The sequence below is a fragment of the Equus przewalskii genome, chromosome 14, assembly GCF_037783145.1.
Source record: "Equus przewalskii isolate Varuska chromosome 14, EquPr2, whole genome shotgun sequence".
Taxonomy (NCBI): Eukaryota; Metazoa; Chordata; class Mammalia; order Perissodactyla; family Equidae; genus Equus; species Equus przewalskii.
In genome coordinates, this window is record NC_091844.1 from 80,552,194 (window position 1) to 80,624,282 (window position 72,089).

General features: G+C 41.1%; 1 long non-coding RNA gene across 1 annotated transcript; it reads right to left on the reverse strand.

Moving 5' to 3' along the window:
* Window positions 1-32,545: 32,545 nt before the first annotated feature.
* LOC139075644 (uncharacterized) lies at window positions 32,546-34,697 on the reverse strand. Its single transcript, XR_011526256.1, has 2 exons — window positions 34,301-34,697; window positions 32,546-33,699 (listed from the first exon to the last, which is right to left on the reverse strand). It is a non-coding gene; the product is annotated as an uncharacterized lncRNA (long non-coding RNA).
* Window positions 34,698-72,089: the final 37,392 nt, after the last annotated feature.

Below are 72,089 nucleotides of genomic sequence, written 5' to 3' on the forward strand. Positions count from 1 at the left end.
ACTCATGAGCAGTATATAATTTACTGGAGATTGCATAGAGCCGACAGAGGGTTTATGTTGGCCCAGCCAACAACAAATTGAAATCTCTCTTAGACATCTCCACGGTGCCGAAAATTTTCCATGGTGGAGGTTGGGCGGCGGTTCTCCTCCCTCTTTCCCCTCTCTCCCTGCCTCTCCAGCACTTTGTGTTCTATCTTTAGTTTTCATATGACCATCCCAATCCTTTCCTGTATTAGGTAATGCAATTCTCCTTTATCGTGAAATTTGCCAGTCTAGAACCACCTCACCTGTCAAAACAAAAGGCCCTCCACAGATTACGACCTATGCTATTTAGGAACAAGGGGCCATGAGTAACAAAACATATTACCACCTCTCATGCTGGACATTCAAGAACACCTGTGCATTAGTCCAAACATTGAACAATGATGTCCCGCTAAACAGAGATGTTAAACTGGTATTCTAATAGGCTTTTAAGCACAATCTTTGTTGAAAGATAAGTAAAACCATTGCTCACGACCTTGTTCTGCAATGTAATGTTTGAGACATGATGCTTTCCTTTTCTGGCCTTATTTCTGTTTCTGGAAAAAGGTGCTGCTGACATTTTATCCTAGTTTTTAAGCCAATCTCTCCACTCCCCCTGACGACAGCCTCCCACCGAACCCCACTGCTTTTCGGTGCGTAAAGGGAAATGAGGAATTCCACTTTAAGAGTAGCAATGCAGTGGATTTCCTGTTTCCCACAGGCAGCGGCCTTTGGAGAACAGGAGACGTGTGTCTACTTTCCTGGTGATAAATTGGACGTTATATAATAAAACAAAATATTTGGGTTAAAGGAGAATAACTGGTTCCCTGCTTTCTTTCTTAAGTATATCATTTGGCCCCACTCACTTTATAGAGACCTGCATTTAACCAGAATTCACTTATTCATTTTTCTCATTCACTCAAAAATACATAGTGAGTATCTGCACTGTTCTGGACAGTGCGTTAGGCGTTAGAATTGCCAAAATGAAGGGCCCAACCTCTGCCCTGAGGAATTCTCAATCTAGCCATGTGTGAGAAGAGATTACTTATAAAAGTTACAGGTAATGATGGTTAGATGATGATGATAGCTTATATTCACTGAGCGCTTACACTCGTTGTACCAGGCACCACGCTAAACAATTGACCTATGTTATCTCATTTAATCCTCACAACAACCCCATGTGGTATGCACTGTTAATATTCTATTATATCACAAGGTAACTGAAGTTAAAGGGGATTAAGTACTTGCCCTAAATCGTAAAGCTACTGTAAGGTAAAGCCAGGATTAAATCTAAGTCTGTCTGAGACGAAGCCCGTGCTGCTAACTCTGCTCTGTGAGACACAGATAAATGCTGGAAAAGGGACAAGGGGCTGGATCAGAATGGAGCAAGTAATAATTTCCCTTGCCAAGGAGTAGTCAGGGAAGACTTCACAGAGGAGGGGGATTTCTGCTGGGTCTGAAGAAACAGCAAATCACAGCAGATGTGTGTAAGCGTGGGGAAGAGCGGCATGTCCAAAGGCCGTACAAAAGCAATGTGCAAAAGCAGATTAGTTTTGGTAAAGAGTGATAAGTGGATGTGGCAAGAGCTTGGGATAGTTAATAGGAGTTGTCAAGAAAACTGGCCTGAAGGTAGTTTGGAATCAGGTCATAGAAGACTCCAGACTAGCATATTGAACTGTACTCAACTTTATCTGCAATGTGTTTAACAGTCCCGCCACCTCACAGGGCTATGAGGCAGGGGAAGCGATGAATATACCAACGCTGTTGAAACATCCTCTCTGTCATTCCCCAGTCAGAGTCATCACCAAGTCCTGACATTTCTAGCTCCAAAACATGTCTCAAATACACCCAGTTTCCCTCAACCCCATTACAAGCCCCCTAGTCAAAGCCACTCTCATCTCTTATGTGACCTCCATGGCAGCCTCCTAAATGGTGGCCTGCTCCCAACCTTGCCCTCCTCTAGTACAATCTCCACCCACACTACATTCAGGAAATGGGATTATGCTACTTCTCTGATTAAGACTCTGCACTTAAGATAAAATCTGAAAGCATTAACACGATACAAACTGTGTGGCCAGGGATGGTCTCACTCTGCTGCCTCTTCCAGAAACACTCTTCCTCCGACCCCTATCTCTCAATTTACTCCCTTCTTCCTCCAGTACTCTGAGTGTTTCAAATCTATTCCCATCCCTGGCCTTCACTCACACTGTTCCCTTGATGCCATGCTGCTCCCAGACTCGTCCTGTGCCCAGGTCCTATTCAGCCCCCTCAGAATCATCACCCAGTCCTCAGAGCAGCCCGCTTTCCTCTCCCATCTAGACGCTGGCCTCCCTTATAGTCTGCCTCCCGTTCATATCACTTATCATGGTTTGAACTTCCATGTTCATCTGAGTCATTATTTATACTCCCTCCTTTAACATAATTCGTACAGAGACCTTGTCTTGTTTCGGTTCCCACTATGTCCTCAGTACCTCAGTACTGCCTGCTACAGCACCTGCTACATGAAACTACACAATAAGTACATTTGAATGCATGTATGATGGACTAAATGGACAAATGAAGGAGATAACACATGCTGGAATTCCTGTTGAAAACACATCTGGAACCCTGAGACCATCTCACTTGTCCCTACAGAGGAAATTAACAGCGATCCTAGTCCCCTAAAGTGGATTTGGCTTTTGAAACAAAGCTAACAGTCATCAGGAGGCAAGACCGTCATGAAAAGCAGTTGGCCAGACCAGAGGAGACCATCGGCACTGCCAGCCAGAGGCACCATGAGCTAGAGAGAGGAATGGTTATCCTGTTGTGGGTCTTGTTGGGTATATGCAGAAGAGGCACGCTGCAAATAGTCTAGCAGTGGTGTCCCTAGAAAATCATTCTAAAGACAAAGCGTCCATCTGTATGTGCAGCAATCCAGCACATTTAATAAGCATCAGGCTCATCATTCAGTTGTCTTTCACATAAACTACAATTCTGTGACTCTTGGTCCCATATCGTATCAACTGCTATAGGGTGCTGCACCCCCTTGTGTGCCCCCACCCAAATAAATGTGTTACACAAGGTGTTCATTTACACAAAATGTCTAAAAGCCTGCATCTGGTCATAAAGTGAAGAAGTATAAAGAGCAATTTGCGGTAATGTTTCTGGTGTTGTCTGTGCAGGGACTTGCTCATGGAGATGAATCAGTAATTTCCCTACGTGTTATTCCTGATGTTTTTGCTATGGGCAGCTGTTGGGACTGCCAACTGGCGGCTCATGGAAGCCCTGCTCTCACCCAGAGACAGAACGATCCCTGTCACATGCAGCCAGCTCTGGGCACACAATCTCTGTCTGTTGCTTGATTGCAGCAGCTGAAACAAAAGGCTGCTCTTTCAGAGGGCACGTCTGTCATATAAAAAGATACTCCTTTCTTTGATTTTCTCTACCTGCTCTAGAAAGTCCTTTCACATTCCAAAAAAGAGAGCACCATAAGCAAGGCAAAGCCACCCCCATTTTAGGATGAAAATAGCTATGTCCCTCTGTTTTTATAATGGGAGACCAGGAAGGAAGCTCAAAGTTTATTGGAGCTGGTTTTCGGAGCCCTGGGTTCCCAAGTAGCTCAGCTGTCAATGACCTGTATGCTTGGGGCGAGGCTCTTGGCCTGTCTCCTCCCGGATAAAATTTGGAGTAGGAAGGATGTTGCTTTGATTCCTCTCATTTGCAGTAGCCAACAATCAGTAGAATGATAGCCCAGGCAGTTAGATTTTAAATTACGTTCCAGGGCGATAACAAGTTGGGTCATTTGTTCATCTCTTGAACTCGTGGTTTTTTGTTTTTTGTTTTTTGTTTTTGAGGAAGATTAGCCCTGAGCTAACATCTCCTGCCAATCCTCCTCTTTTTGCTGAGGAAGACTGGCCCTGAGCTAACATCCGTACCCAACTTCCTCTACTTTATATGTGGGATGCCTAGCACAGCATGGCCTGCCAAACGGTGCCATATCTGACCCAGGATCCCAACTGGCGAATCCCTGGCCGCCGAAGCGGAACGTGCGCATTTAACTGCTGCGCCACCAGGCCGGCCCCTCTTGAACTCTTAGTTTCTGAAACTATGGACTCAGTGGAACAAAAACAGAAGAGCAATAAAAATGGAAGCCACACAGAAAATCCGGGAACAAATGTCAACAGGTGTAGTTCATCACAACCCCTTGGCTTATAGAATCCCCCTCACAGGCCTGTTGGGATGCCGCCCCTCACTGACTCCCACCTCTGCCCTCTTCTCTGCTCCAGGTCTGTCCTTGCTGCTCACTCTATGGACTCTGGTCTTCCCATTCCTCATTGTTCCAAACAGGACCCTGAGCTCTCTTTAATAGGCCTCCCGAGTGAGACTTTTCAGTTTTGTTTCTTTGCTCATATTGCTTTTCCTTCTTCTTGGAATGTCCTTCTCCCCACTACCCAGCAGCCATATACCTCAAACCTGGTCAAGAGGCTTCAATTCTGAAGTCTTCCTTGTTCCACTCTCAGCTCTCCTCCCTCCCAGTGGGATGTCTGGCATTTACTGAATTTCGGAGCACCCTGTTAACACTTTTGTTGAAACACTATGGTTCAGGGTGTGGGAGTCGGAAGACCTACCCTCAAACCCAGTTCTAGTGGCTCCTGACTATGTGGCCTTGGATAAATTACTTTACTTCTTTGAACCTCATTTTCCTTTTCTGTAAAATGAGAAGAACAATATGTACCTTAAAGGATGCTGTGAGGTTTAAATGGAACAACCCGTATAAAGTCTCTGATGTAGAAAGGCTCTCCAGATAGGATGGTTTCCTTTCCCCTCCTCCTTTTTTGGCATTCTCCTTATTTTGTTTTGCATCATAATTCTTTGTGGCTTTTCCCTTTATCTCCACTTCTGGATTATTAGCTTCTTGAGGACAGGAAAGATGCCTTCCTCAACTTAATAACCCCACAATTCTTTGTAACTAGAAAGACATGAATAATGTTGGATGAGTTGAACGGAACAAATGTAATGCACATTGCCATTGCCAGATAAAGACATTGAGATTAAAAGGGGAAAAAAAGTCTGAGGCTCTCAGGCAAGTCAGCTCCCCAGCTGACAATGGTAGAATGGTAAATTAAAGAAAAGGCCCAAACTTCTCTCACCCACGTGAAACACAAACATTCCACCCATTTTAATCAGGGCCTTAGCTAATGCATTATATACATTGCTTTCATTCTTAGCCTCCTTCTAAAGCAGTCACAATAGCCCACCAGAAAGTGCCATTCACACATCCCACTCATTCCTTCTTCTCCTTGTACTGCACAAGCACATAAAACCAAAAATGCCCGCCCCTGCAGGAGTTACAGGCTGACCCTCGCTCTTTACTGGCAAGGTTTCTTCACACACCCCTACCAAGTCTTTGGCTTATGTGTTGTGCCCTCAGACACAGAACTATGGGCTTTTCTAACCCATCCAATGTCCCTCCTCTGTACCTTTAGTGTCACGTTTGTCTGCTTGAGAAGATTTTCCCATGCTCCCTTGCAGAGAGGAACATGGACTCCGCACGGCAAAAAGTCTCCCATTTTGTAGGTCTGGGGGCTTTTATGCACTTGGCCCTAGGTTTATGGCTCGGCAAGGGTGAAGAATGCAGTAACACTAATAGCAGTCAACTATACTCGGGATAATTTATCTTCTTTTCTTTGAAACAGGTTTTTAAACATCTACGCCCTAGAAAAGATGAGAGAAAAAAATAGTGGAGCTAAGTTAATGTTCCTTGGGAAAGAGAGAAGGGACAGGGAAATAATTAGACTCAAGAAAGCTCTTCTGGGGCCTTCATTTTGCTAATGTTTGTTTGCACCTTTTAGGATGACCTACTCTTGTGATGTCTTTAGGAAATAAAAAGAATCGCTTTCTGATTAGGTAGGAGCTATAAAAACAACACAAAACTTGATGTCAGATGAAACAGAGATTGACAACCCAGGTTTCCACTTAAGAGCTGTTTGAACTTGGAGAAGTGACACGGTTTCTCTGAGTCACAGTTTCCTTTATAGTGGGTAATTTTTTTTAAAGATTAGCCCTGAGCTAACATTTGTCACCAATCTTTTTTCTTCTTCCTCTTCCTCTTCTTCTTCTCCTCAATTCCCTCACCTACATAGTTGTATATTCTGGTTGTGGATCCTTCTGGTTGTGCTATGTGGGATGCCACCTCAGCATGGCTTGATGTGTGGTGCTGGGTCCACACCCAAGATCCGAACCCACGAAACCCTGGGCCACTGAAGTGGAGTCCGTGAACTTAACCACTGGGCCATGGGGCCGGCCCAGGGTGATTTTTTTTTAAGCCTCCTTTGCTGGGCTGTTATAGGGATTTGAGATAAGGAGTATGAGACAGCTGGCAGGGCGCTTGGCCCAGAAGACCCTCAGGTAGTGGTGGTGGCTCCAATCTTTTAAAAATTGATTGCTTTTTATCTGAATCAGAAAGAGATAAGACCAGCAGATATAAAAGGGGAGAAATCTTTGCAATCTTTCCCTAAATTAGCAGCCAATTATTTGTCTGTGTTCTGTCCACTGATTCCCTTGCTCTCCTCTGCGCTACAGAGCACTCAAGTCCACAAAACACCATCCCCGGGCTTCCACTCCAGCAGGCTTTCCCTTAGCTTCTGCCACTGGGGCGCCCTGCTGGCAGATTGGAAGAGGGAAGGTAGCGCTGTTTTTAAATGTGTTCTTTCTGCCTGCCAGTGGCACCTTTGGTGGTGGAGGCATCAACAGTGGCTGAAACCACAGCAGCCAGTGAATGGAGCCGTGGGTTCCCACAGTGCGGCCCTGATACAGCCTGGGAGGGGTCCTGATACAGCTCAGGAACGGTGCTGATGCAGTCCGGGAACATGGTGCTTGTAGGTTGACAGTCTTGGCAGCTTAGGTGGCAGTGTGGGCTTCTGCAAATTATTTTGGTCCTGGTGGTTCCAACAGCAGCCTCAGTGGCACAGTGATTGTGTGACATTGGTGACACTATTCTACATCCCTTCCTTTTTTTCTGTTACTACCCCAGGGGTGGTAGCATCTTCCTAGAGTTACTAATTTTGAGTAACCTTTCCCATCTTTGCCATTAAAAAGACTTTTTTAGAGCAATTTTAGGTTCACAGCACAATTGAGCAGAAAGTACAGAGATATCCCATATACCCCTGACCCCACACATGCACAGCTTCCCCACTCTCAGCATCCCCCACCGGAGTGGGACATTTGTTACAATTGATGAATCTACACTGATGTGTCATAATCACCCAAAAGCTGTAGTGCACATTAGGGTTCACTCTTGGTCTTGTAGACTCCATGAGTTTCACCAATGTATAACGGCATGTAGCCACTACTACAGTATCCTACAGAGTAGTTTCACTGCCCTAAAAATCCTCTGGTCCACCTAGTCTTCCCTCCCTTTCCCCAACCTCTGGAAACGACAGACCATTTTTCTGCCTCCATGGTTTAGCCTTTTCCAGAATGTTGTATAGTTGGAATCACACAGGATGCAGCCTCCTCAGATTGGCAGAGCAGGTCACAGTGAACCTTGAGCACTCCCGCTGCTTGGCTGCTACTGGGCTCCTGCTTTTCTTTCGTGTTCTCAGCCACCTCCAGACATCTCAGCTTTGCCAGTCTGGGTGGGGTGAAACTGAAGCAAGACCTTGGTGCGGTGCCCAAAAGGCTGGGGAAGCTGGATGCTCACCCTGCTCTTCCTTCTCCGGTGAGAGCAACTCTTTCTAACTGGGAAGTTGTCTCTTGGCACTGAGCAGCACTGGCTTGGGGGATGGGATGAGACGGGCAAAATGAAGCTGTCTTCCTTCTCTTCTCATGAGGTTATTCTTAGATGTTTTTTGTTCCACATGTTGCTAAAGATTGTTAAGTGGGGGCCAGCCCAGTGGTGTAGTGGTTAAGTTCACATGCTCTACTTTAGCAGCCCCAGGTTTGCAGGTTCAGATCCTGGGTGCGGACCTACACACCACTCATCAAGCCGTGCTGTGGCAGGGTCCCACATACAACATAGAAAGGATTGGCGCAGATGTTAGCTCAGGGACAATCTTCCTCAAGGAAAAAGAGGAAGATTGGCAACAGATGTTAGCTAGGGGCCAACCTTCCTCACCCCTCCAAAAAAAAGGAAAAAAACATTGTTAAATGGACTCCAGAACTCTTCCAGAGCTGTATTGTTCGTAGAAAACTGGTTTAATTGCTGATCTTTGTTGGGGTTACAGAGGCTAAGATCTCTTATGGCACCATTTTAGTGACTCCCTCCTGCCCATTTTTTAAAAGTTTTTTTGTTTGTTTTCTTATTGTTCAGTTTTAAGAGTTCTTTGTAGAACCTTGTAGAACCCCAATTTTGTTCCTTGGGTTCTTCCATTACTTTTGCAACCAATTCTATACTTTCAATTCTCTCTTTTTCAAAATAACTAGAGTAGTGTTTCTTTTTTTGGCTGAACAATGATCGAGATCTTCACCACCTACTTTAATTTTTGTGATTTTTTTAAATAAACAATTATTCCAAGGAGACTTGAAATGTAGAGAAAGAGAGCTATGAGGTGCTTCCCAAGAGGATAAGTTCTAGAAACCATGAAATTTGAAATCATGATCTTAAAAAAATGGATGAAGAAAAAAAACCCTAGGACTCCCTTTAGGAATACATGATTTTTCTGAGTGACTATGTCCCAATGATCATTAATAGCTGACAATTTACTCATTTATTCATTCAATCATTTATTCATTTGAAATGGGATTGAAATTGTTTCAATCATGGTAGTTTTAGTTACATAAACACATCATTTTTTCCCCTTGTTCTAGAGATATTTAGAGACTGAACTGGTACATTATGAAATGTACTAGCCAAATAGAATTTTTCTGAGTAAGTGAGCCACAGTTTTTGAGGCTGGGTCATAATTCACTAATAGAGCTCATTTGCTGTGAAACAGCAAAGTGCCAGGAAGCCGGGTGCCCCACTGTCCAGCTCCATGGAAGTCTGCAGACCTACTTTCACACACACACTTCTGGTCTGACCTGACCCGCTGTGCTGTGACTTTTCCTGTTTTTATCTATCCCTTCATTGCTGTCTTCAGGTTGCCCTTCTTTGTCCTCATCTTGGCTGTGGAAAGACCCATAACCAGGTCACATTCAGACACAATGAATTTCTACCCAGACTAACATTCACTCTGACCTCAAGAGCAGTTGGTGGTGTAAGAAAATCCTTTCCATGGTGAGCTCTTAGCCAGTTTCCGACCCACGCACATTGTCTCTGGTCCTTGCCTGCCTTCAGTGAATGCATTCGCTTCTGTTGGCACTGAGAAGCTCAGGTGAAACCGGAGTGCCTCTTTTTGTTTGTTTTTACAAGAGACAGACAAAATTGGCTTATTTCAATCACAAAGCAGTTTCAATTAAGCTGAGCTGAATTCTGCAAAGAAAGCCACTTCTTCACTTGGCATCTTTATTTTGTGTCACCAAACAACATGCTTAATTATATGTTACCTTTGAAAATTTAATAGTTTGCTGGTGTTTCTCAACTAGGTGTCTGGATTTCTCATCTCTTTTAAAGGCAATCACTCCTTTTTAGGCTCACAGCCACCACCCTGCTTTCAGCTTCTGTTCTGCCCTTAGAGTGGTAGCTGCCTGACCACTCTCATGCCTCACTCTGGCTGCCCTTAAATCCATTCTGCACAGCCAGCCAGTTCTAATCATCTGAATGCTGAATGTAGGTATGGCTCTGTCACTCCCCTACCATTGTCCTCAGCATGAAGTCCCATGGCACACAGGCTGTTCATAACTTGTTTTTTTCTGGTTCTACAACCTCATCTTCTACCACTTCCTTATGTCTGCCCAAACTACGTGAAGAACATGTTCATTTCTCTCTTCTGGCTGCCGCCTCTTCATCCTTTAAGATTATGCTTGATCTTTGTTTCTGCTGCAAACCCTTAGATGAAGTTCCTCCTCCCCCCCAAAAGATGCTAGTTCTTTCCTCTTTGTGCTTCTAACACTCCCATACTCACCACTTATGACACTTCTCACACTGTGTCATAAACTTTTGTTTGGGTATCTGTGCCTCTATTAACCTGTGAGAGCCTTGAGAGCAGAAAACATCTATCGGATTCATTAATGCATCCCTAGAAACTGGCAAAGTCTCGGGCATATAGTAGGAGAAATTGATGGCTGACTTTGCAAAGCTTTCAGATTTGCATATAAATTTTCTTGCATTTATTGAAAGGCCAGATTCCAGGCTCCTGCTGGAATATAAATATGTGGGAGATACACTTTCTGCTACCAAGCAGCATAGGATGTAAAAGAAGGGACAGGCTACATGCACAAATACTTCACCAGAGGACTGAATGGGAGAAGGCGCCAAGGAAGAGGGGAAGCAGCTCGGAAGTGGCCAACACTATTGGTCAGTGAGGCCAAGGGCATCATTTCAGACGAGCACTGAATAATTACTTTTCCAGAAAGATGATATGTCTTGAGTTCCTTGCATTGCACTGCAGGTAAGGCAGTGATGAACTTTTCATTGAAAAATATTGGTAAAGCCATCACATAATTGATTAGACCAGCTGCAGATCCCCCGACTGCAAATTGCTTTGAGTTAAAAGGTGCTAGAAAATGAAACTTCTTGGAAAATTCACTGGAGATTCTCCATGAAAATTAACGTGTCCAATTTTCTTCAGGTAGCATATGTTAGGTATCTTATTATCCCTCCTCAGTAATTGCGGCCTTTGGGCTTTTTGAGCTAAAATTACATGAAGGTAAAATGGAATCTTAGAATTGTATTATGAGGAAGAAATTAGAAAAGACTCTATAGATGTTTCTTTGGCTGCATTTAAATGTAAAAACGTAGTGGATATACATATCCACTACTTGACTCAAATCTCAGACTGTATGCATTAGTTTTCTATTGCTGCCATAACAAATTACTATAAATTTAGCAACTGAAAACAACGCCCGTCTGTTAACTCACAGTTCTGTAGGTCAGAAGTCCAGGTACACGATGCTTTCACTGATTCTTTGCTTCGAGACTCACATGGCGAAGATTGAGGTGTTGTAGGGCTGAGCTCCTGTTTGAAAGCTCTGGGGAAGAACCTGCTGCCACACTCATTCAGGCCATTGGCTGGATTGAATTTTTGCAATTGTAGAACTGGGGTTCCTGTTCCCCTGCTCCTAGATGCCTCTTGTCTTTTTTCTCATGCTTTCCATGTGGTCCGCCTCCAACAACGGTGGATAACGTTCCTCTCACACTTTGAATCTCTCTGACTTCTGCTACGTCTCTCTAACTCCAGCCTGAGAAAGTTCTCTCCTTTTAAGGTCTCATACGATTGGATTAGATTGGGTCCACCTAGATAATCCAGGATCATCTCCCTATTTTACAATCAATAACCGTAATCACTTCTGCAAAGTCCCTTTTGTTATGGAACACAGCATATTCACAGGTTCTAAGAATTAGACTGTGGACATCTTTGGGGAGCCATTATTCTGCCTAAATCGCTATATATGTGTAGTTTTCCGTGGCATTAATGTGTGGAGATTTGTCAGTCAGCTAGTCAATTTGATTTTTATTTAAGTATGGAAATCAGATAGGTGTTAAAATAAAATAAAATGGAGACTGCTTGAAGATCCCCCAAAGTTTAATTAGCCACATAAGCAAAACCTAAACTAGCTTATTACATGAACATAAGCAAAATTTAACTTAGGTAAGTCTTGTAAATGCCTCTGAAAATCATAAATCAATCCTAAGTTGTCTTCCTAAAATAGTATGAGATAAACATTTTTAGCCAATCCCCTGCCATCTGGAAATCCCCGTTGTAATAAGGAATCATTGTGAAGGTAAAACGACTTCCTCATTCTTGCTTTATAAGCCATCCGGTAATGACAGGCCTCTGAGCTTCATGCCCCTTTTGGGTTTGAGGTCTCCCTTGTTTGCAAACAATTTGTGTCTTACTTGATGAAATATTCGTATCAAGTGAAGCTCTCTGAATTTTCTGTTGACACAGGCCTATGAATGAATGTACTAGGTTCAAGCACATAACAGATGTTCAATAAAGGCAATTCTTGAAGCTACTGATGTATTTGTTCATACACCTACATAGCTATTCAATAAACCTAGTTGAACACGTATACAGAGACCAAGACAGACATAATGATAGATTCTGCACTCCCTCTTCTTGATGTTTCTCAAGGAATATTTTCAAAAAGATCCCAGGTCGAAGGATGAGGTTCTATCTTCTCATGCCAAGACAGAAGGCAAAGGAAGCCATGTCACAAGACAGGGATGTTATTGTCTCTGAGTCCTAGATCCTCAACACTTCCTGCATCCCTGGATGCCTTAGTCTACTTCCAATATTGGTACATACAGATCATGTGTGGGAACACTCCGGGCCATTGATTTTCACTTTGTCCTTTTGTGGTGGCTATAAATTGTCCCCAGAGAGCCCAATGCTTGAACAGTAAGGAATATAATTACAAAATCAGTTTAGTGGTGGTAGGTAAAGAGTAGGATAATCTTTGGTACATAATAAAATGAAATTGAGTAAGAAAGTTCAAAGAGAGTATATGAAACATCCAAACTGAGTTAGATTTCCATTATTTCTCCCATTGACGCCTCATAAAACTCTCTCATCACAAGATTCTACCAGCAATTTTGGAAAAAATATTATTATTATTTTTTTTTTTTAAAGATTGAGACCTGAGCTAACAACTATTGCCAATCTTCTTGTTTTTTTTTTTTTTTTCTATTTTATCTTCCCAAGTCCCCCCAGTACATAGTTGTATATTTTAGTTGTGGGTCCTTCTAGTTGTGGCATGTGAGATTCCGCCTCAACATGGCCTGATGAGCGGTGCCATGTCTGCGCCCAGGATCTGAACCGGCGAAACCCTGGGCTGCCGAAGCGGAGCCTGTGAAATTAACCACTCTGCACGGGGCCAGCCCCCTGGAAAAAATATTACTTTTAAAGTATCTTGCAAATATTTATTATCAGGTGATTTTTCTTTACTCCCAATGCTATGCATTTTTAAGCACTCATTCTAAATTCTTTGCAGAGATTCTGGTGAGCCAACACTATATAGCAGGTCAAAAATGATGTGATAAAACGTTGCCACTGATGTCGCTAGGGTTCACTGTTAGAAATTAAGCTTTTCACAAACTGACCAAAAAGTTTGCAATGGATGCCTTCTGTGTGCCTAGCACCATGTAACAATAACCAAGTGTGATTGACTCTTTTATATCCTAACAATAACTGACTTTGTTACATTTTCTTTGGATTATTACTAATGCAAGATTTCAAGTCCCACAACTTGCTAAAAAGCCTCTCTATTTGCCTGTGCTTCTTTCTGAACCAAGAACAGAGTTGCCACCCACATGTATGGTAGTGACTGGCTCACACTTATTTAGAGGCTGGGTGGGAGGAAGCATGGAAGGAAAGTGGGCCATCCCTTCTCTGCTTCTATGTACAAAACCAAGCCAGTTTCAAAGGCCGTGATTTAGAATAAATGGGAAAAGAAATTGAAGATTTCCTCCTCATAATTCAGAAATATAATATAAAATTATACATACACAGATTTGTTTTGTTTTACCAAAAACTACACAAAGTAATCAGCACAAGTCTCACATTTCTATTCTGATTGGAACAGCTCAGGAATTCAGTGAATCACACTAGATGAAGAGCAGACCAACTCCAGGCAAACAGATTGTTTTTGTTTCAGTTTTATCACTTGTATGAACAATAGAGTCAGACAAGCTAATTGACTTCAATTCTGTTGAATTCACTCTGAATTTTTTAAACTGATTCCTTGATTGACTCTTAAAGGAATTTTTGAAAGATTGTGTTGGAAGGATGGATTAAAGCCCTATCCTTAGCTATTTATTCAGTTTTAAGCTATGAGAGATATTGATTCATTACAAGAGTTTATAACCTAAGCAGAGTCTTTATTCTGCATATCAATACTCATTGAGATATCCATTTTCTAACATTATAAGAAGGCTGGATCTTGCTACTGTAGGTGTATTTAGAACCATTCATGTACAACACTTTATAATTTATAAAGCACTTTCACACATGTATCACCACAATACATTTTTTAATTTATTTTTTATTGCGGTAATATTGGTTTATAACATCATATAAATTTCGGATGTCCATCACCATATTTCGATTTCTGTGTAGATTACATCATGTTCACCACCCAAAGACTAGTTACCATCCATCACCACACACATGTGCTTAACCACCCCTTTCGCCCTCCTCCCTCCCCGCTTCCCGTCTGGTAACCCCAATCTAATCTCTGTCTCTACATGTTTGTTTGGTGTTGTTTTTATCTTCTACTTACGAGTGAGATCATACAGTATTTGACTTTCTCCCTCTGGCTTATTTCACTTAACATAATACCCTCAAGGTCCATCCATGTTGTTACAAATGGCCAGATGTCATTGTTTCTTATGGCCAAGTAGTATTCCATTGTGTATAAATAGCTCATCTTCCTTACCCATTCATCCCTTGATTGGCACATAGGTTGCTTCCAATTCTTGGCTATTGTGAATAATGCTGCAAAGAACATTGGGGTGCATGTATCTTTACTCATTTGTGTTTTCATGTTCTTTGGAAAGATACCCAGCAGTGGAATAGCTGGATCGTATGGTAGTTCTATTCTTAATTTTTTGAGGAATCTCCACACTGTTTTCCATAGTGGCTGCACCAGTTTGCATTCCCACCAGCAGTGCATGAGAGTTCCCTTCTCTCCAAATCCTCTGCAACACTTGTTTCCTGTCTTGTTATTTATAGCCATTCTCTTTTTTTAAAGATTGGCACCTGAGCTAACATCTGCTGCCAATCTTCCTTTTTTTAGTTATTTTTTCCTTATTCTCCCTAAAGCTCCCCAGTACATACTTGTATATTCTATTTGTAGGTCCTTCTGGCTCTGCTATGTGGGATGAGGCCTCAGCATGGCCTGACAAGCAGTGCTAGGTCCTCACCCCGGATCCGAACCACGGAAACCTTGGGCCACTGAAGCAGAGTGCATGAACTTAACCACTCGGTCACAAGGCCGGCCCCTACTTATAGCCATTCTGAGTGAGATGATATCTCATTGTAGTTTTGATTTGCATTTCTCTCATCGTTAACGATGTCAAACATCTTTTCATGTGCCTATTGGCCATCTGTATATCTTCTTTGGAGAAATGTCTGTTCAGATCTTTTGCCCATTTTTTAATTGGGTTGTTAGCTTTTTGGTTGTTGAGCTGTATGACTTCTTTATATATTTTGGATATTAACCCCTTTTCAGATATATGATTTGCAAATATCTTCTCCCAATTGTTAGGTTGTCTTTTTCTTCTGTTGATGGTTTCATTTGCTGTGCAGAAGCTTTTTAGTTTGATGTAGTCCCATTTATTAATTTTTTCTATTGTTTCCCTTGCCCGGTCAGACATGGTACTTGACAATATGCTGCTAAGACCAATGTTGAAGAGCATACTGCCTATAGTTTCTTCAAGAAGTTTCATAGCTTCAGGTCTTACATTCATCTTTAATCCATTTTGAGTTAAATTTTTGTGTATGGTATAAGGCAATGGTCTACTTTCATTCTTTTGCATGTGGCTGTCCAGTTTTCCCAACGCCATTTATTGAAGAGACTTTCCTTTCTCCATTGTATGTTCTTGGCTCCCTTGTCAAAAACTAGCTGTCCATAGATGTGTGGGTTTATTTCTGGGCTCTCAATTCTTTTCCATTGATCTGTATGTCTGTTTTTGTGCCAGTACCATGCTGTTTTGGTTACTATAGCTTTGTAGTATATTTTGTAATCAGGGAGTGTGATACCTCCAGCTTTGTTCTTTTTTCTCAGGATTCCTTTGGCTTTTCGGGGTCTTTTGTTGTTCTATATAAACTTTAGGATTCTTTGTTCTATTTCTGTGAAAAATCTTGCTGGAACTTTGATAGGGATTGCATTGAATCTATAGATTGCTCTAGGCAGTACGGACATTTTAACTATGTTAATTCTTCCAATCCAAGAGCATGGGATATCTTTCCATTTCTTCATGGCTTCTTCAATTCTTTCAATAATTTTTAATAGTTTTCATTGTACAGATCTTCCACCTCTTTCACTAAATTTATTCCTAGCTATTTTATTCTTTTTGTTGCAATTGTAAATGGGATTGTATTCTTAATTTCTCTTCTGCTACTTCGCCATTAATGTATAGAAAAACAACTAATTTCCTTATGTTGATTTTGTATCCTGCAACTTTATGGTATTCATTTATTATTTCTAAAAGTTTTTTAGTGGATTCTTTAGGGTTTTCTATATATAAAATCATGTCATCTGACCATAGTGACAGTTTCACTTCTTCCTTTCCAATTTGGATCCCTTTTATTTCTTTTTCTTCCCTGATTGCTCTGGCTGGGATTTCCAATACTTTGTTAAATAAGAGTGGTGAAAGTGGGCATCCTTGTCTGGTTCCTGTTCTTAGAGGGATAGGCTTCAATTTTTTCTCCATTGAGAATGATATTATCTGTGGGTTTGCTATATATGGCCTTTATGATGTTGAGGTACTTTCCTTATATACCCATTTTATTAAGACTTTTATCTTATACGGATGCTGTATCTTGTCAAATGCTTTCTCTGCATCTATTGAGATGATCGTGTGAATTTTATTCTTCATTTTGGTAATGTGGTGTGTCATGTTGATTGATTTGCAGATGGTGAACCATCTCATGATTCAATTTTGGAAGGTTGTATGATTCTAAGAATTTATCCATTTCTTCTAGGTTATCCAATTTGTTGGTACATAGCTTTTCATAGTATTCTCTTATAATCTTTTGTATTTCTGAGGTGTCCATTGTAATTTCTCCTCTTTCCTTTCTGGTTTTATTTATTTGAGCCTTCTCTCTTTTTTCTTGATGAATCTAGCTAAATGTTTGTCAATTTTGTCTTTTCAAAAAACTAGCTCTTGTTTTCATTGATTTTTTCTAATATTTTTTGGTCTCTATTTCATTGATTTCTACTCTGATTTTTAGATTGTTTATTTGAGATTTTTCTTATTTGTTGAGGTAGGCCTGTATTTCTATAAACTTCCCTCTTAGAACCACTTTTGCTATATCCCGTAGATTTTGGCATGTTGTATTTTCATTTTCATTTGTCTCCAGGTATTTTTTGATTTCACCTTTGATTTCTTCATTGACTCAATCATTGTTTGGTAGCATTTTATTTAATCTCCACATATTTGTGGGTTTTCTGATTTTCTTCCTATAGTTGATTTCTCATTTCATACTGTTGTGGTCAGAAAAGATGCTTGGTATTATTTCAATCTTAAATTTATTGGGACTTGTTTTGTGGCCTAATATGTGACCAGTCTTAGAGAATGTTCCATGTGCATTTGAAAAGAATGTGTATTCTGCACTTTTTGGATGGTGTGTTCTGTATATTTCTACTAAGTCCATTTGGTCAACGTGTCATTTAAGGACAATTTTGCCTTATTGATCTTCTGTTTGGATGATCTATCCATTAAAGTAAGTGGAGTGTTAAAAATCCCCCTACTATTATTGTGTTGCTGTCTATTTCTCCTTTTATATCTGTTAATAATTTCTTTATATATTTAGGTGTTCCTGTGTTGGGTGTGTAGATATTTATAAGTGTTATATCCTCTTTCTGGATTTTTCCTTTTATCATTATGTAGTACCCTTCTTTGTCTTTTGTTACAGTTTTTGTTTTAAAGTGTATTTTGTCTGATACAAGTATTGCTTCCTCAGCTTTCTTTTCATTGCCATTTGCATGGAGTATCTTTTTCCATCCCATAACTTTCAGTTCGTGAGTGTCTTTATGATGTTGCATCTCTGAAGTGCATTTCTTGTCTGCAGCATACATATGGGTCTTGTTTTTCTTTTCTATCAGCCACCCTATGCCTTTTGACTGGAGCATTTAGCCCACTGACATTTAAAGTAGCTATCAATAAGTATGTACTTATTGCCATTTTGTTACTTTTTTTCTGGGTGTTTTAATCACAACACATCTTACGATGTATGTTTTATTACACCAGTTTTACAGAGAAGAAAATTGAGGCACAGATGTTTTACGTAACTTGAGCTTTGCTTTCTTTGATACAAAGCTGGAATTCTCAATCGTTATGCTGTACCACCTTCCAAAAGGAGTTTTCTCTTCTTGCCCCTGTGCCTTCTTGCTTGCTCTTTTCCTTCCCACTTCCCTGAGAGGAGGAAGTATCGCTTGTCATTGCGAAATGTCCGGAGTTCCCTCCTTCTCCAAGTTCATGCACCTCTCCCTTTCTCACTCCTCTTCTTGCCTCTATTACCTGATCATTCTTCCTTGTTTGCAAATTACAGAGTCATGGGAAGACTTCCAGCGATGAGTTACACTTTTTTCTGCCAAAAAGAAAATAGTTCTTAAAATCACCTTCCCTCAGTTATTCAAAATATATTAATGTTCTAGTTACTATGGCCATGTAACAAATAATCCCAAAATGCAGTGGTCTCAAGAAAACCATTTTATTATGTTCCTGGATTCTGTGGGTCAGGAATTCAGACAGGGCAGAGTGGGGAGGACTTGTCTCTGTTCTACAAAGTCTGGGGTTTTAGCAGAAAAGATTTGAATGGCTGGAGTGGAGGGAGGGGAACAGGGGGTGTGACTCCACGACTGGGGGACTGTAGCCACCTGGAGGCATCTCCACTCATACGTCTGCTGATTGAGGCTGGATGTTGGCTGGAACTTCAGCATGGATATCAGCTGCAACTGCTACATGCGGCCTCTCTACATTGTCTCTCCATATGAACAAGTATGGTCTTCTTTTTGCACGACAGTTGGGTATCAAGAACAAATATCCCAGAAGAGCCATGTGGAAGCTGAATGACATTTTTGTGATTCAGCCTCAGAAGTCACTGAGTGTCATTCCACCATAGTCAGAAACCTGCCTCAATTCAGAAGTAGGAAATAGGGGGCCAGCCCGATGGCGCAGCGGTTAAGTTCCCACATTCCACTTCTTGGCAGCCCAGGGTTCGCTGGTTTGGATCCCGGGTGTGCACATGGCACCACTTGGCAAAAGCCTTGCTGCGGTAGGCATCTCACATATAAAATAGAGGAAGATGGGCACAGATGTTAGCTCAGGACCAGTCTTCCTCAGCAAAGAGAGGAGGATTGGCAGTAGTTAGCTCAGGGCTAATCTTCCTCAAAAAAACAAAAAAGAGAAGTAGGGAAATAGATTCCACCTCTCCACTGGGAAGAATGTCTTAGTTACACTGGAGAAGGTGATTTAGAATGGGAAACATGGTTATGATCATCTTGGGAAAATACAACATGCCACATTTTTACTTGAAAAGGTGACTTAGTTACATTTGTTTCCTCCCTAAAAAATCACTCCTTTACCCCATGTAATCTTTCATCTTTGCCATTCTATTAAAACACTTCTTTCAAAAGTCCAGTGGACACCTCAGTTTTCTTTTCGCTGTTCTCCATCTTTCTGACATTTGGCATGTGTGCTCTGTATGTACCTATTGCTCTTCTAAATCTACTCTCCATCCTTCTCCATCATGCTCTGTAGCCCAGGAAGCTAGGTTCTATGGACTGCAGCCACTTGAATCCCTTGCTCCTGGACTTCCTATTTGATTTGGCCAACATAAGGAACCAACGGAAAACTAAAGGGTAGAAAGAGCGAGGAGGAGCTGGGTACATGTCACCTCAGCTCCCTCCCTGTTGCATTTTTCTACCACAGGCCACAACATCTTTCAGGCAGCTCTCTCCCACAGCTAAATAACAGACAAAGCATTCACTGGATATAACTGTTTGACATCATAGATAAAGCCTTAATTACAAGGATCTTGCCTATAGTTCTTGTCTACCTTTCTCCCTGTCCACAGCCACTGCTATGTCCTTTGGCCCAGTCCTGCTGAGATATTTGCATCTCCTCCCTGAGCGCTATGCTATTTCACACCTTTTTGCCTTAGGACATGCTGAGGACTCTGGTCAGAGTCAAAGCAAAATCAACTCAGTCGTCAACACTCCTAAGGAATAGGCTGATCAATGCAGTAGTCACTAGACACATGTCACAATTTAAATCTAAATTAATTAAAGTTAAAAATTATTAAAGATGTAGTTCCTCATTTATATTAGCCACATTTCAAATGCTCCATAGCCACATGTGACTAGTGGCCACCATATTAGACAGCATAGAAGATTTCTATCATCACAGAAAGTTCTATTGAGAACTGCTGTCTAGCAACCATTTAGGACAGTGATCTTAAAACCTTTTACTCACTGAAATTGTATGTGTGAGCCTACTATATGAAACAGATGTAAATGGAGCCCTTCTGATTGAGCTGAGATTGGGGAGACTTGGAGACCTCGCCACATGTTACCTCTGAGACATTCCTTTGAAAATTTAGAGCTTCCCAGAGAACAATGAAGAAAACCAAGAGACCCACCCAGCCCATGTAACTCAGAACTCAGTCATGCCCACAAGCATGTAGATCAGATATAATCAAAAAAAGAAAAATGACTCATAGCAAATTAAGATCCTGCTCATGTTTTATCCAACTTATCTCTGACATATCTGCTTGCATTCACTCCAAATACAGCAAGATGGAAACACTATAAGTCAAGTATTTGCCTAGGACAAAAATCACTTTTTTTACTCTCTTGAGGAAGATTCACACCGAGCTAACATCTGTTGCTAATCTTCCTCTTTTTGCTTGAGGAAGATTCACCCTGAGCTAACATCTGTGCCAATCTCCCTCTGTTTTGTATGTGGGTTGCCTCTCCAGCATGGCCGCTGACAAGTTGCGTAGGTCTGCACCTGGAAACTGAACCAGGGCTGCTGAAGTGGTGCATGTGGAACTTAACCACTAGGCCATGAGGCAGCCCCCCAAATCATTTTTTATGTCAGTCTCATGTACATTTAATTTGCCGCTTCCATTTGTAAAGCATTAGTCCTCAAACAACGTAACTGTTCCCTTTTCTTAAGTCCAATGGATCTCTTGTTTTCCATTTGTTCCTTTTTATCCTCTGTAAATCAACTGAGATTTGTTTTCAAAGTCTTCTATCACTTTCAGGTGACTGAAGGGGATAATGGACCATGTTTTCCAGAGTATTCTCATGCCTAGCCACACTCCCACCAGGGACAACATCTTTGTGTCCCTGGAGTCCATGTTCCCAGCAGAAAAGCCATGCCTAGTTCCTACTAGGACAAGCTGCTACTTAAAGTGATGAGGTTACAAAGTCATATCATGTACTTCTCTGACAGGAGGGGCTGAGTGGCAGGGGGTTCCTAGGGGCCTAGGAAGAAAGGAGTCACAAAATATCAGGAAGGGGTCTGACCGTGTTAGTTATGACAGCCTTGAAGAAAAGGTATAAAATAACATGTCATTAAAATTATAAGCCCATGGGAAAGTTATCTTTGACTGAAACTTTCTCACCCTCTTATCTCTTTCCAGCCTCTCCCTTGCTTTGCTCCCTTGGCATCCAGCATGTTTTCCATCCTCTTCTGGTATTGGCATCTTAGATCCTTAATCGTGATACAGCTGCCTTGCCCCACTGTCTAGATTTCGGCTCACAGGCAGTCTCCTCTGTAGGGCTCCATGCATTCCAGCCTGACACTTCAGAATCTGAGCTCTAGCAGACTCTTCCCAATGGTAGCCTGGGCTAGCCTAGCTTCAGCCCCAGAAATCCTAAGGAGGCTGAAGGTCGAAGGTTATAGAGGGAAAGGTTAAAATCATATCGAGAGATATGGTCCCAAGAACAATTATTGCCATATAAAAATCACTAAAGACTCACTTTCTTTCTCAATATGCCCTAATATTCATTGAGCCATATTTTGCCAAGAGTTTTACATATGTTAACCTTACATATTCTACCTTTAAATCATACAAGATAGATATCTTTAATTATATTATACAGATGTGTAAACTGAGTTTCAGAAAAGTCCATGGACTTGTCCCAAGGTTACCCAGCTGGCAAGGGGAAAGTCAGGAAAACAACACATATTTGACTACAAATCCCATGTTTTCCCCACTCTAACATGATCACTTTTATGAAACAAGACACACCTCCCAACTCGGATCTACTGATTAATCTTCCTAATATCTTGCATTTGATCAGTTATCTTGGCAAATTTCTCATTGAAAGACAGAGGTCATTTCCAGAACAAGGTCATCCCCTTTCTCTGAAGAATGCCTGTGTTGCTTCATGAGCCCCTTTAAAAACCGTCTTTGATGTGAGACAATCTCCAAGTTTTGACTTCCAGGAAACCAGTTTATGATGCAGATTACGGCACCTCGAGGTAAGTGGCTATGACAGGTGTTAATCAGCCCTGGAAAACAGGCAGCTCACATTCTCAGAGTGTGCTCTTCCTTCTTCATTGCTCTTACTCTTTGAAACCAAAGACACCTGGAGCCCTGGCATGTTTGCTTTGGCAATTGGATACTCCTGTCAAGATGATCTAAGTAAGGTTCTCACCTTGGGGCTGGAAGAGACATTGAAAGGGCTCTAATTCAATCCCCTCCCTTTACAGATGAGGAGAGGGAAACTCAATGGCTTCCCAAGGTCACTACCACATTAACTGCAGAACTAGATCTATAAGCCCAGTCTGTGACTCTTAAAAAAGAGTGTTTTCTACCATTTCAGAGCAGCTCCACACAAAGCATGAAAAGGCTCTTCTAAAAAGTGAAGTCTTTTCTGACATAAGCTTTTCTGACAGTAGCGCTGCGTCATATGGAAGAGCATGTACATTGCAGACAGACACAGCCGGAATCAAACACAGTTGGGATCCTAAAGATGCCACTGCTAGATGTGTAATTTGAAAGTTTGATTTCTTCATCTGCAAAGGGGAAGAGGAAGACTCCTCTAATTATTTTGAGGATTGAAAGGGAAGTGATTTAGGCAAAGATTTTTTTCATATAGTAGGGGTTCAATAAGTATTTGTGTTCTCCTTATTCATTTTAATGTGACTCTGTCATCCACAAAAGAGTTAAAATGCTTCTTCCCTGAAACATGCCCTGGTTTATTTTGAGTTTATGTTTGCAGCAATCACACATGTAGATTCAGCCATTTGTTGAAGAAATTCTTACTGAGATTCTACTGTGCCAAGCATTATTCTAGCCACTGGGAATATAGAAGTTAAAAAAAAAAAAAAAAACCAGACAAAAATTCCTGCTTCCATGGAGCTTCCATACTAAGGAGGGGAAATAGACAATAAAATGATTAAGTTAACCAAAAGTGTGTTAGAAGAGAAGCTATGAAGAAAAATAAATCAGGATAAGGGGAGCAGTGAGTGGTGGAGGTGGCAATTTTAAGTAGGGGGCACTGAGCCCAGTTTGAAGGGGATGAGGAACGAGGCACGTGGATATCCGGGCACAGTATTTAGGAGGAGGGTGTAGCCAAAGCAAACTTTTGTAGTCAGAGGCATGCTTGTTGTGTTTGAAGAAAAGCAAAGAGGCCAAAGGTGACTGGAGCCACACTGGACCACACAGGATCATTATTTAACCCTTATTAATTCAGTCTCACCAGACAGTAGTATCTTATACAGTTTTAATATTTGGTATCACAGAACATTAAAATTGCAAAAATCCTTAGAGAGTTTGTAGCGATGTGTACCAGGCACTGTCATAGGCCCTGGACACTTAGCAGGAACACAATAGATACAGCTCTTGAACTTAGGTAGTTAACAGTTATCGATAAAATGGGGACAACAAGAGATGCTTGGTGAAATTAATGTAAGGACTGAGTGAGATAACATATTATCCAGTGATGCTCAGTAAGTAATAGCCCGACCCATGTCCCAACTCTCATTATGAATAGGCTGTGAACAACAGAGCTGGCCAGGAAAAGACCAATCTAAAAGTACTAATTTTAGATGAGATAATGTATTTATGTATTTCCTTCTGAGAATCAAAATTAAACCACAGAATACATCACTAGTGATGCTAATATTTTAAAGTGGCAGCAATAGAAATTAAAATACTAACCGGCAGTTTTTGAGTATCTACTTTGTGTCCACTGTACTAGGCAATTTACTATGCAGTATTCCTTCCCACAAAACAATCTTGTGAAGGGAGTATGCTCATCTCTCTGCTATAGAAGGAGAAATTGAGGCTCAGAAGATTAGGCACATGGTTCAAGGATACACAATTTCATCTTTTCCATTTGTGAAATGTACACCCACCAACACCGCTTCTCATTAACATGGCTTCAGCCCAGGCACACTCGGAGAAGCCATTAAACCCATGAAGACTTCAAGTTGAATTTTAATGCACAATAAGAATAAGAGGAGGAGTGGGAGAAAAGAAACTAATAATTCCTCAGAAAGTTGGGAAAGGAAGAGAAACTGCAGATGAATCACTATTAGGATTTTCTTCCTTTTTTACAGGAAACCCAATTTGTCAGATAAGAAAAGGTAAAGATGCATTTAGCTGTCTCCCTCCACCCCAACCAAGTCTGAGGAATTGCTTCCAGAAGAGTAAGTGTGGCTTAAAAGCCTTTGGGCTGACAAAAAAGCTATTTAGACTCCAATAGAAAGCTCTGTTGCCGATTATGTTGGTGTCAAAGTAAAATTAAGAGGAGATACTTGAGATTTATATATATATCGCCACTCCAACAGCTCAGAATAAGTAAAAGACAGTTGAAAGACTCAAGGAAAGCTCTGGTTTTGTTCCGTGCTACTAAAAGCTAAGGCTCCAGGGTCCATCCGGGAACCTGAGGGTGGAGGTCAGGCACAGCGTTTACACAAAGAACTTTCTAAAGAACACATGGCAGTGCTAGTTTATCGTAACCAAACCTGAGTTCAATCTTCTCTTTACAGCTAACTAGCAGGCTGATCTGATATACAATTCGCTTCTCAGAGCCTCCGTATTCTGGCCTGTTCATTGAGGGCTAGAAGGCTTGCCTGGTGATGTTGTTGTTAGAATTGGAAGGAGATACCTGTAGAGCTCCTCACAGGAACATAGTACGCAGTTGTTATTATTATTGTTAAAATTATTATTATCATTTTTTTCTCTTCCTTTTGCCTAAGCTACCTTTACCACTAGATACCACTTTAGGAAGCTTTCCAAGCCACCATCTGTTATGGACTGAATGTTTACATGCCCCCCAAATTCATATATTCAATCTCCAACGCCCTATGTGACTGTATTTGGAGATAGGGTCTTTATGGCAGTAATCAGGTTAGATAAGGTCATCATGGAGGGGTCCCGATCCAATAGGATTAGTGTCTCTATAAGGAGAGACGTCAGAGAGCTCACTGGCACTCTTTCTACCATGTGAAGACGCAGCAAGAAGGTGGCTACCTGCAAGCCAGGAAGAGGGTCCTCACCAGGAATCGAATCAGCCAGCACCTTGATCTTGGACTTCCAGCCTCTAGAACTGTTGAGAAATAAATTTCCGTTGTTTAAGTCACCCAGTCTATGGTGTTTCGTTACGGCAGCCTGAGCAGACTGATACACCATCTTCTACGACCTTAGCATAGAAGTGTCCATGGAATGGTATTCCTCTGCTTCTGAACTCCGTAGTGTGTTCTACTCCTCTCCTATGATATTAACAGTTTCTAACCTATATTACAAGTAGTGGAATGTGTGTCCTTTCTCCCAACACTAACAGAAGGTAACCTCACCTCAGCTTGGCCAGCCTACAGCACAGAAATGGACATTCCTAGTAGATGCTCAGTAAGTGATACCGAATACATTAATGAGTTCACTAATATAAGCTGCTCCCAAAGGTTTGCTTTAGATAGATAGCACGTTGTTTGTGCTAACCTCTCTAATTTCACTTAATACAGTGTGTCAGGTATTTCTTATTTATGCAAATGTTTGTCTCCATTCCACAGGGATTAAGTATAGTAACATATCTGCTATACCCTGAGAAGTGTCTGGAACTCTGTTTAGGTTAATATATGACTGTGGAAAGAGCATCATAATGGTTTGGTATATTTGCCTGGGGGATGGAGAAATTTTATTTGCTGGAATTTCTAGATTGGTCAGGGATGTTCAAGGGCCTGGTAAAGAAGTGGATACTTTCTGGGGAACTAGACACAGCCAGAAAGTCAAATGCTGAAAACACTGGTGTTGGAAGGCTTTCCAGCAGGAGGGGTGGGGCCTATAGGGATTTCAAAAGCCACACAGGGGGGATGAGACCCAAATCTTCGGAAACATTTACTGGATCCATAACAGCCTTAGCTCAAGTGATTTTTATTTTTTTATGGGAATTGGGTAAGGGGTAGAATTTTGGACTCAGTTTTGGGCATGCAAAACCAAAAGAGTGGATGCAAAACCAGAGGAGAACAGAGGTAAACAGTAGGAAGAAAGGCCGGATTCTCAGAATTATCTGCAGGAGTCTGGACTCATTCAGGTCATGAGACTGGGTGTGTGAGCCAAGTTTACCTGAACCCCGGAGAAGTAAGATGATCCCAAACGACATCTGGGCTGCACATTCACAGAGCTTAACAAACAGGGCTGGGCCCCTGCTCTGAAGCAGACCTGTGGCTACGGGCTGACAATTCACAGATAAGACACAATCCCCGCCCTGACTGTGAAGAAGCTCCACAGACAGATCAGGCAGATGTGTTAATGCACATAGATTCACATTCACCTGAATGTGAAATATTCATTTGCATTTGTAACCACAGCGTGGGATAGAAAGTGGATCAGAGATCTAGAAGAGAGCAGAGGAAGAGGACAGTACTGTCTCCACTGCCTTCACAAATACCTGGGTGGGGACTAAGATCAGTGTCATTTGGTCTGCTTTAAAGATAAGCAAAGGAAGCTCTGGGCATGGAATTGACTTGCCCAAGGCCATACACCTCAGTGGTGGCCATATGGACCAGACATCACATTTCTGTTAGACAGTAGGATCTGGGGAAGAGAATGCAGACACTAGATTCCAGTCACAGTGTCACCAATAAGTCAGTCCTTTGCAAATCCTGAGATCATATGAAAATGAAAAGTGAAGGAAGTAACTGTATATAAGGCCTATTAGATGTCTGAAGGGGTCCCTTCATCACCTACAGTTTGAAGGACACATGCGCAACCACGGATGTGCTCACAAATACACAAGTAATCCTATTATCCTGCTGTTGTTAAGGCAGCTTAGTTTTTTGTTAAACTTTCCCCTTTCATAACTTCCACTTCACATTATCTCTTCCATATTTTCCTCCATTTTCATATGCTTTCATTCACTCAATCCATTCAGTCACTCAATTTACACACATTTACTAGGCATCAAATGTGTGCCAAGTGTTATACTAGACACTGAGGATGAAACAATGAATAAAAAACAAACAAAACAAAACCACAAAGATTCCTCCCTTTGTATAATTTCTACATTCTAATGGGAAGAGATCAGCAATAAACACAGAAGTAGGTAAACAGTACATCAAATGTAAGTGGTGTGGGGGAAATAAAGCAGGAGGGGCTAAAAACTTTGGGGTGGGCTGGGCAGGGCTGCAACGCTAAACAGGGTGGTCTGTGAAAACACATACACACATGTGTATTGAACTTTTGGCATTGTTTTGCAAAAATGGGATAATGCTATATACACTTGTCCTACTTCTTTCTTTTCCAATCAATACTAGCCTGTGAAAATCCCTCCCAAGTCAATTTATTTAGCCCTAACTCTTTCTTTTGAACAGCTGTATAATGTACTAAAGTGCGAGTGTACAAACATTACTCAGCCCTTCACCATTGATGGGCATTGTTGCATTATCTCATTTAATTCTTACAAAAGTCCAGGGTGATGGATGAGAAAGCAGTGGGGCTTTAGTAGGAAATGTTCACATTTCCTTATAATACAAATGAGTGCTTTTAACATGTCCACGTCATAGACAAGGCTCCCAGCCGTGGAGAAAGGCGTCTCTCTGCTTTTTGTTTCTCTCGATGTGTTCTCATCCCCTTTTACCCCATAACCTTGAGGCTTGCTCTGTTCTTTGTTCTTAAGTGGTGTTCTTGGATGGACTGGAAGCAGTAAGAATCTAAGATCAAGTTAAACAACAACATCAGAAAAGATCTTATAAGTTAGCTGGTTCGGTTCCCTCAATTTCTAAGTGGGCAAACTGAGGACCTATAAAAAAGAAAGCACCGCCAAGGTCACACAGGTAATTTGTAACAAAACCTAAAGAATACGCTTGAGTTTCTTGAGTGCTAATCTATTGCTCTGTCCACTACACACTCAATACTCAAAGTGTGGTCCACAGACCCATCCACACCGGCATCAGCTGGGAGTTTGTTAGAAACTCATGCTCTCCATCCTTACCCGAGACCAACTGATCAGAATCTGCATTGTGACAAGATCCCCAGGTGATACATATAGACACCAAAGTATACAAGATCCTCAGGTGATTTAAATAGAGACCATAGTATGGTAACTCTTCCCAGAGGAGGGAGGAAAGCAGGGGACTTGGGATTACCTGCGAGACGGACCAGGAATTCGTGTGTGTGTGTGTGTTTGTGTACACAGGAGTGGAGCACAAATGAAGGAACCTCAATGGAGGGATACAATAATAATAGCTAGCGTATTATTTGCTTATTCCCATTTCTTTCAAGCAAAATTTCTAAATAATACGAAAAGTCATGAGCATCCCAGATGCATCTCCAGGACGAGATTGTAAATCTAGGCAGGAGATCAGGTGCACTTGCGTATGCGATTAACCAGATCACAGACCTGTCAAAAAAGAAAGAAGAAAGGAACAATTTCCATTTCTTGTTGATATAACTGTACTTCACACCTTTGCTCTCGGAGTATTAGTGTGGACAAGGAATTGTCAGAAGACGTACGGTGGGAAGCAAGAGATGGATATTTCAGAATAAACGTAGCACATTTCCTGAAAGAAATAAGTTCCTAGTTCCCTCAGAAGGGAGAAACTTGATTGTTGAGAAGCAAAAGGGAACACATTTTCCTCCTCTTTCAAATGGCCTGTCATTTGCCATTCAGCATTCAACATTCCCAAGGAGACTTTTCCCCCCAAAGATAAAAACCTATGTTATCGCAATATGAAAAACCTCACATTGTTTTCATGATCTGTGTCCTGTAGAAAAGTATTACTGCTAATAACATCTCCATTAACCCTTCCCATATGAATGTCATGCAGCTGAAAGTATCTAGTCAAATCTACCCTTAGGAAAGTTATCTTCAGCACATTTGTGCTAAATTATAACTGATATTTTTAAAGCATTTCTTTTGGGTTCCCATACAAATGGGAGGCTAAAAAACTGTTAGTTGGGAAAAAAAACAAAAGTAGGAAACAAGCAACAAAATTTTTAAATATACATTTTATTTGGATTTACCCGTTTACCTTCTTTGTGCCAGCTACATTAGATTTAATCCAAACACCAATTTCTCAAAGATCTTAGTCTCATTTTGGAGATGAAGAATTAACACTAAAAGAGGTCAAGGAAGTTGTCACAGTGGAATAAACTAGGACCAGGGTAAAACGCTGTCTCTACACCAGGCTCGGGATCTCCCACCACCTTACACTGCTGGTGAAAAGTGGAGCATTTTGGAAGCAGCCCGTGTTCAAGCTTGGTCCTGAGCACCTGACTGCCACCAGCAACTGTGGAAAACAATAAAGGAAATGAAATCCCCTTGGGAGGGAGCAGATGATAAGGCGAGGGAACATGGGCGTTTTCCTGGATGGGCCCCTTGGGGTTCTGGGAATCCATGACCACAAATCCAAGGCCTGCCCAGCATTGTGTAACCTCAGTTCAGAAAAAGAAAGCTCTTCTCTCCCTAGCATGGGCTCCAGCGGGCCTCTCATGACAAACCAATTTCTGGGCCTCATTTCTTAAGCTCAAATTGCATGGAAGAAATGAACTTGGAGATTCCGGCTGGCTTGAGGGAGGGATGGCCAGCAAGTTCTGAACAAAACAATTCTACTTCAAACAGCAGTTGGAACTAGACAAAATGCTCGCTTTGCCAGAGATGACTCCCTGGTCGAAGCTGGTGTCTGGAAAAGCCCTCTCAGACAGCAGCTGTAAATCGCGAAGCAACCTCGCTCTGGAAGTCCCACAGCAGCCAAGGTGCAGAGAGACATTTATCAGGCAGCTTCCAACACAGCTTGATTTTGGGAGGCGGGCGAAAGATGCCAAAGGCTTTAAAAGCTGAACCAGGATCCCCCCAAAGAGGGAAGTGGGAATCACTTCCGCAAGGAGGGGGGCCCCACCAGCTGCATGTGGGTCCTCCAGGGAGCTGGGGCTGTAGGCAAGCTTTCCCCCTCCCTCCTTTTTCTGTATTTGGAAAGGAAATCATGGAGTGATCCAATCAGGAGACAAGAATGCTCCCTCCTTCTTCCCTCCCTGACTCCTCCCTTCCCCACAGGCTTCCTTAGACAGGAAGCTTTAAATTGCTGGGATGGGCCACCCTAATTGCTACTTTTTTAATAACTCGGGTCACTCCTTGAAGGCTCTGTAAACATTTCAGAAGTAGTGTTAACATGGCAAGAAAGGAAGCATATGACTCACGTCTCCTCCAAGATTCGGGCTTCTGAGGAATCAGAGAAGAATGGGTCAATCAACACCCTCCCCCAGCCCTCCCCTCCACAGCCGGACAAGAGTTCATAGAACTTATGTTCACTGGCATCCATTTAATCTCCCCCACTGCCTCCACCTAGCTGACTGTTTGTTGCCTTCCATCCTTCTAACCACCAGGATGCACATTCTATGTCCAGGCTGGCAGAAAGTTGTAAATGCAGCCCAACATGCGACCTTTTCCTTCACATCGTAACCCTGGAAAGGACCTATAGAAGTTCATTCATTTTGCAAATAAGAATGCTGAAAGGACCTAGAAAGATTTGCCCAGGACAACTCAGGAGGACAGTGTCAGAGCAAAGAGCTGCACACCAGCCTCCTGTTTGTCCACCGAAGACTCTCCCTGCCTCCCAGCTGCTGTCCCAGAGCACCCTGGGCTTTCCTTAATAGTCATCGGGGTTGGGATCTGGGACTTTTGGAGCCAGCCTTTCTCTGCAGCATCACAGAAGGTTTTTATCTCTTTCTTAGCATCTCCATATGGAGTGAACAAGTGGAAAGAATTATTTGAAAACCGATGAAATAAAAGGCTTGGGAAATACACATAACTTCATCTGGACGCCTCTATTTCTTTAAACTTCTGTCCCTTTTTTGTACAATTGCTTTATTTCATGGTGGTTTGGGAAGTCAGATACCTGTGGTTTGTCAGAACCTCAGGTATTTGATTCAAGGGTGGGTGAGAGAGTCTGAGAGGTGTTTGCTGGTTGGTGGCAGAAACGAGAAATTTTCTATTTCCCTTGCCATCAAAAAACATACTGTCTGAATACCCCTCTCCAGGAAGGAACTGGGCTGGAGCAAGGCAGGCCATCTCAGCAGCAAAACGGCCAGTTTCAGGGCATAGAGTTCTTTCCTAGCACTATGAGAGGCATGGAGCAAGAGGGAGAGTGAGATGGCTGATTTCAAGATCAAGTACAGGCAGGGAATCCAAAGGGATCAGTAGGAGGTTTACATCGGACCACAGAATCAGGTGGAGTGAAGTTTTGAATGAAAGCACATTTGGAACCAGAGAAGTCTGTCCTCAGCACCAGCAGGTGCCTGCACTGCCTTCAAGGGCTGATAGGTGACTGAAATGCCAACAGCAGGAGGATCAACTCAAGAAGATAACTTTTCAGTGAAGTGATGCATTATAAGGCAAGAGATTTATTATAAGAAGGCACAGTTAATATTGTCTTAATATAGAAATGTTTCCTGAGACTATCTTAACTCTGTGATGTTTGAGCATACAGCATTCCAGGACTTCAACCACAACTGGGTTCTGAGGAAAGGGAATGAAGGATTAGAAAGTCCACGTGGAGTAGGATGGGGGTGAGGAAGCTAAGGTGGTCACACGGTCAGCCCCAGTGGGGCAGTGGGGGAAGTCCAGGGCCCAATCAACCAAAGATGTGGTGTAGACAGATGTCAGTACTAGGTGGATGGAGAGGAGGATGGTGAGGGGTGATCAGTCTAGAATGTAGAACAAAGGAAGAGGTGGTGGGGTCTGGAGGGTAAAAACAGCTGAGTGTTTAGGTAGAGACTAAGGCATTATATTTTGTAGGCAGGCAGGCCTGGGTTTGAATGCTGCTCATATCACTCTGATGCTAGTGGTCTCGGGCAAGTTCCCTAAACTCTCTGAGTCACAATTTTCCCATCTAGAAAATGAAGATCATCATTGCTATCTCGTAGGGTTGGTTTAAAGATTGGTCATGGTGCTGTTGGGGATGCAGATATTGGTGATGAAATGATAGGAGAGGGAGAAGGGAGAGAAGGAGGTAGAGGAGGAGGAGGAGGAGCATGGCCATGTCAATGGTAGAGTGTGTCTTTGAAGCTACATGATACCAAGGCTCAACTTGAGTATGGAAATGGCACAGCAAAAGTCAGCAGGTTTCACTTCAGCAGGTCCCACCCTCACACCTTGCCCTCGGGGTGGGACTTCTAAAATCCTTCCCATTATAGTTCAGAATTGGCTCAGGAACTGTGTGCAGTAAAGGATGATTCCAGCTGGAAGAATTCGCGGCAAGGTAGGGGTCGACAATGTTCATCATGTAGATAATTCACCGATAAAATAAAAAAGCACAATGAGGTATGATCATGCATCATTTAATATTCAGGACATCTACGCATTTGGGTAATATTATAAGAACACATTGACAAAACATAAGCCTTACTGCAAGTGTTGAATGCTAATCCCATTTAGGGAGGAGGTTAAAACACTTTGTTATATAGATTTCATCTCTTAAAATATTGTGTCTACATTTTAAGCCTTTATTTGATCATTGTTGTGGGGGATAGTGAAAGAACACGTGTGTTTTGCAAGGACCATCAGGACTTTAAATGCGGTAGTTTAAATTCCTTAATAGGAAACCTCGAATGTAGGTTAAGCATGCTGTGATGATGTGAAATTCACCCTGCGTTTCTTGAATGTCCTCACAGTTTATAGAGGGTATCAAGGGGAAAGAGTTGTGTTACCAAAATGGACTAAGATCTTGTTTTCATCTGTACCTGGGAGAGTTCCTGGCACAGAAAGGAGAGAGAGTACGTGAAAGGAAAAGGCGTAGGAGTCAGACAGACCCGAGGTTCAAGGCTGACCTACCAAGTTGGCAACCATGTCACTTTGAGCCAGTAAATTAAGCTCTCTGAACTTGACTTTCGTATTTAAAATAAGACAATAAAACTTTATAAGAACTTGTGAGATGTGAGTTAATCTCCTTCAAATGCCTGCCATTGAGCCTGGTAAATAATAAATATTCAATAAGATGTCAATCCTTCAACACGAATTTGCTTAAGTGAATGAGGTGTATTTTCTAGATAATTAATGCTGATCCCTTCAAGCCCCCCGAAAATATTTTCATGGAAATTTTAATTCAATTTTAACCGGCTTTTATGTGTTATTACATATTTTTCTGTCTTCTTAAACAATGCAACATTTTTTTTGTTTAATGGTGCAGAGTTATCTTAGAAAACAATAAAGACCTACAGAGGGGTTTCTATAAATATAAATGCTGTCAGATTTTGTACATTTTTATGTATTGTAGCTCCATAATTTTTTAGCTGCCACATTACATTTTTATATCCATGCAAAAATGCCTTATTTAACAGGAAGAGAGGAAGCACAATGTGTTACGGGAAACTGGACCAGGAGTTGCCAGTGGCAGCTTAGAGTACCAGCAGTTCTGAAGGGCGGCTGTGACCCTCAGGCCTGGGGACATGGCCACTCTGGACTTCACTATTCTCTCATCTGGAAAGAAAACAAAAACAAAAGCAACTCAGAAATATCACTAAGAGCCCTTTCTGTTCTTCCTATATTCTTTTTTGTGTAAGTGAGCCATTTTCCCTCTGAAAGCATTTTCCTGGCCGCTCTGAGGAGTTCAGAGTCAGTATTTCAAAAGAGAGCAAGAGAAAGGCAGGGTTGAGAGCAGCTTGGTGAATGTACTTGTAGGGAATTGATGTGGGTCTTTGTGGAGAAAAAGGAGAGAGGCAGCAGTTTGCTTGTTTGGTTATCAAAAGGTCTATCAGCGTGTTGCGTATTAAATAACAGAGTCCTTTCCACTTCACCTTCGGTCTACAAGATCACGCCCATGCAAAGCCACACAGAGACTGTTTATCAGCATCGTTTGTAGGAAATGAATCAAGGCCCTTTCCTCAAACACTAAATCAGTAAGACAATTTGAAGAAAAAGCAAAGAGTCAAGTTAAAATAAAAGCAAAACAAAAGAAAGATAAAGAGGGACACAGAAATTCAGAAGACCAATGACCGAAAGATAAAGACAGAAGGGCAGAAAAGAGATAGAGCCGAGGGGGGACAAACAAGAGAGATCCAGAGTACAAACTGAAACAGACCTTGACTCTTTCCACATGAAGCATGTCTTTTTTCCCATAATCACAGTTACTTCATATCCTCCCAAAGTTGGCATGTTTCTCTTGGGAAGATAAACCCTCTTTGGCAAGCTGGCCGCATGCGAGCCGAAGCAGGAAGCCCTAGTCATCATTGCATTATGCAATCCTGCGTCCGGCCAATAATTGCCTATCTGCCGTGCTAGCCTCCCACATTCCTGAGATTCATCTAGAACAGCCAGAAGATTAGATTAGTGTGTATTTTCAGCTAGCCGCCATCACTCTTAGCTGGTGTGTCTCCTTCTGTCAGCTGAATCAGGGACAAGGAGCCTTCTGCCAGCTGAGGCACTCCTGTTTTTCACTGCCTGTCAAAGATATCCGTCCCCAGGGCAGCAAGTTCTTCCTATGGAAAGAAGGAGGGACAGAACTTCAGAGAAGATCAGCCTTATCCTAAGTCCTTGTTACCAAAAGCGTGTGATGGAGCTCCACGACCACAAAGCAAGCAAAAACAATAAGAAAAATCCAAGTGAACAAATCATTATTTCAGACAATATCATGTAGTACAAAGAACAGTGAAGGTTTAGGAAGAGGGGGATCTGGCCCTGTGTCTGGCACCTTTTAGCTGTGTGATTAGAGATGTTTCCTCGCTTTTCCAAGCCTCAGTCTCCTCATCTGTAACTTAGGCACAATAATAACCACTCCATCAGGTTGTTGAAATGATTAAATTAGGTAATGTGTACAAAGAGGGAACATTTTTAAATGCTAGCTGACCTGTAGACTTGATTGCCAGCACTGTCCTTGCCTCAGCCTTGGCCTTAGGAAATAGCATTTCTGCCATAGCCCTGCACCTTTGCACATAGGGCTGCCAGAACAAAAGACACAAACCAAGTGGCTTAAAACAGCATGAATTTATTGTCTCACTGTTCTGGAGGCTGGAAGTCTGAAATCAGGGTGCTGACGGGGCCACGCTCCCTCTGAAGCCTGGAGGGAAACCCTTCCTTGCCTATTCCTAGGTTCTGGTGGCTTCCTGGAAATCTTTGGCCTTCCTTACTTGTAGATACATCACTCCAGTCTTCCGTCTTCACCAGGTATTCTCCCCGTGTGTCCCTGTGCCTCACACGAACATTTTCTTGTAAGGACACCAGTCCTTTCTTGTTAGATTAGGAGTCCACCCTACTCCAGGGTCACTTCATGTCAACTGATTACATCTGCAACAACCCTATTTCCAAATAAGGTCACATTCTGAGGTACTGGGAGTTAGGGCTTCAACATATCTTTTTTAGGGTGACACGATTCAACCAGTAATATACTTCATTGTACAGCAAAGCCAAGAAGGCCAGGACACAGGGAAATAAACATCGGGGCATGGAGACAGGAATAGGGAGTGAGGGAAGTCAGCGAGACCAAGAAATTACTGTGAATGGATTTTTTGGACTCATTTTTAATGGCTTCCAGCTGAGTGGTGATGCCTGATTCAAAGACAGAGTGAGCGTACTCGTGAAGCATCTTATAATAAGCAAATGCCAGTTAAGGGTCCTCTTTGAGCCACATACTCTGAGTATGGCAACCTGGAAGTATAAGGCATGTATGACCAACACTGAGAGCCCCAGAAGAGGATGAGAGGAGAACGGTGGAAGGACAGCTGACAATTAACTCGCTTGAGCCCTGAGGGCGGAGGGAATCAAAAGATTGTCTCATATGTATAATAAATTTGGAAAATGGAATAAATTCAACTTCTCTTTAAAAAATAATTTATTAATTACCCTGCCTGTAGAGTCTCACCTTATGGAGTCCTGCAATTTGCAAATTAACTATTGGCCCAACTCAGTCCATTGAAGGGATAATGAGTATTAAAGAGAACCAAGTCTCTGAAGTTGGTTTATGAATCATGATGATTATGAATGACTCACACCCTTTGCATCTTCAAAGGGCTTTCCCCTGACGTGCCAACGGAGGACACAGTCCCGAGCTTCCCCAAGTGGAGCTTGGTGGTAAAGAGCTGTGAGGCTTTAGTGGGACCACCAATGGAGAGGGTCTTGAGAAACACGGGTGGAAGTGGCAGGCAGTCCACAGCTTCAGTTCACTGCCTGGGAAATTTCTTAGGCACAACTTGATGATGGGTGCCCTTGCCATGTTCTCCTAGCACCAAGAAGAGACCCAGTCTGAGGCCTTTAAGGTGTGGGCCTTTAACTGCTTTGCCTGAAGCCAAGAGACTGTGCCAGGGCAAAGCAGCACTTTGATCGCACTTCTGTGTTCAAAGCACTCAAGGACATCAAGTTTCTTCCAAAAGTGAGATATTCCGTGAACTAACTAGGTCATTGACAAAGAGCTATTGAGGGCCCTGAGAAGTGCAGCTAGCAAGGGAAAACATTAAACAGAATAGCTTTTCCCTTCTTCTAATAAGGACCACAGAGGTGGTGGCAGGGGGAAGGGGGAATCCCCAGAGGCTAAAGGGGAGATGATCCTAAAAAAGGCCTAATTAGCAAATGCAACTAAAATCCACATCAATGGACATAAGCACAAGAGTGCTGATTTTCTGGAATCATGGGCATATTTCAGTAACGAAATAACGAGACTTACTATTTACTGAGCACTCCAGTTGTGCTAGTTTCTTACTAGATATTTTATACACACGACTCTGAAACGCTGATATTATTACCTTCAATTTTTACTTGTTTTAGACATGGGGATCCTGGGGCCTACGCTGGTAACATAACTTTCTCAAAGTCACACTCAGTCAAGTTACCAAAGCTGGGATTTGTACCCACCACTATGTGACCCCCAAACCTGTGGCCTGATGGAAGGAGTAGGACTTTGAGTTCTACTAGATACGGCTTTGAATAGAGTTTCTCACACAGCAAGTTCTCAGTATAAGCTCCCTGAAAAGTGAGTGACCCACCTTGCAGACAGGGAGCATATCTAGCAGGGTGAGCGGCTCTGAAAGACACATGCCCACCTGCTTCCTGGAGCTCCCTTAATGCCCCAGAGCCCCTGGGGCAGAGCTGCTCTTGACACCTTTCCCTGGGCTTTCTGGGTCTCAGACACTGCCCTGCTGTGAATCAGCAACTGGGCTGCCCCTTCCAATAATGATTGCTGAATTTGGAGCTCAAATTTATATAATCATCATCATTAATGGGCTTAGCACTCCCACAGCGTTTTCTATCTTCAAAGTGCTCTGTGAACATTAACTAATTAATCGGGGCTACAAATTGTGCCAAGGCCCAGAGGGCTTAAACTGCTCAGATCTGGGATGGTCTCTGTTGATGGTGGTGATTACAGAAAGCACTGAGTTCCCTTTCACTGGGTACCCAACGGTGGAGCACCACCACAGCACCACGAGGTCTACTGCAGACACTGCTGAGTCCTGCTCCTGCTGGCCAGACCTGCCTGAGGCGCTGCAAAGAAGAGGAAGCCAGAGGCCTGACAGAAGCAAGTGACACGCTGGTAGCCAGCAAACGCAGTGCTTTACAATAAAAAATACAGCTTCACATGAATTTCTTTTTTCAAATGAGTCACAATCAAACTTCCATTTCCCAAAAGAAGAAACAGGCTCAGAGGAGTAAAGTGATCAGTTCAAGTGCATTCATTGTATAGGGCAGAGCCTGAGTTCCCAAATCCCCAAGCAATACTTTTTGCCAAGTAGAGTAACTGAAATGTTTTATGTGACCCCCAACTTGAGATACAAGCGAGGAACAAGAAGCAGAAATAACTGATAGTAGAGAAGTTCAGAGGTAAGAGGTAAAATTTCCTTTCTGCAGGTGAGGAAAACTTGCTTGGAGATCAGGTTTGTGTTGGGCCTTACTTACTTATTTACTTACTTATTTTAACGATTTTACTAGGTTTTTATCAGGAATGAATTTTGGGTTTGTCAAATGCTTCTTCTACGTTTACTGATATGTGAATTTTTTTAGTTTGTTAATAAGGTAAGCAGTATGAACTGAATGTTTGTGTCCCCCCAAAATTCATATTTTGAAATCCAGATCTCCAACTCGATGGTGTTAGGAGGTGAGGCTTTGGGAGGTAATTAAGTCATGAGGGTGGAGCCCTCGTGAATGGGGTTAGTGGCCTCACAAAAAAGACCTCAGAGAGCTTGTTCCCTCCCTCTCTGCTCTCTGTCATGTGAGGATACAACCAGAAAAGATGAGGATGCAGCCTTGAGGTTACAATGAGAGATCTGCAAATGTGGAAGAGAGCTCCCACCACACACAGAATCTGCTGGCGCCTTGATCTTAGACATTCCAGTCTCCAGAGCTGTGAGAAATAAATGTCTGTTATTTAAGCCAACCAGACTGTGGTGTTTTTGTTATAGCAACTCGAACTGACTAAGACAGTGAGTTACATTAACTTTCAAATGTTAACGCAACCTGCATTCTTGGTATATGCCAAATGTGCTCTTTTCAATTAACTAAAATTTGGTCAAGAATTTTGTATTGATGTTTATGAGAGATGTTAGTCTGTCATAGTCTTCTCTTGTAAAGTCCTTGCCTGGTTGTGGTATCAGGGTAATGCTAGTCTCTTAGAATGAATTAAAAATTATTCTCTTTTCTTCAATTTTTGGAAGATTTTTTGGTAGAATTACTATTAATTTTTCCTTTAAAGTTTGGTAGAATTCATCAGTGAAACTAAAAGGAACTGAAGGGAATTTTGTGGGAATGTTTCCCACTATAAATTAATTTCTTTAATATATATAGGACTATTCAAGTGATGTATTTCTTCTTGAGTACTTTTGGTAATTTGTGGGTTTTTTTAAGGAATTTGTCTATTTCATCTAGTTTATTGAATTTATTGGATAAAGTTTTTCATAATATTTCCTCTTTATCCTTTAAATATATGTGTAATGGGTAAGTTTTTTAAAGAAAAAAATAAAGAGGAACTTCTTGATTAGGGCAAACACTCTGATCAGCATATTGGAGACTGGCAATTTTTGGTAAATACCTGTCTCTTTTAATAACTCCATGACTCCCCTAGCAAGAGGTTTTTTAAAATTAATCAAATTTATAAGATCCATGTTGAAGTAAATTCAATGAAATTTCTAATACTTCTCATCTGCTTTTTCAATTTTAGCATCTTCTTTGTTCGTTTGCTTAATGACGAAGGCTGAATCTGCATAGGATTTAAAAACCAAATATTTATAGTGAAAGGGTTTTTTATTTCTCTACACAAAAGTGTAAAAAATATATCTTTAGAGACAATTTTAAGATGTATCAGTGGGAAAACTTAAAACAAGCCAACAAACAAGCAAACCAACCTTATCCATACCCAAAACTCATTGATCCTAATGGAGTTTCTTCTCAAAATCTGATGAACTGGTACAGTCTGAAGCAGCACTCTGTAATTGTTAGTTTGAATAAGAAAAATAGGTATCAGGTGCTTGCTTGAGTGAATTGTTCAATATTCATACTTAATTCTTTGATCCCACCTGCTAAGCCCTGAGTTTTTGTATTTGCATAATATTTGCATTTCCACATTTGTCAATTTCAAGTAACCTAGTGTTTCTAGCAAGCTTGAGTGAGGAGTGGGGTACCCTTATTCTAAAAAGAATTCTTGTTTAGAATTAAACAAAAAAACTGGAGTTAGAAAGCAGAGTCAAGTTTGAAATCAATGCTTTGAAATACACTAAATTATCAATTATATTTCCCCCTCAACCCCAAATTCAGTAGTATGCTGGAGCTGGCTTATACCGTCTTGCAAGAGCTAATTGTTAAATGTTCAGGAATTTTGCAAATTGATTGTTAAGCATAGTAGTTACTAAATGTTAAATTATGTAAATGTACAATAAAATTACATCGAAAACAAAAGTAATAAATACTCAAAACTTATCACTTGCTAATTATTTTGCTGTATTTTGCCATTATGTATGCTCTTGAGGTTATTTACATCTATTGTAACTGTGTGTTGGAAATACTGTATAATGGTGTGCTATTGAGAATCTCTTCCCAACTCAGTATTCAATGACGTCACATTGGTAGATTGAAATCAGTCCTGGAGTGTCTATTTATACCATGGAATCTGGCAAACACTATGATACAAGTTTTGATTTATTGTTTTGTTGATTATCTAGACTTAAGAAAATTATGGAGAAAATGTTAATGCAGATTAAATTTAAACGAGTGTGATGCCTGTAGCTGAAACACTGTGAATAAACATTGTATCATGAGTAGATATTCTTCCAGCATTTGAAAACAATTATCCAATTCAGCAAAGAAGTTGCTCACATCATTGACAAATGAGTGAAGTTCAGACACACTTCTTTGTTGTTTGACTTTGATTTACTTGTTAAGATAAATTAAAATATCAACTAACATTCGTGTTGGAACTATCTTCATCTGTCAATTGAAAGCATATTTTGTCTATGGATACAAGAGTTTGGCAAAAGTCAACAAAAGCATTCTGTGAGAAGCAATTGCCTTTACGGAATTTATAGTAAGGATTGTGGTTGTTATTATTATTTATAAATTATGTACTATATATACTACACTTTATATCAGCAAAATCAAATATATATTCTCAAAGAACCAGGTGTTAAACATTTACCAGCATACCACTGTCCAAATTTCCAATTTTTATGGCCCAATCTATGTGCACAGACCTTGCCCTTTTTCCATATTCTCTGGTGATTTGGAGAATCTGTGATCTTTCAGAGAACAGAAAATTGCAAGACAAAATGAGTTGAAGTTATTGTGTTTTTCTGGCTAATACTTTCTGAACTAAGGCAGTTTCACTGAATTATTGTCTGGGAAGAACTAGTGAGACTGGTCAGGCCAGGGAATTCCACATGGAAGGCAAGGAACCCTGAATCATGGGGCTCAGTCGTGCACAAAGTAATTATTGACCTTCTCATTATTGCTGTGCCCTGAGCATATCTAGAGGGAACTACTGGATTTTTGCACTCTGTTGACAATCAGAGATTAGTTGTTACTTCAAAAATAGTGACCAACGTGTATAAAACATTGGAACCTTGGCAAGTTTTGTAATTAAAGGATCACAGTCATTCTTGATTTATACTCATTTCATGACATTTTGTTTGCTGCTCAGGCAGCAAAGTCTTTTTTTTAACTTCCAAATGTGAAAAGCTGTGTGTTTCTATGGATTTCAGCTGTCATTTAAAAATGCAAACCCTGTGCCCATACATGCAGAGTGAAGGGGAGAGCTCTCAAAGACTTCAACAGAGAGCAAACAGGCTATGGCCCTCCTGGAGGCAGAGAATTCTTCAGACATCAAAAGAATGGGAGAAAATAGAACCTCAGGGAATTGCCTAAACTCAGAGCCTTACGTGGGAAAGTACCCTTGCTGATCCATCTTACCTGGGCTTACAAGCAGTTCTGTAAGAAACCTTGAATAGCACTCCTCATAAAACTTAACGAAAGCTTTTCCTAGAGTTGAAATCTACATGCCAAAATGGAGGTGGGCTTAGCAATATAGAGTTTGGATATCTTTTGGTTTGGTTGATGGTTGTTTTTTAATTAGTTTTCTCTTATACTTTTTGGAACTCTGAGATCTATTCTAACATCTTCCAATGGTTAAGCTACCTCTAAGTACATGTATGATTTGGGGAGTTATTTATCCTGTGTCTGAGTCATAGTCTTCTCAATATTAAGACAGAAATTTAAAAATATCCCTCAGGGATTTCGTAAAAGTGTTTGGCCCAAGACTTATCACCACGTAGATTCTTATAAGAATTTCCTCTCTTACTTTCTTCTTCTTTGCCTCCTAGCCTTCTTGTTTACCCTCCTTCTTTAATTTCTTCCTTCCTTCCTTCCCAAGTTCTTTAATATATAAATTATTATGATTATAGTAATCACTACAAGCTTTTTCAGGTCAAGTTTCATTGTGTTCCCATAAGCAATACGTGCCTGAATTGTTAACTGACGGCTGGGAAGAAAATCTCCTTGTGGGACAGCAGCCAGCAGGGAAGTGTAGGGGCAGAAAGGAAAGGTCGTCTCTTGGAACCCCGCCCTCCACAGGGATGAGGTTTGGGGAGGACAGGAAAGCCAAATGCAGCTACAAAGCCATGGAGGAAGTGACAGCAGCCAGGATAAACACAGTCTCCCAAAGAATTCAGCAAACAGAGCTGAGAACATAGACCTTGCCTCACCTGTCCTAGGCCCGAAGAACAAGAGATGAATCAGACCTGCTCCCTGTCCTCAAGGAGCGCTCTGTTTAGAGAAGACGGACGCATAAATAATCCTAACAAACAAAGTGAAAAGAGTTAACCCAGAGGTAGGCGTTTGGGCTAGGCCCTGAGGACGGTGCTTTCTCGTGAGTGCTGGGGCAGGTAAAACATAAAAATCTAAGGCAACGAATTGTCAAGTTGGGGACTGTGAGTTTAACATCAAGTGACGCTCAAAACTCCAGTTGTGATTTCAGGCAAAAGATCATTTCATAGCCAGATCTGGCACATTTAGTGGAAGAGTATTGAACCAAGTAAGAGCAATGAAAACAGCAGTGGCAACAGCAATAGTCTTCACAAATGGGATTCAAATGGTACCTACATTGCAGCCAGCAGTATTCCAGGTGATTTAGGTTCAGCATCCCCGATCCTCACAGCAAACTGACTAGTTATCTACGGTTTCTACTGTGTATAAAGGGAGAAACAGACTTAGGGAGGCAAAGCGAAATGAAGCAGAGCTTCCATAGCTCGTTAGTGGCAAGACTGGAAACCGTCACCAAGTTTGTCTGGCTCCAGAGCCGCTGTTCTCTGAGGCAGCTCTGAAGTATTTCTGTTCCTAAATCTATAAAGACCAGGGGATAGTACAGGATAGCTTAATACAGGGACAAAGGGCAAAAACTGAGGAACAGAAATAAAGTTGATGTCAAAATTTGTTTATTTTTCCAGGTTAAATGTGGAAATCCAGTGTTTAGAACTGGATCACAAGTTTGGAGAACGTTCTCCGGCCAGCCTGACTCTGCATCTGCTCTGCACAAAAGTTGGATTTATTAAGTCCTGCCCGTAGCATCTCTACTGTCTGCACCCCACACTCAAGACATTAATATTGTCCAAATCGTTTCTGCCTTGTTGGAAAAGGCATGCGGGGCAGTGAGCGATGAGGAGCCTTCCAAAAATGCCCACATTACTCCCTGGGAAAGTCATAGAAGGCTGCTGTGGCCACAAGTCGATTGTTAATAGCTGAAGGCCTTCTCAAAGACGAACTGGCTGGGCTTGAGTAGCTGAGAGCACACTGTGTACTTATTTTTAGTGTTCTTTAATGTTTTCAGATGAGCACAGTTCTGAAATAGAAAGGCTGACCCATTTCAGTGACATTTTCCCAAGGATGTTACAACATTGTGTTTGTCTTCCCTTCAGCCCAGATAGAGTCCCAGTGTTCCTGAATTAAAGTAACTTCCTTTCAGGGAGATCAATGGGAAGGCAATGTCAGGACTTGGTTTAATAATACGTCATCTATACAGTAATATCTTCCACTCGATGAGCCTCACTCACCTTTAAAGCATCAAAATCCACTCAAAGCAAGTGTGTTTGTGTGCCTTGAATCTTCAGGGGCACACATTCCACCCAGGAGAGAGAGAGAGTGCCGGGTGGCTGAAGGAGCACAGAGAAGCCGGAAAGAAGCTAATTAAGAGAACTTCGCATATATCATTTGTATTTTGTTTTTAACAGATGAGGGAGACAACTCAGACATATTTCCCCAAGCCCATAAAATGGATGAGTGGTCCAGCCAGGCTTTCTCAGTGATAGTGGAACGGAGAAGCATTTAGCAAGATCTGAATGTCCAGACTTTCTTAATATACAGACTACATAGTTTTATTTTACTTTCTTTCATGTTTTTTTCTTGCCGTAGAAAAATAGAGTATAAAAATGTGAGTATTCCCCTGTATCCCCAGGGAAGGTTTGAAGCGTAAGACTTATCAGGCCTAAAGGAAAACAACAATTACAACAACAAAAACAAAAATCTAGTCTTGAGTTTGCTAATGTAATGATTCTGGTCCTGCCTGTATTCAAGGCTCCGTGAGTTTGGTGACCAGTGGGTACCATGTCCCCGACAGACGGCCAATTGGATTCATGGATGGATTCCTCTTCTCTGCCGTGTATTTCCCAGACAAGGGATCATTCTTAAGCTTCCTTGTTTGTGTGGGGCCACACTGACTAGAATTAATCCTCCTTGGCCTGAAGTTCTCACTAATACTTTCAGAGAGAACTCTGTCTGCCCTTACTCTGAGACACACACATCCACACAAGGTTTCGTCTGATCTCCCAGCCCCAAACTGTTTGAATTTCCCACTCTCTCAGTGGGACTAGCTGCTTGATTGTTACCCCTTGGCAAGGTGGCAGAAGAAACATTGATTTGCCTCAAGCTTACAGTAACTTTGTCTTGCGTGCCATGCACTCACTTATTCTAAGTCACTCTCAGGAGCTCACCAGACTGAGAAGGCTCAATAACTCTCTTAACCTTAGACAGCCTGGTCTAGAAAGTTTATTTTCTTATACAGGGCTAGCCTGGACCAGAGTAAGAAATTCTCCACGATAGATTATTCTTTTTGGTTCCTTCAACTCAATAGCTTTGTCATGTTTTCCAACTCATCAGAGAGATATTGAATATTAAATTTCTGCAGCAAACACTCGAAAGTCCTAACACTCATGCATTGTAAACATGATCTATTGGATCTACTGTGCTGGTTAGACACAGTTCCTCATTCCCAGAACAATCCTGAGTGAGTTTCACTTTCCCATTTTATAGCCAAAGATGCTGTCTTAGGGAAGTTAAGTCACTTGCCCAATATGGTATCACTAAGTAGGGGTGGAGCTGAGAATAAGCAGTGGATTTTGTCTTGACTTTTTCCAGTACATCCAGATATTGTTCCAGCACAGGAACACAACTAGCTCCTTCTCTGTAGACTGACTTCATTTCCGGTGCTGCCATGGAGCGGGAGCTGAGCTAGCCATTTGGAAACATCAGCCAGGAACCAGAGTAGAAGGGTGACGTTTTTTTCTCTAAAGCAAGGACCTGAGGTGGACTGTGGTACGTGTTCATAGGAAATAATTTTCTGGCTCCAAAAAATAAAATGAAAATGAGATGGAGCTCTTCAAATGTATGACGTCAGGATTTACTGTTGTTCACTGAACACACTTTTGCTCACTCTTTCTGTGTTTTTCACAACACACTGGCATTTGCTGTCATATTGCTACAGCGGATGCTAAAATCACGTGGGTCAGTGTGGGAACCAGAAAGAATCTGTGAATATTAAATTTGCTGTGCAAGTGACTTGGAAGAAATAAGCAAAACCCCCAAAATGCAGAAGATGGCAACCACAGTCATGAGAGGGATTTACCTGACAGCCTTGTGAGTTTGGGGCATATCAACCTCTCCCCACACTGGGAGAGATTGTGAAGGCTTGAATGCTCTTTGCTGTCCAAACTCCTCTAAAAGAGCTTCAGTATTGAGATAACATTGTACCTAGGTCCGCGTCTTTAGGCTGTTCCCAACTTGCTCTGTGTGCTTGGGCCAGGCAGTTGACTTCTCTGTGTCTCAGCTGCCTAACTTAAAGCTTTTAGCAATTAGAATGGGCTTAGGAATCATCTGATCCAAGTTTCTTATTTTAGATGAGAGGAAACTAAAGCTCAGCAAGAAGAGAGCTTTCCAAAGCTCCCACAGCTGCCTGGCCAGCATGAAGGCTATGCTAGAGGCCAGTTTTCTGCCTCAAACCTCCACGCCTTTGCCACGACTCCGTGCTGTCACTCACAAACTCTGCAACGTCTCCATTCATTTTTCTGGGTAAACAGAATGAAACCTATCCAACCCTTCATAATGGCAACCTGCGCCACAATGATTTGAAATTTATTTTCATGTTTTCTTGAAACTGAAGGCGGCCTGAGTGTGCCTCGTATTTTCTTTTCCGTACGTGAGGTTAAACCATTATATAACTGAAGGTTCTTTTGGTTTTAAGCGCCAGAAAAAGACTCTAGAGAAAAAGATAAAGAGAATTATGGGATGATTATGGAGGTGAAGACAGATCAGAAGAGAGAAAAGATCCTATCTCAGAAACGTGTGAACCAGTTCAGCTTCAGGGAACTCCAAGACGGTACCTCGGTACTTCGTGACTCTCACCCTCCAATCACTGTCCCCAGGAGAAAGAGCAAGAAAGGCTTAACCTGGGGCAGCCTACACCTGGATCTGCAAGGCATGGCCACAGCAAGGCATAACCACAAGGACTAGGAGGGAGCTCAGATGAAGCTCCTGGAAGCTGCACATGGCTCCTCGGTGTCTTGGCTCCACACGCTATCTATATTCTTGCTAGCCCAGGATTGGGGAAGTCCTTCAGGGGTCGTTCCCTCTCTCCATATCCCTCATGTGTCAGCATCAGTGTGATGCTTGGATCCCCAATTTCCAAGAATCAAGGGAAGCTGCAGAGCAAGAAGTGCCCTTCTGTGCATCCCAAATTAACCCCCCAGTGAGAATCTGGGAAGACCCAAGAAATTTAACTTGTCTGTTACCCTGCAAAGGCGAGCAGAAGCTTAGGAAAAAATGGGCCTGAGAAGGCAGACGCCAAATCCTGACTTCAGACAGATTCAGAAGGAAACTGAAAGCCCATCTAAGCTAGTAACCCTTTCAGGGTTTGAACTCTTTTTAGAAAGTACCCTGCTAAGAGTTACTAAGCTTCCTCTTGCACACCTCCAGTGACAGTAAGGCCACTACCTTCAAAATTTTCCATGTCATTGCTGCTCAGATATTAACGATAGAAAGTGGCTCTTTTAATCTAGGCCAAACTTGTATTGATGTAACATTCATCCATTGACCCTAATCCTCTCCCTTGGGTCACATAGGGCATCTAATCTTTTTTCCAGAAGACTCTCTTTCACTGGTACCACTTGAAAAGGGAGGGATGTTTGTGGCTAGTGTCATCAATGTGCAAACAGTGTATTAATACCCATAGTTCTCATTTTTCCACCACTTAAAAAAGTAAATGTTCTTAGATAAAATAACTCCATATCGTTCAACTGCTCACAAGCAAATATTTCATCTCTCCTTCCATTCTATCAACTTTGAAGTTATCCAAATACTGTAAATGAAACAATTCCAAGGAGAGTTGCAAAATGATACACGAGATAGAAGAAAAGGAGGATTAAAGCCTTAAACAGTTATAGCAAGATTCCAACCACACACTTCACTTCATGGCCCTGTCTTAAAGGAAGTTCTGGGTGTTGCCAGCCTCATAAAGATATCTTGCAATCAGCATCACAACCACATTCTCAACTTTGCATACTCAGTGGAGGGACTCCGCCTCGCTTAGGCTGTTCCTTTTAGATGTAACTTAATGAAGACATGAAAGCAGCCTTCTTCCTGAGCGAAAATTGACTCTAATGGCACGTGATTCCACTTTCGCCTACCAAAGAAAAACACAAGATGTTTTTAAACCTAGAAAAAAATATTACAGACAAGGAAGCAGACTTTTTTAAACCTACAGAGTTTTTATTTTACAGAAACCATGACTTTCCCCCCAGTTTTAAATGAATATAATAGTACTTAGTAGACTCAAAATTGTTCAAATCTAGTGCTAATAAAAATCTTAATAACACAAAATATGCTTGAATAAAATTATTTTAAAATTGAAAGTTTGCTATCTTATTAAAGAAAAACAACATTTTTTGATTGTTTGTTCTATTTTCATGCACTTTTAATTTCCACTGAGTAATACTGGATAAACCAACCATTCAGAAATAATTTTCCTGGATAACTGACAATTGCATTCTTTTTAGATTTTACCCAAAATCCACATTTCCGTTTCTTGCTTTGCTGTGTACTTTACCCATTTCTCCTTCTTTCTGAATTCTCTGGGAGCGTCAAGCTGCCCTCTGCCCATCCCTGTAGCGGCCTATGTCAGGAGTGAGCATTCTGGCCTGAAGCATCTCAAAAACAGATGCTGAAACTCAGATATTCTTGACAACCTCTCTCTGGGCATTTTTTCATTACCTGTAGGTTCTGGGGGGTGGGGGTAAGAATAACTTCCTTCAAAACTTTTCACAGTGCCTGTCACAGAATATATATTTAATAAACTCTCATTTAATAGATTCAAGTGACAGAGAGTAAAAGGCTTGCAACAGTATCCCACAGAATTGAGCATCAATCAGGTAGCGCCCTGCTCCTCTAGAGGGCACATCTTATACCCATCTATCACTTTCATTTCTTGAGAATCCATCCAAAGAATAAAACCAAGTCTATGCTGATACCTTTCTGAGGAACGTTCTTGTCTAGACCAACAAGAGCTCTGGGTAAACATTACGCAGGACATCAGGTATCAAAGTGCCGAGAATCTCAACGCAAAAGGATTTATTGCTAGATTAATTTTGACGCCTTTATTTACAATGCAATTTTCAACATGAATTTGAAGCAGGATTGTTTTATCAATTGTTTTTCCAAAAATTGAACAGATCTTTTGGAATTTCTTGATTTTAAAAATCCCTTTTAAAGAAAAAGCAAGAAAGATTAAATTGTTCTCTCCTGATAGGCTCTTTGATGAGATGTTTTATAGTTCATAGTTCAAGCTAATGACCCTTCCTGTATTTCTGCAGTAAAACAGTCACTGATTAAAAAAGGTAAGAATGATTTCTTTGATTTGTAAATTAGTAACTGTCATTCTAGGAAGGCATGGCCTGACAGATTTACACATATGGAGAGTGTTCATTATCCCAAAGACGACAGGACAAGAGATCTTCTGGTGATCTGTGGGTAATAGATTTCGAAAATAATACCATAAAGAATACATCATGATGAAATAATGCACCGTGTCCATGAATGAAAACAGATGTTATACATAACATTTTTTCAAATGCACATGCAAAATTTATTGCACTGGTTTCACAGACGTTCCACAGCTGTCACTAAAGGGTTAATGCAAATAGCCAGAGATTGTCTTATTTCAGTTGAATAAATACAAATAAAATAAACCATACAATTTTGTTGCATTGAAATTCTTGTTGCTCAAGTCATGTTCTCTATTTTCAGGTTACCATTCATGTTATGACTATTTCAAATCATGATCAGAGTATGTTAAGGGAAAAAAGCAACAACAACATAAAATCAGCAACAACTACGCAAAATAGCTATCTTTGGATTGTGAGGTAAGGGATATATATGTGTGTGTTTCTCATTTATATGAGAAACCCAGCTTCAACATCTGCTCAGCATTTACTGTCAGATCCAGTTCATAAAGTGTGAGACATTCTGTAGCTTTACAACCTCCAATCTCCAAATTCCATGTTCGTGGGACAGAAATATCAGTTTATGATTGTCTCTCTGCTTCTTGTGAAAGGAAGAGATGAAAACCGTAAGGTGGGAAGCAGTCGAGAGAGTCTTGCCTGGCATCTCATGATGGTCTTCCAGAGAGACTATCTGAGAGCTAATGGTGGGAAACTGACTGCCAGGCAATCTCTTAGAGAAGAAACACCTTTGGATATCAGAGTCCAGGTTCTCCATTGAAAATGAGAATATTCCAAAGGTGTCTTCGTACTTTCTTAGAGAAGCTCATGTTTCATCACCATCTGTCCTCTGTCAACCTCTCAGTCTCATCTCCTGCCCACCCTGTATCTCATAGTCTACACTCTGGCCACACTGAGTGACTTGCAGATCCCAAATTCCCATATGTATATGCTGTTCTTTCAGCTGGGAATGATTCTTCCCCTCCCCACCCCTGAGCTAACTCCTACTGACTCTTCAGAGCTTAGTAGGCATCACGTCTTGTAGAAAGCTTTTCCTGACCCTTCAACAGAGCTCCGTGACCATCCTCCTTGCCTCTATGGCAAGAATTGGAGTAAGCAAGGGTGAAAAGACCCCGCGGAAGTTTCAAGGTCCAGTTTTTATGGACTGCCAGCCTCCTAGCGGAGTGTAAGGACTGGACTGGTCTGTTTGGTTTAAATATACAGGGCAGGACTTGAACACATCTCTGTCCTACTACCAGAAAGTACTTTTTCTGGAAGATCAGAATTTTGTGTCTTCTTCCTCAGTTTTACCTAAAGCAAAGCCACAGAAATGTAAGAGCCAGTAGCAAGCCTACCTAGCTGCTCACAGGATCACTGAAAACGCAGGTATAATCTGACAGCTTCCCTTCAACTAAAGCTAGGCAATTGTTGTTGGCATTGGCTGTCCTTATGGAATCGTAGAATGTGCCTGATTTATCTGTCCAGTCTGTACCTCACCTCTCCCCCATGTCCTACTTACGTACCTGAAGTGACAGATCAAGAGCAAAGACTGCTGCCCCATTGCAATTCAGTCAAGCTAAACAAATATTTACCTAGTGCAATCGACACAGAGGTGAGAAAGGCGCTGTTATATTGTGGTATCGTGCTATTCAAAGTGTGGTCCCTGGACCAATAGCACAACTGACATCACTTGTAAGATAAGCAGAATTGTGGGCCTCACCCCAGACCTACTGTATCAGAGTTTGCTTCTTAACAGGATCCTCAATGTGATTCTTAGGCACATTGAAAGGAAGGGAATGTGAGTAATCATCAAACGCTCTTGAAACAGCCATCTAGGGGACAGGGCAGTCCACGGTGAGCTGGGACAGTTCTTTTTGAACCCACGTCTTGTCTTGCCAAGGCTGGTCATAAATGGTTGCTCTGCTTTCTCCATACCTAATTCATGGTTTATTCCGACTGTTGATACCAAATGTTTCTATGTCTACCTTGGCCTCTCCACTGACACCTGACTGATCTGTAGCAGGTAGGTAAGTGAGACATATTAGCCACTGAATGTCTTCACGGGAATTGTCTTATAGAAAGGTGATAAGGAGCATAATGGTGGTGGGCCGGTCTCTAAGAGTGCTGATGCCATCAGTTTGTTGGATGGATAAACAGATGTTTTTATGACATAGGCCGGTTGGCAGATAACATTCTGGCTGGCACTAAAACATCCATAGTAGGCATCCTCGTTTTCTAGTTGCTGAGGAAACTAAGCTCCTCTGAGTTCCTCCAGACTGTTCTTCTCTGCTCTTCTCTCTCTCTCTCATTCTCGTTCTCACTCTCACTCTCCGGTCCTGCCTCCCCCATCATCTATAGCCTATCATTACTTTAAAATGTACAACACGTTGGTCTACCTCACACTGGGACTTTTGCCTCACTATTAATACGACCCCGTTTTGCTTGCTGAGTGGCTTGGCCAAGTCTGAAATTTTGCAAGCAAACCTTCTTTCCTTTGTTCCATGACCTCAGTCTCAATGTCTTCAATTGAAAATGTTTTCCAATAAATAACAATTAATTTTCTTCACAGCTGTCTCCAGTTTGGAGAGAAACCCTTTTAGTCTCAGTGTAACTCTTTTACTTAGGGAGGTGGCAAGCACCATGGTTTTTGCTGAATTGAATGCTGGCTGTCGGAATGAGGGACAGTGGGACTAAGTAACTTGTTTCCTGTGGTCAGCACCAGGGTTTTGGGGAGGTATAATGGATCCAGTAGAAGAATGGAAGTGATGCAAAGACTGGACACGCTCACACTTCCCAGCTAAGACAAGCCCTTTGAGGGGCTGGCTCCGTGGCCGAGTGGTTAAGTTCGCGCGCTCCGCTGCAGGCGGCCCAGTGTTTCGTTAGTTCGAATCCTGGGCGCGGACATGGCACTGCTCATCAGACCACGCTGAGGCAGCGTCCCACATGCCACAATTAGAAGAACCCACAACGAAGAATACACAACTATGTACCGGGGGGCTTTGGGGAGAAAAAGGAAAAAATAAAATCTTTAAAAAAAAAAAAAAAAACACAATTTAAGACAAGCCCTTTGAGATAGCGGAGGCAGACATACAAAGAAAGTCCAGATGGCACCCAGGACGGCATCATTCCTGGGGGCTGGTGGTTAGAGAAGACATCCCACAGGAAGGGATTGGAAATAATAAGACTTTAATGACTTATTATGAGTTTATAAATAAACCTGGCTGTGCTGTGGCAAAAATAGCGGTCAGATAAATCAATTTTTTTATGGAAAATGTAACTAAAACAGATGATTCCTTTCCTAGAGATTGAATTTCTCCCAATTAAGATGGTTATTTCCATGTTGGGGCGTGGGGAGTCTTTCTTTCTAGATTAATGAGTAAATAAAATATTATGAACAGGAAGGAGCCTACTCTTGGGAAAATAATTGGATGTAAACATGGTGAATGTAACCTAAAAGTTACTGTCCAGAGTTTTTCCTTCCACAATTCCAACCAAGGAATTTTGCACTTAACTTGTCTACCCCGTAGGTCGTTTTCATCCTCTATTGCTTTCCAAGAGTGGAATCTTGCCTCTTCCACCTCCTCCTTTCTCTCTCATGAATAATTTCCTCCTTGCAAGAAAACCATGCCAAAAAGCCTTCATTATTTCCATGACACTGCTTCTTCATGTTCTATTGTAATTTTTATTTTACCCTGGAGATTGCAACACCCAATTCCTGAACTGCTTTGTGTTTTTCTCTGTGAGTTAGCACATGCTTTTTTAGAAGGAGACGTTAAAGCTTTCCTTTCAAATCAACAAACTAACATCAGCTGACTCATAAAGTCTCACAGAATCCAGAGGCACTTTACCTGGGATCTGATCATGCACAGAGATACTGGGCTTTGCTGATTGGTCAAAGACAAATGTATTTAGGCAGAAATAAGGGAATTTTGATGTAATGATTCAGGACTTGGACTCTGGTTTCAGACAGATCCTGGTTCAAATCCTGGATCCATCAATTCCTAACTATAGGAATTTGGTAATTTACTTAGTATCTTTAAATCTCAGGACCATCATCTGAATATGTAAATAAGAATAGAACCCATGTAAAGTGTTGTTGTGAAGATTCAATGAGATGATTTTCCTATGAAATGATTAGCATTGATTGGAATTTGAAAACATTCAATGAATGTGAGTGAACATCAGAGGAAAACTGCTAGACCATAGATGGCATGCAGTAAGATCCTATCACCAGTTTTTAAATCAAATATATTTGATCGTCAGCTTTGTGGCCTTTGGTAAGTAGCTCTTAACTTTAGTTTTTTAACTTATAGAAAAGATATGAGAAGAACTGTGTCATTTTTTAAACTTGAGAGAAACGCCTATAGATTTTACCACATATCGGGTGTTTAAATCATGATCTCATTATGTTTTGTAGTGTGTACTCATGAGTCATTCAGCAGAGGATAGAAAAGGACCTCACAAATACATCCAAAATAAAGAAATGAATTTAATCATTGTGGGTCACGTGCTACATTAAAGTTTGAAGGAGAAAAAGTAAAGGTTGTAGCATACTTTCTTATACTATGATGAGATCATGACCAAAATTTGACATTAGATTTCCTCGTGGCCAAAGACAAAAGAGCAGTATGAGCACCTATAGCATCTGAGGTAGCCATAAGGTAAAAACAGAGCAAACTGACAGTTTGAAATTTACAGAAGAAAAACAATTGTTTGTGAGTTCATTTTTTTCCTAACGCGAGAGGTAACTGACTGCTTTTCTTGGTCTGTTTGCTTTATTTTGCTCTCTTTTTGAGTCTTCTTGCTGGGTCAGCATAATGTTACATGATACTGTTGGAATTCTGTTGGTCCCTTAAGGTGAAGGGTATCGTAGAGTCTCCACAGCAGAAGTAAATTATCCTCAGAACGGAGAGGAGCTTCATTTTCCAGCTGGCGGGCAGCTGGTGTGCTTGCTCGACTTTTTGATGAATGGAGTCATTACATTATCTGTCTCCTGTATTCTAGACCACCCAGCACCTTCTTGGCGTTGTCTGCAGATGAGAATAATGGTCCCTTTGTTACGCTCGCCAAAGCAGTGCTTCTGCAACGTGACCCACTGAAGAACTGTTTCTGGGCTGAGCAATTTCCTCTCTGAGAGTGTGGCCTTTTTTGAGCATGAGAGTGCTGTCTGGAGACCAAAAAAATACCCTGCTCACCAAAGGCACTCGGTGAAAATTTAGATTTCTACATCACCTACAGCAGTACCACCATCGCCACCACCACCACCATCATCATTGACCTTGATATCATTTATCAAAACTTTCTATATACCAGATAAGTTGCAAATACTATCTCAGTTAATTTGATCAACAAGTCTAAAAGGTCTAATTCTTATTTTATATACGAGAAAGCTGAGCAGATCACAAAACAAGAAAGTTGCAGAGTAGGAGTTCCTATTCCAATTCCAAAGTCTGTGCTCTTCCTAGTACACAATAATAATCCCGTAGAATAATATTGCTGTTGGGACCTCAGAAATCAGATGTTTCCATCTCTTTACTCATTTATTCAACAAATATTTCTCATGTACCTACAATGCACCGAATACTAATTTGGGCAATGGAGTGGCATCACATAAAAACCCTTCATTTTTGGAACTTATATTCTAGAGGTGGAGACAGACTATAAATAATTCATTGGTTTGAGGTCAGTTAACAAATTATGTCTTTTTAATTTGTCTCATAGTTCAGGATTTTCTGCAGCAGAGTCAGTCTCAGACAACAGCTTTTTGAAGCTATGGCAATAAATGTACTGGGAGGTACTGATGCTACATTGTAAAGAACATCAATGAAGTTGCTAGCTTTAAATGATTCTTTAAGGAATATATTCATGTCTCCTATTTTATTTTTCTAAAACATAACTAAAATATTTTCCTAGTAGCTTTTCACTAAACATTCTAGGACCACAGAGACTGGTAAACACGTGGCCTTTTCATCTTCTTTAGGCGACTCACAATTGGTATAAGAAGCTGTTCAGGTAAGTGTAACGTGTAAATCCATGGAAAAGAAATTAAAAGTTTTCCTTAAGTAGTTTAGAATCCCTTCTTGTTGATTTTTGTGAGCAGTAGTAAACTGGCAATGATAATTGATTTATGTTTTTTAAAATTTTAGGATTCTTTGATTTGCTAAAAATGAGAAATGGCAATTTGTGAGTTCCAGTGGCATTATTGTTGGAGATGTGATATTTTTCTTTGGAATTTTGGTTTCTTGGTGTTTCCTGTTGTACTTTGTATGCCATTGTTTTGGTAGATGATAATTTGTAATTTGGACTTGTTTCACCTAATTGTAGTTTTTCTCCAATCAAAATTTCTCAATTGAAAAATGACTCTAATCTTTATAAATGTTTGCATAGGTTAGTTGGACCAAAATATTGTTCCCAGTGTGAAATATCTAGACACTGTGAGGTTTTTCCCAACATTTAAGCCTTCACACATTTGCTGTTGAATTCGCACTGGGCCAATCTTTGGATGTAGCTTTTTTATTTTTTGTCTAGTTACTAGTTAACAATCCTTATTTTCCTTTTTGCCTAAGTTAATCATGATTCCTTCTCTATCATCTTCAAGGTCCATTTCTTTCCAGAGTACAGGGACTTCAAAGCACTTGTGAAGCAATCTTTCTGCAGACTACTTCAGGATTTTTATGTTTACTTTTATTCTAGTCTATTTGAACTTTTTTTTTAATTCATTCACACTTTCAGAGACTCTCCAAAGCACTCAACCTTACAGTAACAAGATCTCTATTTTGTATTCACTAGTTTAAAACGGACTCAATTAGATTAAGTAATTGACATAGCAAGTAAACTGACATAAACAAGTCTGAGAACAAACGTAACTAAATTGGTAAGCGCTAATATGACTAATGAAGAGGAGAGTAGCATCCTAGTAGAGAATGCCTAGATCAATAATCAAGTCAGCTAACTGGAGGTTAAGAGAGTTTCTATTGCATTATCAAGGACTGAAGTATTGGTAAATGACATACATTTTTTAAAAGCTATAACTTTTGATTGATTGACTATATGAAATGCTAATGAGATTGGATGTCATTAATATGTTTAGTGGCCACTTGTATTTTCTTCTTTTATAAATTGTCTATTCAAATCTCTCATCCATTTTAATTGTGATAATTTCTTTTTTTTCTTATCACTTTATGACAACATTTGCCACACAATGTCATATATGTTGCAATTTTTTTTCAAGCTTCTTTTACTTTAGCCTCAATTATGGTGTTTTTGTTAGTCAGAGGTTTGAAATTTTAATAGACTCAAATCCATCAAACTCGTAGTTATAGTTTCTGGGTTTGAGGCGGAATTTAGAAATGTCTTCCACACCCCGATTGTAAAAATATTCACCAATATTTTCTTCTAGTGCATCTATAGTATGATTTTTTTAAATGAGTTTAATTAAATTTTGAACTTATTATGTACATTACAAGTGAGTTGAAGACAGAAGTTTATTCCTCCTTCACTCTCTCCCCAAGGCTAGTTAGTTGTCTCAAGGATATTTACTGATTCACTATTCATAGTACCACCTTCATGGCACACTCAGCCCCATCATACACATGCATAGATTACTGCGTTTTCTACTGTTTCACTGAGCTGTTAATGAATTCCCATGTCAACACCAAGGTCTGTTATTTACATTGACTTTATATTAGGTTTAAATATTTGGTGAAGCAAGTCCTCTCTCATTATTCTTACTTCCCCGAAAATGTGTTAAGAACTTCAATAAGCTTACTCTTTCAGACAAATTGAAAAATCTTCTTATTTTATTAAAATTCGTATTTCCATTAAGTTGAATATATAGGTCAGTTTAACCAGCACCTTTACAATGTTGAGATTTTCTATTCTAGTACAATGTATTCAAATCTTGTTTACATCTGTCTGAAGAGTTTTATAATTTTGTTCATAGAGGCTGTAAATATTTGTATTTAAGCTAAGATCTAATTATGTCATATTTTTAATGTTATTGTGACTAGGGTAATTTTTTAACATTTGCTATGTACTTATTTTTGCTGTACATGAAAATTTATTTGTAAATATTTTGTAACCAACAAATTTAAAGTAGCCAAAACTTTATGAAAGAGTTTTAGTGGTCTTCTTACATTTCAAAGTTGACAATCTTCCATCTGAAAATACAAGTAAATTCGCCTTCTATTTGTGAATATTTATAACTCTTTTTTTTTTTTTTAAAGACTGGCACCTAGGCTAACAACTGTTGCCAATCTTTTTTTCCCAAACTCCCCCGGTACATAGTTGTATAGCTTAGTTGCAGGTCCTTCCAGTTGTGGGATGTGCGAGGCCGCCTCAACAAGGCCTGACAAGCGGTGCCATGTCAGCGCCCAGGATCCGAACCCTGGGCTGCCGCAGCAGAGCGCGCGAACTTAATCACTCAGCCACGGAGCCGGCCCCCTATAACTCTTAATTTTGCCTACTTGATCATTTATTTTGTACTTACTTCAGTCTTGAAAATGGCAGAGAAAGAAAAGATAAATAAATATAATATAATAATCAAAGGTAAAAGGCAGATATGAAGAATAGCTACTGGAGAGCCAACATCTTATTAACCAGGATCTGAAAGAGATTGTGGAACAAATTAAACAAAATATTCCAAAGATATAAAAAAATGTTTCCTGAAATAAAGACCTGAATTCCTCCCCACCCACTCCCACTCCCATAGGCTGAGAATACTTCTCCATCACATTGACTTCAAGGTTGGCCACAGGACTTGTTTGGACTAATGGAACATGGTTGCTGTTCCAAGCCAAGGTCTGAAGAGTTATCACATGTTTCCAGTCATTCTTTTGAGCTTCTGACCTCTTTCATGAGAAAGACATGCTCCGGGTCTCATGGCTCCTTTAGCCTGGGCTCCAGAGTGAAGACTCCTGGAGCACATGTGTCAACCCAGGGCTGGGAGGTGGGCCTAAGCCAGGAGATTTCAGCTGATCATAAAGAAGCCACAAACCTATGAGCTGATCAGAGAGTGAGAAATAAATGTTTTCATTTTTGGAAGATATGGTTGGATTTCACTATACCATCACAATAAAGACTATAATATATGGTATTGCAGGAAAAAATATATAAGAAAACAGATCGAGGCATATTTTGATGAAGTTAGTTAAGTTTCAAGTATAAAGAAGCATACCAGAAATCAATTTCTAGGCTGAGATTAATAAAAAAAAAGAACCTAAATTCTTCCAATTCAGACATTGCTTCAGCAATATTAGAAACCAGCATAAAATTAAAAAAAAAATTCTGCAGAGATTTGAAAGTTGTATGATCCAAATGTTTTTTATAACCAGCAAAGTCACTATGCATAAAGACAACAAAAAATGAAATGATTCTCATGATAAAAGATCTTAAAAACCAGAACATCTGTGATCTTGAAAAATGTGCGTGAAACAAGAATCAAAATAAAGATGTCATAAGTGAGGAATTTATGGTTTAGGAAGAGAGGTAGTCAATATGGAATCAATTTAGACATAGTATCAAGTCAGAATAGATGTTTTCAAAAGAAAAACTACTTAATATAAAATAACAGTTATTGAACTATTATCGTTAATGTTCACATTCATTCCCTAGTTTCAGTTTAATACAGATAAAATTTTATTCTCTATTTTTTCTTTCTTTCTTTTTTTCCAAAGAGAACAGTTAGGAAACACCTACTTACTTCCCCAAATAAACTGAATACTTATAATAATATTTTCCTTGATTTTGTGTAGATGCTCTTCACCATATCTATTTATATACAAAAAGTATTTTTAACTTTCAAAGTTCTTATTTCTCTTGAATTTAATAACTTGCAATCATTATCTGATCTCTGAGTTTTCATTTTGTCATCTAAACACATAGATAGATATTACAGTATGTGGTATTTCCAAGAGAATTAAGTGAGATACTATATGTGAAAGTTTCTACAATGGAAAAGGAGCTTGGGAATTGGCACTTGCATCTCAGTATATAACTGAGTCAGTACAATACCCCTCCCAAGCATGTAAAAACACCCGCTGGATATTTATGACTCACCAAGCCATAATTTCCTAGAGAACTGGGGCACCGTCTTTTCATCTTTGTGTGCTTTAGTCTAGTGCAGTCCATAACCTCAACCCCAGAGATCTGTGCTGAAGGCAGGTAGAAGGGGATTCAGAGAAGTTCCTCCATACTCTCTCGAGAAGAGAGTTTGCTTAGAAAACATATTTCTAGTCTACATTTGTTTCAAATTAGTGTCTCACCAAGGCTATTCAACTGTATGATCAGTGGGGACATGGAAGGTCAAATCTTTCTTGCTATTCACGAACTAGACTGTCCAACAGTTCCCAGCATGACGGGCTTTCCTGGAACAGATTTAGGAAGACCAGGGCTCTTCTTAGTCATCTGTGTAAACATATTCAGAATATTTAATATGTGGCTGACACTATGCTAGATGTTTTCACGACAATTATCTCGTTTAATTTTGGTTACAGTTTTCAAGTTGGATATTATCAACCATGTTTTGCAGATGAGAAATGAAGATTTAAATATATGAAGCAGTTCGCCCACTGCTAATAAATGTCAGAGCACAGGGTTTGAACCCCAGCCTCCCTGCCTCCCCATCTAGTTCTCATTCCATTGTGTTGCAGCTGCCTGACAAAGAACAACTTAGGAAAACACAATCTTTGTTTCCTTTTCTCTCTTCTTCCTTTCTCCAAACATTGTTCATACAATGGAATGGAATTCTAAGGAGATAGAAATAAATTCCTTTCTTTTAGAATTCCTTTTCCTTTGGAGTTGTTCCCAGTTCTTGTGTGAACCATGGTTCAACTTCTACATCCTCTCTTTGACCCTAACATCCTCTCAGATCCCTTTTCCAAGAATCCTCTCCCACCCCATGTGACAAATCACCTGGTTTGCCTCAAGACAGAAAACAGCAGACTCTAACCTCTCCATCATTGTCTACAGTAAAATTCTCCAGCTATACATATATTTAGCCTTACATGTCTTATTGGAATAAATGTATCCAGGAAAGTAGTGGGTTTCCAAGTTTTTTCTTTAATACATAGAATATCCAGCAGATGGCTAAATAAAGTGGTCAAGCTTTCATTCATTTAATAATTTATCATTAATTTGTTAGGTATTCGCTCTGCGCAAGGCGCTCTATTAGACATAAAAAACTCAAAGTTGATTAAGTTATATTGTTTGTACGTAAGGACATCAAAATCTTGTAGGGGAAGCAAATAAGTAAGCATTACAAAATAATGTGGTAAATTGTGTAGGAGGTAGATAGTGTACGGTACTAGTGTAAGACTTAAAGGCTTTAAGACAAATCAACCTGTATTTGAAGCCTGGCTTTCACATTTACTTGGGTGTCTTCTCTCATCCAGTACTCTTAGTCCTTCTGAGTCCCATTTTTCTTTTCTGTAAAATTGGGATAATAATATCTACCCATATCATCATTATGAAGATTAAACAAAAGCACATAGCACATAGCCTGACAAAAGAACCCAGGTTGTACAACATCCTATGCCATGAGAGAAGAGGAATGACAATAAAATATTTCTTCTCAAAATTAAACCCAAGTGAAGAAACCAAAATAAAGAAAGAAATTCTTATGTGACTAAATTACACAAAAATTGAATTGTTACTAAGACTTATGCATTTGATTCAGTAAGATCTAAATTAACTGAAATGTTAATAATTAAGAAGTGTGTGTGTGTGTGTGTTGGCAGGGAGAGGGGAGATACGTAAGACCTTATTTGATTGCTCAGTTCATTGTTTCCATTACCACAAATATGCTCCGCTGTCACATCAGGTTTAACTGTTCAAAATTAATTTCTCAGATATCATCACAAACGGGAAAGTGCAAGCTACATGAGAGAACTATGAATTCACATAATGGAAACACTGTAAAGATAAAGTCTAGCATGTACTGGGCCACCTTTGGAGGGAGCAACTTTCAAGACACCAAAAGAATTCAAATAAATGCTGATCAATCAAGTGTCAGAAAGTATGCTGTAGAAAGAATTCAAGGGTCTAGTGAAGTTTGAGAGAGACCTTGAGGCTTTTCAGGTCTTTCCTTTCTCTGGGAATTTATACACCTTAGCCTGAGGTCCCCACTCTGTGGGTGAGCAGGTTCCTGGAAATCTGTTTAATTCTGCTTTGCTTGGAAGGAGGGCTTGTGGGTTCTGGATGCCATCCTCTTACCACCAGCTCGCATTTTCTTAAACTTCACATGGAGAAGAGATGAGAAAAGTTAATTGTGCTCGATTTGAAATATATGCTCTAGTGTTATTTTGTTGTGGCTCTTTTTGTTTTTGTATTTAAAAATAGTTACAAGGTGATTGTCTCTGACTTGTGTTGCACACAGAACCTCCTGCCTCCTCCTGCCTCCATAAGGTTAATGGAGGCCTCTTGCTGGTCAACTCCAGGAAGAACTCTCCAGATTCAACTAGGATGCTCCAACGTTCCCCTTACTGTATTACTCAGGAATGCAACCAATGAAATGGTAGAAAGTAGCCCCACCAAGGAAAGACTCAAAATGCATAATACATGCCACCAGCCCAGAGAGCCCACTGGCTCTGCTACCCTCCACAAGCGGGATTGTGCTTGCCGAGGAAACTTTGTGCCATTGTAGTAAACCGCAGAGCATTTGGACTCCTTGGGTTCAAATCCAAGCATTCTACTTGCATGACTGTGGACAGGTGAATTAATCTCTCTGAGCTTCAGTTTCTTAAACATAAACCAATGGTGTTGTCAAATAAGTTTACCCATGTGAAATACTTAGCATAGTGCCGGGCACATAAATACTCAGATCAGTTGGCTATTGACATTGTAATTGCTGCTATGACAAATATCATGAAGTCCTTTAAGCTTCTCAGTCTAACTCACCTGGTCACTACTAACATCCTCATGCTGTCAACCGTGAATCTAAATTGATGGCTCAACTCTTCTCTTCCCACCCAATCCTAATTTCTAGTTTCTGCTATCATGCTTGCCTCTCCATTGCATTTTTGTCTTCTTCCCTATATCTATTGCCCAGCACCACAGCTCCAATGTCACAGTTGAACACAAGTCTGGCTCATGGTTCAGCTGGCCCTCCGTCATGCTGGATAACATCTTTCATTTGTCCTACCCAGGATTTCTTAGCTGTCTTTGTGCCATGTAGTCCTTTAGGCAGTGTGGTGAAGCATATGAACCCATTCTCAGAATATTTTAAATGTGTTTAAAAACAAATTATATTGGAATACAGTTATTCGTATTAAAATAAATGCATGATATAATATTTGTGTTTCTATACCATACTACATTTTAAAAATCTAACAGTGATCTAATAAATACCATAATTTTGAAGTAGTGATGAGTGTAAATATTTCAAGATATCTACAACGACTGTAATGGGATATGAAAATATCTACGATATCTATTGATTTCACAGGTACTGCAAATATGATTACGGTTTACCACCTACATTCATAATTAAAGGACATGCTAAATTTCAATTGGAAGTTAATGAAAATAAAGACATAAGTTTTCTTATGCATGGTCACAAACTCCTAAATTTTATCCACAGACCTCTTGGAGGGCTTATGGACCAAAAGTGAAGAACCTTTGGTCTAGCCCAGCATCTTGCAGAGGTCCTGCAGCCAACATCTCTGGTAAGCTCACTCTAGATGTCTGCCTGGGTACCAGATGGTCTGGGGTACCTGGGCACCCTCTCTTTGGAGATCCTTGTGCCACCTCTTCGCTATAGATGGAAATCTCCATGTTTCAAGGCACAGATCAACCAGCCTTCTTCGGGAAGCCTTCCCTGACCACGGATCCCAGGGTGTTCTCTCGCATCATGGCTCGAAAGCCTCTGCCCAGCATTTGTCAATACCCCGGAAGACTGGAGTCACTTATGTTTGAGATTTGTTGTTGTTCTAGTCACCGTTCAAGAGTATATGCCTGGCTTCGCTACCACGCTTGATAAACCTGAATAGCAGATGCCAGTTATCGTTACTATCTCAACAAAATCACTTTGCATTTGCAAAGCTTATAAGTGATCTCATTTGATTCTTGGAACAAGGCTCCGTGGATAGGTAGAGCACTACTATAATCTTTCTCTTACCTGTGAGGAAAGGCTATGTGTTTTTCTAAAGGAAGGAGCTAATAAGGGACAATATAGGAATGGAATCCCCTTTACCTGACGCTTTCTTCACATCTGGATCCTCCAAAAGCACAGAGTTTGACAATAGCAGCAGGTTAGTGAATGCCTGTGGCTGGTTCTTTTAAGATTTCTCTTCCTCACAAACCTCATGAACTGCAATTGAAGAGCACACTGTCTCTAGCAGGGCTGTTTAGGAAATCACAAATCTCAAATAGGAGCCTTCAAAAGAATGGAACTTCAGAGCTCTTCTCTCTTCCCTCATTGCCCATGCAGCTCGATTTCTAAAAACGTTGCATGGCTGAGTCTGGGTGTCCATTTAAGGACTGCCAAAAATAAAAAGGCAAAGCATGTAATCACTAACAAAGAATCTGGAGCCGTTTCATACAATATCCTCCTGTTAAAGAGGAAGAAACAGAATCCAAGAAAAGGAAAGGAACATTGCCCGGGAACAGGAGCGGGCCCAAGTCTCCAGTGTCCCACTCCGATTTTAAGTTTATTTGTTCTAGTAATTAGCATTACCTTCACAAATGCAGTTCATTTTGAAAGGTATAATCAACAGGGATATTCATGAGCGCCTACTGTATGCAAAGTACTTTCCCAGACACTCTTGGAAATAAAAAAATAATTAAACACAGTCTTGAATTTCCTCCATATTTCTTGTACAAAACATCCATATTATGTATTTTAAATCTAGGACTTGAGAAGGCTACATGCAAGTGTGTGTCTATATATCTGCATATGTAGAAAAGCATTTATGAATACTTACTCATCTGAAGAATCAGAGATAGCTACATCGCACAAATATATACACACAAATAACTACATATATATATATAACCTATTACACATTTACGTATATATTTATGTACATGCATACATACAGATGAGCTTTGCTTTACATCTAAGTAAAATGTTAATCAGAGCTAAACATGCTTAGTGCGTGGTACTTATGTAACATGCATGTCAAGTATACATTTAGGCATACGTTCACTGCATGTGTATATACAGAAATGTACAAATATGCATACATATACATAGACAAAGCAGAGAGATAAATGCATAATTTAAATATACATTTATATGTTAAATACCAAAATTTATACATGCATGCACATATACTATACTTAGACAATAATATGTGTGCATAAGTCTACGTGAATTATCTTAATATTCAGTGCTTGTTCACTTGGTCTTCCTTCTTTGTATCTTTGACACCCTTCACTCCACCCTACTTCACCACTAAACCCTTCAAGATGGGGCTGTTTATGGAAATTCCTGCACACACCTTCATTCTTTAAACGGCACGCCCTCTTTGGGTGCTGGCTGTGTTACAGAATGGAAGGCCAATAACACAAGTGTTCACATACACCCAGGAGTTGGGACAAACAGGATGAAGCAGGGGCTGGAAGGAATTCTAGAAACAGCTCATAAAGATGTCCCATTGAGCTCTGACAGAACTTGTGGACCTGGAACTATGTTACATGGCTTGAGGCATTGCTTCCTCAAATGCGGTGTCTCTACTCAGCCTACATGGCTTTCCAGCCAACCCACCATGTGTGACTGCCAAGAAAGGCCCCTTTAACCCATGATGTAAAGAAACAGTTAAGGACAGCATGATTTTAATTGCAAAAATTGCACGAGGAGTTCTGAGTTTTAAAACTATTTATTTATAGAAGTCATTTCCTCAAAGAATAAATAACATTCAAAGCAGGTGGATAGTTTATTTATGTAGCCATTTATTTGACAAATAACCACTCTCCACCTACTGTGAGTATGCCAGGTACTGGAAATATGCAGATGACAGCTGTCCCTAGGGAACTCAGTGTAGAGAGGGGTTCAGGCACAGTGAAGAGTGTTAACTCAGGTGTGCATGCACAGGAAAGCGTCCCCTTGAGAGGCGAATGATGAGGAGGAGTTAGCAAGAAAGAAAACAGGAAGGACATCCCAGACAGAAGGAACAGCATGTGCAGAAACATGGAGACAGCGAGGCAAGTTTGGGGGAAAATGAATCACTTATGGCTGGAAGCAGGAAGTGGAGATGAGAGTGGGCTTGTTAGGAGCCAGGGTTGGAGAGAAGATGGAGCCATATGGGTAACACTCCAGAGTACCACACAGAGGACTTTGCATTCATCGCAGAATCCATCAGTTGCCCTTGCAGTGTTCTGTGAGCTTAAACCCTCAGTCTATAATCCTAAAACACAGTGACAGTCAAGAATTGTACGTTTCATTTTCTCTCCTTTTTTATTAGGTGTCAATTATAGTAAAAATAAATTTGGTGAGAATTTAATTATACATCTTTCAACTTAAGTATGTGTTTTACTTAAACCAAGAAAAAGGCAATATTGAAGTTCTAGCTTCTTTACTAAAAATAAAACAAATGTACAAACTCCTCAATGTTCTCGAGCGGCACACTGATATAGTGGAAAGATGACAGGTTTTTGGTTAAATGACTGCAGTAAGGGCCCCAGTTAATGGCCTCTTTATATACAAACAGCATCTTTGCAAGCATGACTGCAGAGCTTCCCCCATCTACAGAAGGAATTTTCTCCGCTTGAATATTCTACCAAACAGATTCCGCACAACATTCAGCACAAACACCAACGTGATATTCTACCTTGTGTTGGCCGATATGATGAGGTGGATGTGACAGTGTGACGGGTGGGCATCCATGCCGGTGCACTGTGCTCTTGCACATAGACCGCTGCCATTCCCAGAGGACAAGCTGGGCTGGCATGCTGGAGGCTGAGAGGCCGCTAGGTCCAGAGAGGGGTCCTCCTGGCCAACACCATCCAACATGAGCCTGCCCCAGCCAACCCAGCAGCTGACCGAAGACCCAGGAATGAGCCCAGCCCCAACCAGCAGAGCCTGGTCCAAAATAGCAGACCTTGCCGCCTCACCCTTAGATTGGGGAGCAAAAGTAAATGCTGAGAGTTGTTTGCCACTGAAGGTTCATGGTTGTTTGTCACCCATGGTTGTCGTGGCACTAGACAGTTGATGTGGGTTTGGAATCCAAATGACTGAGCTAAGTCCTAGTCCCTCCACTTCTGAGTTATGTGTTCTTGTGAAAGTCGTTTTATCTTTCGGAGCCTCGGGGTTATTTTCTGTAAAATAGGGATAACCATAGCCACCAGCAGGACTTTGTGAGGGTCTGAGAGACGTGTAAAGTGCCAGCATTTAATAAACACTTCGTAACTGGAGCTTTAATCATTATTTCCTCTGCATCAATGTGGGAGTCCTTATCCAATGTTCTAACAGTACAGACCTTTAAAAGACGTTTTCTCTTGAGGCCAGCAAACCGACACCGAGAGGGAAAAGTGGTTTGGGGGCTCTGAGCGCCTCATCTTTAAGCCCGACTTGTGAAACCACCGGCTAATTTAAAATAGGCTCCTGAGGACAACAGGAGTTTCCACAACCATGATGACCTCAAGGCTGGGAGCCCACTGCCCGTCTGGGTGGTAGGATCTTAATCTCCCTGGCTGCCTGACCACCATTCTGCATAGCTAGGGACCTCCCGTCAGAGCTCAGCGATGGTTAGCAACTGGAGAGTCCCATTCAGACCACCCAGAAGCCTTAGCTGATGCACTTGGCTGCCTAATTAGAACAGGAACTGATGGGAGCACAATGTTCCCGCAGCCTGGGCTTGCCGGCTGCCCTGACTTTGGCTCTCTGGGTCACTCCATGGGGGAGGCGACTCCTTTGATCTACAAAGCCCACATCCACTTTGATCCTGGCCACCTTCAGGGTCAATCTTTCAGCAGCTGGTCCTTCCCACCATGTCAGTCACCTGTGCCCTGAGACAGACATTTAATATTTCCAGATGGAGAGAAACTACGAGAGATATTGGCTGTTTCTACAGAGAAGCCAAAAACGTGATTCAAGAGATCTGAGATGCTCCACACATTTTGTTTTATCTTTTAGAATCCTGTTAGCAATAGGACAGGAAGGATTTAAATTCACTGATATTTTACCAGACACTGGGCATTGCTACATCCCTTATCACAACCAACTTGGAGTCAAAGTCAAACTCCATCACTTGCTTTCTAAGCAACCACAGCAAAGTCCCTACACTCTTCAAATCTCAGTTTTCCCATCCGGAATGACAACAATTTCTTTAATGATAATATCTGCAAAGTTCCTGGCATTTAGGTACTACTAAACGTAATGCTCATACGAACTGCATAATTGAGTTATCGCCTGCCCGTTTGGAGGGGAAGATATAGACACTCAAGGACCCAGGGTGAGTGAGAGCTAGACATGAGATCTGAGCCTGGGTCTTCCGGTCTACAAATGCCCTGCAGTTTCCATTCTGTAACATTGTCTACTGTGAACTAAACCCACTTATCCTTGGGTCATTTGGTTCTCCTGGACTCTTTCTTTTGGGCTCAGTAGGTGAGGCCAGTTGGTGAGTGCGGCAAGGACAAAAATGAACTGCCTAAAATGAACTTAGAGTATGTATGTTGTATATCAGTTATTCTCTATGAAATTCACCCATAAGCTTTTTTGTATGAGTTAATCTTCCAAATAATTAATTTATTTATTCTTTAGCTTTTAAAAGTTTAGCTTTTCCATTTTGGATGGAAATATTCTTGAAACAATTGATATATTACTATTGCTTCTTGAGAAAAGTTACTGACTACAAGTTGAAACTTTTCTTAACGCAGTGTCATTCTTACAGCTAGCCAATAGACTATTATGACTACCAACTAGAAAGCTCTATAACAAGAGGGTCCTACTGCCCACTCTCCCAGCATCCGACATCCACCCAGCAGGCTCTCACTCTTGCCAATGTCTGACTCTAGCAGCTTTTCCCTGCCTCTCTCTGCTCTAGCAGGCATTTTCAACATCAGTGTGACTATAATTACCTGGGAAGTTTGCTAGCAATGCAGATATCAGGACCTCACCCGAGAGATGCTGGAGATCTGGGGTGAGGCTCAGAAACTTCCAGTTTTAACAAGCTCCCCAGGGATATGCTGATGCAGGTGGTCCGAGAATCACACCATGAGAAATATTATGCTATGGGCAGAAAACCAAGTTATTCAATAATTTATCTATTGAACAAATATTTTCCAGGCTAGGTACTAGGCTCAAGACGTGCAGAGATGAAATACACTCACCTCTCTACCCTGAAGGGTCACAGTCTAGTAAGCTAACAACCTAAACCAAACAACCGTCAGTTCTGGGCCAAGGGCAGTGAGAAGTGTGCGCTTGGAAGGACTCTTAACACATCAAAGTTGGCTTTGCTGTGGCATCAAACACAGAGCTCAGTTTTAAGGGTGAATTCCTGTTCCTGGAGCAGGAAAGTCATTCCAGGCAGAGAGCACAGAAGGTGCAAAGGCAAGGGTACAAAGGAAACTGGAAACTGTAATGAAATGCAGGTGGCAGGATTTTGAGGGCACAGGGAATGAGACGAGGCCAGAACTGAGCCAGAACTAGTCATGACCATCACTGCAGGCTCTGAGAGGAAGGTGGCATTTTATTCGGAATGTGATCAAGAGCAAGGGAAAGGTTTTCACCAGGACAATAGCATGATGAAAGCTCGATTTTAGAAACATAAAGCGTCTCCAGCTCCTCAGGCTCCGTCACTTGGCTCTGTGTCCCTGAACTCTGAGTTCCACACTAACACAGAGCCACTTACTAGAGCATTTCTGACCCAAGCAGAAGCACAGTCAGGCCCATGGGCTTATGGGTCTATGCTAGCCAACCATAACAACCTTAAGCGCTAACAAAATAGATGCCCTTTCTACTACGATTTGCCAGTCCACGTATATAGTGGATGTGTGTGTGTATACGGATATACATCTGGTCCCAAAGCCCAGGCTCCTCCTTCTTCAGCACTCAGTCTCCCAGCACCAAATCACCCATTACTGTCGAGCAAAGGGCAGATGTGGGGACTTCTGAGAAATGACGTCCGCAGATGAGCATAAAACCTCACTTCATTTTCCCCAACTAGGAGGTGATGACTGTCTTCTTACGGACCGCTATCTAGAGACCAGGGCGTCTCCGACACGTATCCCTCACTCTGTGTTTCTTCAGAAAAGGTGGGAAATGGATCCCCAGTACTCCTTGCAATGCTATCCTTCTTCCCTAGCCCCAGTTCTCATTGTCACATGGAGTCAAGGTCACCAGGACCCATGCTTCCATTTGGGTAAAATTATCCACAAAGTACTTCCTAGGAGAGAGTCTTGTATCAAATGCCGACAAGCAGCAGACAGAGTCAGCATGTCCAGCATTTGTCCAGGCATGTGGCTGAAGCTGCTCACCCATAGATTCAGTCACCCCATGGCCTTTGAACAGATATGCTTCCAGATAGGGGCTCTCCAAGGATTTAGGGCTCCTAGTTTCTTCACTGCTAGTTTCTTCTTCTACTCTATCCTCTGAGCTTGAGTTTTCTGGCATCAAGTCCTAGCCTTCCTGGAAAACTTTAAGACTCCTTCATTGCCTGGACACTAACAAACCGTGTTCCTCAACCTCTGCCACTAATCAGCCCTTTTGCTCTCCAACTACTTGCTCCTCTTCTTTCTCTTCCTGTACCTATGAATACTACTATTAATTCATTAATGATAATCATTACTTATCAAACAATGTCTATGTGATATAAAAGAAAGAACACTGCAGGTGTTTCTCCTTTACTCACATACACAATACTTCTGATGCCAGATGTGTGGGGTTTTTCCCCATACAGAGCAACTCTCAGAGGCACCAGCTGGATGTCCTACAATTCAATTCAATTCTGACACTAGCCTGAGTTAGCACATGCCCCACAAGTGAAGAGCTCAGTCCCATCAGACTGTCTCCCACTTTAGAAACCAATTTCGAGGAGCAGGTCCCCAAATTACCCACAACTTCTGTTCAGCTTGGCTGCAAATAAGACATTCCCACACCCCTCCTTGGATTCAATCATTTGTTAGAACAGGTCACATAACTTGGGGAAACTACTTAGTTACATTTACCAGTTTATTATATAATAAGTAATAGGATAAAGGATACAGATGAACAGCCAGATGAAGAGGTACATAGGGTGAGGTTGGGAAGAGTCCCGAGCACAGGAGCTTCTGTTCCCGTGAAGTTGGGGTGCACCACCCTCCCAGGTCTTGGATGTGTTCACCAGTTGGGAAGCCCCCTGAACCCCATACTACTGAGATTTTTATGGAGGCTTCATCACATACACATGACCAGTTATTAACCTCATTTCCAGCTGCTCTCCTCCCTCTGGAAAATGGAGGGTGGGGCTAAAAGTTCCAAGCTTCTAATGGTGGCTTGGTCTTTCTGGTGATCAGTCCCCACCCAGAAGCCCACCAAGAATTGCCTCTTTAGAACAAAAGACATTGCTATTAACCCGGGGAAGTCTAAGGGATTTAGGAGCTCAATGTCAGACACTCCCATCACTCAGGAAATTACAAAGATCTTAGGAGCTGTGTGTCAGGAACTGGGGCTAAAGACTGAATGTTAGAACAAAAGATTATCCTAGCATCTCAATTTACAAGGGTTTTAGGAGTTCTGTGTCAGAAACTGAGGTCAGAGACCAATATATATACACATTTCTTATGACCTCAGAAAGTGAATGTCATTTACATAATTACCATTTAATTTAAATCTCAAGGCACCCTGCGGAAAGCATTATTATCCTCATTTTACAGATGTGAAAACTGAGGCAGAATGACTAAATGATTTGCTCAAAATCATGCATTAAGCCTGTAGTATATCTGGGATTCAAATGAAAGACTGTAAGCTAGCACCCACTGTCCCACTGTCCCATCTCATTTGTCCCTTTTGTCAAAAGAATATTTGTACTTTTACTTCCTGTACCCCATGTACTGGTCTTGGAGTTTCCAATTTTCAGACCCACACCCCTAGATGCCTATTCCTAAAGCAACAATTACTACCCTAATACTTCTCAGCACCTATAGAAACTCAACAAGCACACACACTTCTGAACCCAGAGGCATCTGAACCCCTTATAGAACCATGTGTACCGTAAGAAATCATCTGTGTAATGACAAAGACAAAAACATAGCAACAATGGAAAGGATGTAGAAATGTCAAGCTAAGTTTTTGAAGTTTAAATGTTTATTAATACCATTTGGGAACGGGCTGTTAAATATGACCATGAAGGAAGGAAAAATCCCGCTTGTCCTTCCGCCCTTCAAAGTCCCTCTGTATCACAGCTGTGAAATTTCAAGGGGGGGGGGGCAGGGGCGGGAGTTCTGTATAGAAGACATTTCAAAGATGGAATCTCGTGCAGGAATGAGGCAGTGCGGTCCCAGGGGGGTGATGCTGAGGCTTTCTTCCTAATTGAATCCTCCTGTTTTACATGTTCAGCCTCCCAGTGTGGCTTTTGGATCCTCCACCACCACCACCCCCGCCCAAGAATGAAAAAAAAGCATCCAGAGTGCTTGATAAAATACATATTGAGTGGGATTCTTCCAGTGTTAAAGACACTCACATTTTATAATTAAGGAATTTCTAGAAGCAGCTTTTAAATGAACAGGCCCAGGCTCATAGATGGTGGAGCAAAGCGGATGTCCCTGCGTGTGATTTTCAGTTAGATGTCTACATTACTCTCTGGTCTTAAATCATTCAAAATCAGTTTACCACTCCTGGATTTTTCATAGCACTTTTCACATCTCCTGAAGAAGCCATTACTTATTAGAATGTCAGTTGGGTTTATTTATGCTCCCTTCAAAAATACAAGCAACCCAGGAAATGTGTGGAGGCTTTCATTCCCCAACACTTGAGTGCAAATTTATTTTATCAGCGTGCTCCCTTTCTAGCACCTGGCTCTGAGCAATCAATTCAAGCCATAGAGTTTGATGAAGAAAGGGAGCATGGGGAGGGAGAGAGGAAGAGGAGCTAAGAACTCAGAAAGAGAAGGTTCCCAAGAGGAAACAGGTCAGTCTCAGAAGGTAAGGATCTCTCTGTGGGTCAGAAGATGCTCCTCCTGCCATTGCTTTTTGCCTTTGCCGCCTCCTAGCATCCCACGAGGTCCTCTGTCC